General features: G+C 33.7%; 1 protein-coding gene across 1 annotated transcript; it reads right to left on the bottom strand.

Moving 5' to 3' along the window:
• Positions 1–61219: 61219 nt before the first annotated feature.
• LOC141707030 (uncharacterized) lies at positions 61220–61915 on the bottom strand. Its single transcript, XM_074509999.1, has one exon. The coding sequence runs from the start codon at positions 61913–61915 to the stop codon at positions 61220–61222; it is 696 nt and encodes a 231-aa protein (XP_074366100.1).
• Positions 61916–72089: the final 10174 nt, after the last annotated feature.

Raw genomic sequence — 72089 nt, 5'->3', positions numbered from 1 at the left:
CCTCCTGAGCCTGAGCTCAGTCGCTTAAATGTGATTTACCTGATTCACGTGATTTACAGGTTTGTGGGATTGTGTGAACCCGTGGGATTTACCCAGTGCACACATAAAGGGTAGCTACAGGCTTGCGTGAACCCGTGGGGTTTACCCAGTGCGCACACGAAGGGTAGCGGAAGTGGGTTTCCTAAGATAAAAAAAGAACAAATTCTGATACGCATTCATGAATTCGAAAAACTCTCGGGAATTGTTTGTTATTAATATTATTGTACCATCATATTACTATTTACTTAAGGATAAAACCCTCGAAGATAATAAAAAAAATTCTAATGAAAAATAAAATATTAAATATAAGTAACATGATCTTATAGATTTCAGCATATTCATGCACCACAATCTTAATCCACTGTTTTGGCATGATGAGGGAGCCTCTAAGCATAATAATATTGTTAACTTATTGCTTACTTTCATGCCTTCTTTTGTCAAGTTTTTCTTCAAAACCTAAAACCTCTTGTTCTCCATTAGTTCCTCTCACCTTTGAAAAATTCGACCTCGATTTAAATTTGGATATAAAGGAACGTCATCATGGAACTCATGTAGGTCTTTTACATTGAAAGTTTTTGAAATACTCGTATCTCTCGAAAGATCAACCAAATAAAAAAACTAATTAATTTATTTCAGCATATTTACTAGGCTTTAATTTCTTTAATATCTCTAAAATAAACCTCTCATTCTTTTGAAAAATTATCACAGGGTCCTTTCGTTGAACAATTTTTGACGTCACTTCATATCAACATACTTCTTGTATATATCATTCCGAGTCTCGGTTTTTTTACTTCATCTTATACTTCCACACTTGTGTTGCTAAATGTTTGCTTACCAACTTACGAACTGATCTTGGGGTAATATTACCTAATCCGATGCAAATTTGTTTTAGGATGACGACATAGAACTTAGATTTTACAAAATTAGGTAGAGAATTCGTTATAGAACTTTTCTAAATGTTTGAATTGAGGCCAAAAACATCTCTTACTTAGCACTTATCGTCTTATCACGCCTCAGATGACGACATAGTCCATCATGATTAAAATTTCTAATTATTTTTTTGCGCAATGAACTTTTAGGAATGCATAATTGATTGCCTCTAGATACTAATCGATCAAGGACATGTTATTCTCCCCCGACTCACTTTACCACACGTTTAGCAAATTCGTCATCAACGATATACAATTCTTTTATAAATTAAAAACTCCCCACTTCTTGTTGCATGATAACCAATAAATGAGACTCTAGAACTCACACACCAGCCACCATATTTAGCTATTAGACTTGTGCGTTAGAATAAAAGGAACTTTCTAAACAAAGTATGACCTTCTAATGATGGATTTCGTAATGTAAGGATGTAATATATGATTTATTATTCGCATGAAAGTGCTTGGATCTTTTTATAATTTGAAAGCCATCAGCATCTACTCATAAAATTCATCTTTCATATTGAAGGCCTTTTTTTTCACTCATTGTTTCACTTGAATACGATGATACACACTTCATAAATTTATCTTTGCAAATAATATACAACCCTCCAACATGTTTAACATGTTATCCATACATGGCAAATCGCAACTATATCTGACAATATCTTATTTATGACTACTTTCAACACATATTTTTCAACTATCGTCTTTCTTCAACACTAGCAATGCAAGTACCATAAATGGATTCATGCTTTCATGAATAAACCACTTCTGCAACAATTCATCTACCTAATTCTGTAAAATCTACAGAATTTCTATGATTCAAATTCGTTTTTGTTCGAAGCGGGTGAATTGGGTGATGCTATGTGTGACTACAATATCCTATGACTTGTGTTTCAACGGCTTATCTATTGGCGTAATCAAATCAAAATGAGGCTTACCTCAAGGGGATCGATTATCCCCAGTAATTATTTCTCCGTTGCGTGAGAGGCCTCTCGAATGCTATTGACCAAACTTCGAGTGATGGGTGTACGACTGGATGCTCCATTAGCCTAAGTGCCCCATTTGTGAGTCATCTTTTATTTGCAGATGACAGTTTTCTTTACTTTAAGGCAAATTGAGAACAAGTATTAGCTGTTAAGACTTTATTAAAAAAATAAGAATAATGGGTGGTTCAATTTAATTATTTTCAAAAATCTGGAGTGGTTTATAGTGCGAATGTTTGGAGGGTTAAGCATCAATATTGTGTGAAACTCTTGGGGTGTTTAATGACATAAAGAACAATAATTATCTTGGACTACCATCATTAATTAAAGGATCGAAAACATGAGTTTTTAATTTTGTCAACGAAAGAATTTGTAAACGTGTATTGTATATAATGGTTACTAATTACTTCTATGGTCGAGTTCATAGAGTAACTATGCAGTGTCACGTGCATTGGTATTATTCATATACCTAACATCTCTGAAAATACTACATCTTGATTTTAACATTTAAGACTAAGTGTTAGCGGTTAGATTTATTCCTCAAAAAATATGGATCGTCTGTTTTGACAGGTGGGTTGTGCTATGTATTTGTGCACCATACAAAAGCCTATTTATGTAGAAATTAAAGATATGAAGAGGAATTAAATTTGAAATCTCCCAAGTACAGACCGAAAGCTTTCTTGGGTGAAATATTTTCTTGAATTTGTTTAAGGATATCTATACAGTAGATTATTAAATAAAAATTTACTACAAAATTTAAAGATGAATTTGAAAATTTCTAACATTTTGTTGTGTTATTTTTATAAGACTAAATTGCACACTGCATCCCTTATGAATATTCACTTATTTCCATTTGGTTTTAAAATTTTAATTTTTGTACAATGCATCCTGAATTTTATATTATTTGTTGTTTTATCGTAGGTAAGCCGCAGCCGCTAGCTGGGTGCGCTCCGGGTAAACCCTACGGGCTCACTATATTTTGTTACATATTCTATCCTTCTCAACAATTTTCGTTAAGAATACGGTGACTAGTAACATTTCTTCAGTTAAATTAGAATAATTTTTTTTTTAATTTATATTATTACAAAGTGCATCCCGTTTTTATATAATATTGTAACAAATTATACGGTGATTTTAACCTCTATTCATTTTAAAAAATATATTTTTTACGATAATAGTAGCTAATATTTTTTTAACTTGAAAAATAAAAAGATATAAATATTCCTCGTAGAATTCTAAAGCTAAATAAAAAATAAGACCTCCTTTAAATCAATTTATTTTAAATGTTGTGCAAATATTTAAAATTGTATATATTTAAAAAGATATTTATTTTACCATATATACGTGTTTAAAAAATCTTCATAAATTATAATTTTTTATTTTAATTTTAATATTTATATATAATTCCTTATTAAGACTATAAGTTTTCTAAATTTTCGTACTTTTTAGTGTTAATAAATATTTTATTTGATTCATGTTCTTATGTCTAATTTTAGAAATATATTAGCTAAAATATGTGATAGTTAAAAACTCGTGAAATGCATGAAATGCTATTTGACATTTTTTTCACAATATCCACCCAAGCTAAACTAAGCAATCAAAATTTTCTATTTTAATAATTACTTTTGTTTAGATTTTAATATTCTACTAACAATAATCGAGTATTATGTTTATATTTGAGTTCAAGAGTTGGATCAGTTTTGATACCATTTGATTTTGGTATAGATCGATTTTTATAGAATTAATTTTGGATTTTTGTTTGAAAATCTTTAAAAATAATGCCCTACTAGAAAGTTTCTCCATTACATGTTTTATTTTTTTATTTAATTTTATAATTTATATTTTTTGTAGATTTAAAAAAATTAAAAATTTAATATAAACTATAAAACTATTGGGTGCATACTGTCAAAATATCAAATTTTATTCGGCATATCGTTATAAATACATTTACTTTATATTCTCCTAAATATATTATTTTTTTAATTTTCTCAATTTTTTGACTTATTAAATATCAAAACTACATTTACTTTATATTCTCCTAAATATATTATCAGCATTCCTAGCATTCCTAATATTCTTCTAAAGTCTCTACAACATCTTGAATTAAGATTTTTGAAATCAACTTACCATCATAATATTCTCCCAAAACATCTATAATTAAGATTTTTCAAATCAACTTGAGGTCATAATATTTTCCTAAAACTTTTATTTTTTTATTAAATAAACTTACCATCTTGATATTATCCTATTTTTTTAATATCATTTTTTTCTCTTTCTCTTAAAATCAACTTACTTGTATATATTCCTAAGCTTATGACATATTAGAAAGACATCTATATATAAATATTTATCATTATTTTAAGTTTCTTTAACATGTTTGATTTAAATTTTTGATATAAACTTACTATCATAATTTTCTTCTAAAACTTTTTGTGTGTTATATTATGATACATTTCTTTATTTATTACCACTTCTCATCTTCTAGTAAAATAATTAAATATCTTATATTTTCTTAAAACTTTTCTTTTGATTTTTAGATAAAGAAATATTACAAAGAAACGCATATCTCTCAGTATTTTTCAAAATCATTATATCATTATATTTCTTACTCAAAGTAGAAGACCTGATCGCCTCTCATATGGTTTCAATCTATTTATATAACTTACTCAAAATAATATTTAATTAAATAGAAAATTTATTACATTCATTATTGGCTAATAACTAATAAAATCAATATCGTAATATATATATATAAAGGAAAACTCCGGGAGCTCCAGAATTGTTTGAAAATTATTTATCTATTTTTCTAGAGTTTCTCAATTTTAATTTAATAAAATTAAATTTCCTTTTATACATTCGAATTAATAGGAAAGATAATAAATATTCAGAATTCAATCCTATTTAAAATTTGTTTATTCGAATTATTTTGAATTAATAGGGAAAATAATAAATATTTAGAAATCAATCTTATTTAGAATTTGTTCATTCGAATAAATTCGAATTAATAGGAAAGAAAATAAATATTTAGAAGTCAATTATATATAGAATTTATTTAGACAAATTTTTACCCTTTTCTCAAATAACATAAATTTAATTTCCTATTTAAATTTGAAGTCGAGTAAAAAGTTAGAACTTCCTACTTTATGTCCGATATTTTAGAAAATAAAACCAATTACTTGTAAAAGTACAAATAAAATCCAAGTTTATATAGAGTATACAAATTTCTTTATTTAGGTTCTATATTTTAAAAAATAAAATCCAAGTTCACGTAAAAATTGAAATAAAATTTAAGTTTATTTAGAACTAGAATTTTATTAAAATTCTATTCGAAACTTATAGTAATAAAACTTATTTCAAATTATTTAAAATAGAAAATGAAAAAATTGCTACTAACATATTCAAAATTAAAAAGACTTATAATAATTATATCTTATTTTAACCTATTCGCAATAGAAAAGAAAAATAAATTACTACTAATATATTAGAAATATAAAAGGAAAATTAAATTACAACAATATATATAAATAAAGATTTTTCGAAAATGTATAATATTTAAACAATTCCTTGCATGCAAACTAGTAAGGGCCCATGACCATGGAGTTTAAATAATCGATAGACCTTTCCGTACAATCTTCAATATTTTTTACCTTAAGGTTCTTATTTTTTTATTTAATTTTGCAGGTCGTGTGCTCTCGAGTGTAAAGTCCTAAATTTTAGGTAAGCCTTTAATAATAAAAAATATTTTAGTTTATTCAAAATAAAAAAAATTGTACTGGCATATTCGAAACGGAGAATACTTATAATAATTAAAACTTATTTTAATTTATTTGAAATAGAAAAACAAAATAAGTTGCTACTAACATATTCAAAATAGAATAGAAAAAAATATTTTTCCAATAACTTAAAAATACACGTAGAGAGGGTGAATAGGTGAATATGGCTAACTAAGATAAGTTTTAAAAATTACCCCATAATAGCTTAGTGAGATTTTATAAACAGTTCAATAATTTTACAATCATAGTAAGTTGAGATGAGTAAATGCAGTGTAGAAAATAGTATGTAGAAAAGTAATAAGAACACACAAGAATTTTAGTGAGGTTCGACCCCTAATCGGCTATGGTCTACGTCCTGGTCCCCTACCAACTTGGTAAGAAAATATATTATTGAATCACAATAAGTTAAAAATTACAAGATACAATATTATATCTCCCTTTATCCCAGCTGCTGATAATGACTTGCTTTCTAAACCTGTCCTTTAAGTACTATACTACCCTGTAGTACAAACTTCTCTAGCACTAGTACACCAAACCCTTGTTTCCTTTAGCCAAGTATCGAGCAACTAATTAATACAAATTGAACAATACAAATCGAATGATAAAGTGATTACAACTCAAACTACAGACTCTCTAAGATATACATGTATATATAATTAAGAGCTCAAGAGTATTTTAGAATCAATAAAGTTCAGTGAGTTGAGAGTGTTCTTTCTGCAACTAGTACATCATAAAAACTACAACTAACCTCATATATAAACATACACCAACGTTCAAAACAATCTCAACAATTTACAACAGTTAGAATCCAATTCTAATGTTTAAATTAGTTAGGATGGTTTTCAAAGTTTAGATATCCGTTTAATAGAACAGAGAAAGAATGTTTAACATTCAGTAAACACTACTAGAAAAATGTCAATAGACATCGATTTTTGGCCGATGTCTATGTTGTTTAACAATCGATGTTGATGGTGGTGATGTCTATTCTAAACATCGGTTAAAACCCGATGTCTTTACTCGATTAGACATCGTTTCTGGAAAAATTGTTGATGTCCATGCATTGTTTTTTTACAAAAAATGTTAGAAATAAATAATTTTATAAATAAATTACACCTATTACAATATATTAAACATATAATAAGTTATGTTTTTTTCAACATAGACATCGAATAATTTCATTTCTTTGATGTAAAATAAGAAATTAAACATCAATTTGTTAAGTAAAGGGTGATGTCTATAATGGAACATAGACATCAGTTTTATCCTAATCAAAGTGATGTCTATGTACCATTTAGACTTGAAAATGTAAGTCTTTGACATCAGTAAATTATAAAAAAGCGATGTACATTAACTTTTTTGACATAAGTTTTTCTTCTTTAAAAGTGATGTACAATTGCTTTTGAGATATCAATATCTATTCATTAAAAGTGATGTACAATTATTTTTTGATATGAATTTTAATTCATTAAAATGCGCGTTTGCATCCGAGTATTTAAGCACTATTTCTGTTTTTGAATAGGATGCTACAATGGGAAGATCTTAGATTAATATATATTTGAAATTCTACACTGCCAGTGCAAATTACAAGGATTCTTTGATGAAATATTTACATCATTTTTAGCAAGATCGGATCAACCAAATCATGAGTCACACTAGTTCCCCCTATTATGATACAAAGTTGTGTGCACTAGTAAGCTGGTTTTGCAACACATTACAAACCTTAGTACATGTGCAATCCAAATATTAAGTCTATTGTTAAGAAACCTCAGTAGGAAGACAGACTATATTAGTACATTTTGAAATTGATGAGCAGTATGTTTAACCTTCTGGAGATTCTTTTTCTTCCTCTATGTTGCAGGGTTTGCAAGCGCTTTAGCAGGAGCGGCTGGTACTATGTTCTAGGGCTGCATGCATCAAAATAAATTCTGGTCAGCTACTTTTGTGTGATGGCCAAAATTACAACTTTTTTTGAAATTGGTGACCTAAATATCAAATTTTACCTAATAGGTTGGAGCTAACGGAATTCATCGTGGTACTCATAGTCATCTTCTTCATCTTTGTTGAATATTGCACTACAGAATATGTATGGGATATCGATTATCTTAGCTAATGTTAGACGCCCGTCTTTATCAGCATCATCCTGCAGGAATTTGAATTGAGACCCTGAAAGTGGAAATGATATACTAAAGATATGCTAATATTCAATCATTCTTATTAATCTTGATTCCTAATAAATTAGTAAATTAAAACAATGCGGATTCCTAGGTGTATGCTTCTTTCAGCTGATTAGACTGATTATATTAAACATGGGTTTGGAACAGCACAGAGCATAAGATGATATACATGCGTAATTACCAGTGTTGCCTAGTTATGTACAATCTTGACTCCGGACTCGAAATCAATTAACAATTACAAATAAGGAGATAGAACCATAAGAACAAATATTTAATGTAAAGGTAATTCTAACTCGGCCTGTAACATTAGAGTTAGCTTTAAAAATCCATTTAAATCAGCACTTTTAGAAAATATTTCAAAGAAGTATGAAATTTAGATGATTAAGATTAATTATAAACAACAAACAGATCCTAAACAACAAAACCCCAATAAAACATAATCAAAGAAAAACCCATTTGTAACATTATCATCACAAATACATTAGCATAAATCATATTAGATGATCACTATTAATTATAAGAACTCAACATTAATGAATAAGGATAGAGACAGTGACTGTGTAAGTAAAAAAAAGACAAACAAGACATACTATCATACAGAGACTTACAAGAGACTTACACAGAGACAAACAAGACATACTTACTATTTGCTTAATATGCCTAAATCCAGTGGAGCTCTGTCCAACAAGCCCATTACTGATATAAAGGCACAAGAACTGTTAGTTTAGGGACTAGGGATGATTAACGTCTATAAATCATCTCAACATCAAGAATATCTAATGAAGCACCAAACTAATAACGAGGTTTAAAATCAGGCTTCACAACTGATGTTGGAGGAATTAAGGATGACGATGTCCAATTATATGGAGGGTAAAGAGATCTCTTAGCGTGCTTAATGTCTCATATAACTAAGAATATGGTAATCCCCTTCCACATTATAGTGGCAGGAGAAAAAATAAGCCACTTTGCTACCAAATGACTGATTCTATATGAGAGCTGAGAGCCCTTCCAACAGGCCCACTACTGAGATGGAGGTACAGCTGTTGATGAACTAGAGAAAAAGTCATGTTGATCAATCATAGAACTTTAGAGACGTCATACTGAACTCTTGCCATTTATGAATAGTGATAAAATCAAAACTCAAGCATAATGTAGGAACAAGGGCTACATTACAACTTAAGAAGTATAATTTATGACACTAATAATAAGAGTTATGTGCTATCTACATACAGTGTACAGCCTAGACCAACAAAACATTTCAATTTCAGTATAAATAACAATAAGGCTTAAAGGTATTGCTAACTCTACAATCCTGCAATATTTGACAAACGCAGAAAAGCAAGAACAAGTAAATAACTCTGGTTGCAACACATATAAGATATAACCATGTCGTGGCAAAACTTTTGAATGGATGAGCTTTAGTATACATATATACATTGAGTCATTAATAAATCAGGGATGATTCAAAGCTTAGATATGATCAAAGGTAAATGAATATGTGCATTTGATACGTGTATCATCCTCATTGAAATTTATCACATCCACAAATCAATAGATTTGGTATTCTTCACAGTTCAATGGCTCATTCAAAAATATTTGTTTTAAATTATAAGGTCAGAAGAAAGTACAAAAAAAATCCTGAATTTTTGTGAAAAATAAATGATAATTATGACAGACTTAGTCGATCTCTCCTTGAATATGCACATCGCGTTAATAAATGTCCCTTCGATTTAGCCCAAAATATATGCATTAGAACACAAACATATTCTACAACTGATATGACTTTTACAGTAGTCGACTCGAATTCTGTCAAATAACTATTCATTATATCAGAATATAATACAACACAATCTATACCATGTACTATATACACAAGGAAAATGCAAGGCAAAAGTAATAATATATTTGTAATGAGAAATAATGGAGTTTGCTTATTACATACCACATGCCAGTCTACCTCCTGCATTTTTAGTGGAAAGGCTAAGCTCATGACCACCTAAATAGATAAACAAATACAAGTGAGAACATGGAATAAACAAATCTTTGCACACGGAAGATATATTGAATCCATTCCTAATTTCCTATACATAACATTCACATATCATAATATCAGGCATGCAAAGCAGAAGTTCAAAATGAGAAAAATAAAATATTACCCTTTTCGAGGTCATCCTCAAGTTCATGAACAACCAAGGCTCTTCAAATTATTGCATTTGGCTCACTAAGTTGCCATTCAAGTATAACTAAGAATGAATTAGAACATAGCAAAGTGTAAAATTACCAAAGTCTAGAGAAATACCTATATATCGACAATTGTTGCTTCTGCCACACCTACGTTTATTACATAAAAGGCAAATGTATCAGTAAGGATAAGTTTATAAATAATAATTTGATTGGAACCCATAATATGGACCCTAATGAGTGCTCAAAGTTAGACATGGTCTTATCATCTTAGTTTCACACAATAGAGAGCTCGGGAAAGATTCTTATCATTTGTTTCGAGGAATAAAGAGCAATGTTGGAATACTAATTAAGGCATGTAATTGACTTCCTCAAAGCTATTTCAAAGTTAAATACACGAATCTGTCGAATTTATATTATAAATACTAGTCCATAATAACCAATCTAACCAGAGTAATAGAATAGTCCATTACCATCGGCATTAGAAAAAATATTTCCCAGGTCACCCGCATGACGGACTTCATCTTCAGGAGCACCGTGTGTGAATCCTTTCGGATTGAAATGTGGTCCTGTAGTTCCACATCAAATTCAACCAAAATTATAACAAAATCATATAATTAGCCAACAGAAAAACATAAAAATGCCTACCAAAGCTACAAAAACATAAAAAATCCAACCAGTGGACATACACCCATTCGTAGTATCCCCAAATTGACAAACACAATTTAACTTAAAAATTAAATCATATAACATACAAATACAAAAACATGAACCAATGAGTAACACAAATTGACCCATTCGTAGTATCCCCATTCGTAGTATCCCCAAATTGACAAACACAATTTAACTTAAAAATTAAATCATATAACATACAAATACAAAAACATGAACCAATGAGTAACACAACACAACTGTTAATCCACCTTAATCAAGTGAATACCTAAAGATTAAATCCACTACCGTATGCCAAAAACAGTCATGTATATATACAATAAATTGAAAAGAATTAATAACTCCAAAATACATTTAATTAAATAAAAGCACCATACACAGGACATATAATCAAATTAGGGTTCCGGTTTGAAAAAAAAACCCAATTTAACAAATTTGGGTTTTGATTAAAAAAAATCCCAATTTATAATTTTTTTTCTTCATGTAGAGGACACTAGTTCATTTTGAGAATAAAGATGAGATAAAATTACAAAGCTTAACAACCGAGCTTTAGCTGGATTCAGATGATGAACAGAGAGAGATGGTGAACGGAGGTGAGATGGTGAGATGAGTGGAATTCAGAAGGCGAAGTGAGCTGTCGAGGTTAAAGTGAACGGGGGAGAGGAGTGTTTTCGAGAGAGACAGAGAGAGGAGTGCTAAGAGAGAGATGGTGAGGAATTGTTATGTCCGAAGAGGGAAAATAATGGGGGAACCAAAATGTTGGCTAATAAGCGCGGTGAAATTTTAGAATAATGGGAGAAAATTTTGACTAAGGGGGGAAGTATAAAGATGGGCGCGAATTGAATTTTTTTAGGTAACTTTAGACCTCGGTTTTAAAATAATTGTTGTCTTTGAATTACAATGACATCAGAAAAATAGAGGATGATGTTATAAATTCTTTTAACATCAGTGGCAAACATAACCGATGTCTAATGTGTGATGACTATTAACATTTTTCTTGTAGTAAAAAGCCCCTTCTATTTTGCATGAGTATAAAACGTTTTAATCAGGTTTGTAGGAGATATAGTTTGAAGATAAAACAAACCCTTACAAATTAGGAACTGTTTTAAAGCTTGATAATGTTTTAAATCTGAGCTCTACTATATATATTAAACACGTATAATATAATAGAGAAGTCCTTACAATTCGTTAAAAGAAATTCCTAAAATTTCTCCTTAAAAATCGACTTTCTTGTTGATTCTGGACTGTTCATCTTGGCTTGCTGTTATTCTGAATATCTTGATCATAGCTTGCTGAGATAGATCACTGTCTTATGACAGCTTGCTGTCAAGATACTTAAACTAAAGATATATCCTGCAAACATTCTCAAATAACAACATGATGGCTTGTTGTGTTGTGATCATCAAAACTAAAAAGTTACACAACTATATATAAATTAATATTCTTCAAATATGTATGATATTTAAACAATTCTCCACTTGCAAAGTGCCAGGAAAAATCATGGTCATATGAGTTAAAAGGGGCCAATAGACCTTCGATGTACAAATCTTTAAAATTGGTTATCTTAACCCTTTTTTTTATTTAATTTTGCAAGACGTTTGCTCTTCAGTGTATATAAAGATATCCAATAAAATATTCTTTATTTGTAGAGGTTTGCATATGTTTATTTTTTCAATATTAAAATATAATTTTTCTAAATTATAATATTTTTTTATTAGTATTCTATTTCACAGGAGAACGACTCAAACTAAATTTAATCTAAATTATAATATATTTTTTTATTAGTAATGTGTTTGACGGAAATGCAGATCAAACTAAATGTTATCTTATATTTTAATAATTTTTTCATTGGTATAGTGTTTGACGGGAAGGTGGCACAAACTAAATTTTATCTTTTCATAATTTTTTCATTAGAATTGTGTTTGAGGTGAGGGCGGCTCAAACTAATTTCTATCCAAATCATAATAAAATTTTTATATTGTTATGTTTGACGAGAGAGCGGCTCAAACTAATTTTTATCTAAATTATAATATTAATTTATATTATAATTCATTTAATAAATCTTTTTTTATTACAACAGGTGTCGGCCTAATAAAATCTCATACTTAGTATGATTATTAGCGACTTATTAAGACGTGATATCTGGTACCATGATAAAAAATATACGTCATTCTGTTAGGTTATGTATATTATAACATGTGTCGGCCTAACAAAGCGTGACATAAAATAGGAAATAATTATGAATAATTATTTTTTTATTATAGTTCATATTTTTCTTAAATAATCTTTCTAATAATTTTTTAAGAATTTTTTTAGGGTCGCTGCGCAGCGCTACTTCATCGACTAGTACTTATTAAAGAGAAGACATGGGTGTTTAAGTGGGCGCATCGAATTTAGTTTTTCTAATTTTCTTATATTTTTTAGTGAATAAATATCAAAAATTATAATTATCTTATCTTCCCTTAAATATTTTATTATGATTTGTAATATTCTCTACATCTTTCATTAAGATGTTTGAAAAAACTTATCATTATAATATTCTCTTAAAACTTCTATTCTCCTTTCAAATAAACTTAGCATCTTCATATTCTTCTTCTTTTTAAAATTGTTTCTTCTTCTTATCCTATAATCGACTTTCTTTAATATATTTTCCTATATTTTTTTTCATTTTTAGCTTATAAAATATTATAAAAACAAGTATTTGTTAGGAATATGTTGTGAACTTGATGATAAGTTAAAAAACACACCTTAGTAGATTTAATTTAGTGATTTTGTACCACTCGATGGATGATCAAATATAGTCCCAACGGATGACAGATTAACATCCATCGAGTGAGTAGCTTATGTAACAAATAAGTTATGTAACACATTTCTGCAAGCAACATTATATAGATTATGTACGAGTATATGAGTCATGTTGACTACTAGTGGATATACAGAATAGGATGACTAATTGTAAATATAAGATGTATTATAATTCTGTACAAATGAAATGGAGTCAAGTGACAGAAAAGGCTCCCGACGGATGATCAACATTGTCCCGACGGATGATCATCAATGTCCCGACGGATGATCAAATTCAAATAGCTGTTGACAGAGACAACACAGTCACATGTGTTGGGTGTTTGCAAAAGGAATGTGGCAGCCTATTAAGCAGGATTTCGAGAACAAAGAAGCATTACCATTTCCATGCAAAATTGAAGATATTCAAAGATGCTGGAATAGAGTAGTGAAGCAGCATGGAGTTAGACTACATATGTTTTGTTTTATTATCTTATCTTATTGTCATGTAAACTTGGTGATATATAAACCAAGTGAAACAAGTAGAACAACCAACTAAGCAAATACATTTTCTCATAGAAATAGATAAGGCTGTACTTGTAAGAATTTCTCTGTAGTTTAGTTTTTCAAACTTATAAGCAACTATGAGCTATTCAAAGCTTCAAAGAGTTCTCAATTTGATATATATATATATATATATATATATATATATATATATATCTGGTGGATACTTTCAAATTCACCAGAAAGTTTTAAAAGCTTATATTTTTAGTACTTAGTATTTTGATTTCTATCACTCTTTTGTTCCGCACCATTGCTAATCAAACACTGTTATATTTATCAAGTTTGAACATTCTTTAAATTTGAAAAAGTATCCAGAATTATATTCAACCCCTTTCTGTAATTCTTGTTATATTGTTAGGGAATAACAATTGATATCAGAGCAAGCTCTTGAAGAACAAAGAGTATAAAGATCACAACAAATAGTAAGATGAACAAAAAGGATGTTGAAGTGAAGATACCATTTCTGGACAAAGACAACTATCACCACTGGAAGGTGAAGATGCACCTACATCTTCTTTCTCAAGATGAGGCCTATGTGGAATGCATAGAGAGAGGTCCTCATGTACCAATGAGAGCTGTAACTGGAAATGAAACATCTGTTCCAAAACCTAGACATGAATGGTCAGATCCCTGATATTGAGCAAGTCAGGAAGGATAAGAAGTCCATGAATATATTGTTCAATGGAGTTGATGGTGATATGTTTGATAACATCATTTGTGATAACAACCAAAAAGGTTTGGGACACAATCCAGATTATTTGTGATGGTACTGAGCAACTAAGGGAGAACAACTGATTCAACAATATGAGCATTTCCAGTGTGAAGAAAGTGAGTCTCTTACTGATATTTTTAGTAGATTTTAAAAGCTAATAAATGCTCTAAAGTTGTATACAAGAGTCTATCAAACAAAAGACTCTAACCTCAAGTTCCTTAGATCTCTTCCAAAGGAGTGGAAGCCAATGACAGTCTTATTGAGAAATTCACAGGATGACAAGGATTTCACCTTGGAGAGACTGTATGGCATCCTGAAAACCTATGAGCTTGAAATAGAGCAAAATGAAAGGATGGAGAAAGAAAGGAAGAAAGGAGGGCCTATAGCACTGGTTGCTGAGTTGAAGAAGGAGAAAGAGATGAAGGTGGAAGATGGTAGCTGAAAATGAAGATCATTTGAGCCAAGATGACATGGATGATATTGATGAACATCTAGCATTCTTATCCAGGAGATTTTCCAAGCTCAAGTTCAAGAAGAATTTTGGATCAGCAAACCCAAATAGAAATATGGTTGATAAGTCAAAATTCAAGTGTTTCAAATGTGGCTTGGCGGGTCATTTTTCCAGTGAATGTAGAAAGTCTGACTCCAGCAAAGAGAAGTTTGAGCCTGTTGATTATAAACAGAAATACTTTGAGCTGCTCAAATAAAAGGAAAGAGCTTTCATCACATAGGAGAATGACTGGGTTGCAGATGGATTGGATGAAGATGAAGAAACAAGTTATGTCAATCTAGCCCTAATGGCCAAATCTGATGAAACAGAGACAAGCTCTTGAAGCAATCAGGTAACCACCAGTAAACTAGCACATTTATCTAAAGCTGAGTGTAATGATGCAATAAATGACATGTCTACAGAGTTATATCACCTTTTTGTTACACTTAAGTCCCTCACTAAGGAAAATGATAAAATTAAAGAAAATAATTTGTTTTTAAGTGAGAGGAATAATGTGCTATAGTCTCAGTTTATTGAATTTGAGAAATTGAGAATTGAGTGTAAGATTGTTAAGGATGAATTAACTGAGTCCTTGAAGAAAGAAGAGATTTTAAAGAAGCAGCTTGAACGAGAATAGGAAGTGATTAATGCCTGAAAATCATCTAGAGATGTTCATGCTCAGATTACCAAAGTTCAAGGTGTTGAGTCCTTTTGTGATGCATCCTGGAAGAAAAGTAAAGAGAAGCTTGAGTCCAATTTGGTTGAAGGATTCTTGATAGATGTGGACTCGACAGATGATGAGAATCTTCCGTCGGATAATCAAAAGGATTATCCGTCGAGTGACAAGGAGCCACATCCGTCGGCTGTGAGTAAACCAGTTCGTTTTGAGAATAAAGATGAGATAAAATTACAAAGCTTAACAACCGAGCTTTAGCTGGATTCAGATGATGAACAGAGAGAGATGGTGAACGGAGGTGAGATGGTGAGAAGAGGTGAGATGAGTGGAATTCAGATGGCGAAGTGAGCTGTCGAGGTTAAAGTGAACGGGGGAGAGGAGTGTTTTCGAGAGAGACAGAGAGAGGAGTGCTAAGAGAGAGATGGTGAGGAATTGTTATGTCCGAAGAGGGAAAATAATGGGGGAACCAAAATGTTGGCTAATAAGTGCGGTGAAATTTTAGAATAATGGGAGAAAATTTTGACTAAGGGGGGAAGTATAAAGATGGGCGCGAATTGAATTTTTTTAGGTAACTTTAGACCTCGGTTTTAAAATAATTGTTGTCTTTGAATTACAATGACATCAGAAAAATAGAGGATGATGTTATAAATTCTTTTAACATCAGTGGCAAATATAACCGATGTCCAATGTGTGATGTCTATTAACATTTTTCTTGTAGTAAAAGCCTCTTCTATTTTGCATGAGTATAAAACGTTTTAATCAGGTTTGTAGGAGATATAGTTTGAAGATAAAACAAACTCCTACAAATTAGGAACTGTTTTAAAGCTTGATAACGTTTTAAATCTGAGCTCTACTATATATATTAAACATGTATAATATAATAGAGAAGTCCTTACAATTCGTTAAAAGAAATTCCTAAAATTTCTCCTTGAAAATCGACTTTCATGTTGATTCTGGACTGTTCATCTTGGCTTGCTGTTATTCTGAATATCTTGATCATAGCTTGCTGAGATAGATCACTGTCTTATGACAGCTTGCTGTCAAGATACTTAAACTAAAGATATATCCTGCAAACATTCTCAAATAACAACATGATGGCTTGCTGTGTTGTGATCATCAAAACTAAAAAGTTACACAACTATATATAAATTAATATTCTTCAAATATGTATGATATTTAAACAATTCTCCACTTGCAAAGAGCCAGGAAAAATCATGGTCATATGAGTTAAAAGGAGCCGATAGACCTTCGATGTACAAATCTTTAAAATTGTTTATCTTAACCCTTTTTTTTATTTAATTTTGCAAGACGTTTGCTCTTCAGTGTATATAAAGATATCCAATAATATATTCTTTATTTGTAGAGGTTTGCATATGTTTATTTTTTCAATATTAAAATATAATTTTTCTAAATTATAATATTTTTTTATTAGTATTCTATTTGACAGGAGAACGACTCAAACTAAATTTAATCTAAATTATAATATATTTTTTTATTAGTAATGTGTTTGACGGAAATGCAGATCAAACTAAATCTTATCTTATATTTTAATAATTTTTTCATTGGTATAGTGTTTGACGGGAAGGTGGCACAAACTAAATTTTATCTTTTCATAATTTTTTCATTAGAATTGTGTTTGAGGTGAGGGCGGCTCAAACTAATTTCTATCCAAATCATAATAAATTTTTTATATTGTTATGTTTGACGAGAGAGCGGCTCAAACTAATTTTTATCTAAATTATAATATTAATTTATATTAGAATTCATTTAATAAATCTTTTTTTATTACAACAGGTGTCGGCCTAATAAAATCTCATACTTAGTATGATTATTATCGACTTATTAAGACGTGATATCTGGTACCATGATAAAAAATATACGCCATTCTGTTAGGTTATGTATATTATAACATGTGTCGGCCTAACAAAGCGTGACATAAAACAGGAAATAATTATGAATAATTATTTTTTTATTATAGTTCATATTTTTCTTAAATAATCTTTATAATAATTTTTTAAGAATTTTTTTAGGGTCGCTGCGCAGCGCTACTTCATCGACTAGTACTTATTAAAGAGAAGACATGGGTGTTTAAGTGGGCGCGTCGAATTTAGTTTTTCTAATTTTCTCATATTTTTTAGTGAATAAATATCAAAAATTATAATTATCTTATCTTCCCTTAAATATTTTATTATGATTTGTAATATTCTCTGCATCTTTCATTAAGATGTTTGAAAAAACTTATCATTATAATATTCTCCTAAAACTTCTATTCTCCTTTCAAATAAACTTAGCATCTTCATATTCTTCTTCTTTTTAAAATTGTTTCTTCTTCTTATCCTATAATCAACTTTCTTTAATATATTTTCCTATATTTTTTTTCATTTTTAGCTTATAAAATATTATAAAAACAAGTATTTGTTAGGAATATGTTGTGAACTTGATGATAAGTTAAAAAACACACCTTAGTAGATTTAATTTAGTGATTTTGTACCACTCGATGGATGATCAAATATAGTCCCGACGGATGACAGATTAACATCCATCGAGTGAGTAGCTTATGTAACAAATAAGTTATGTAACATATTTCTGCAAGCAACATTATGTAGATTATGTACGAGTATATGAGTCATGTTGACTACTAGTGGATATACAGAATAGGATGACTAATTGTAAATATAAGATGTCTTATAATTCTGTACAAATGAAATGGAGTCAAGTGACAGAAAAGGCTCCCGACGGATGATCAACATTGTCCCGACGGATGATCATCAATGTCCCGACGGATGATCAAATTCAAATAGCTGTTGACAAAGACAACACAGTCACATGTGTTGGGTGTTTGCAAAAGGAATGTGGCAGCCTATTAAGCAGGATTTCGAGAACAAAGAAGTATTACCATTTCCATGCAAAATTGAAGATATTCAAAGATGCTGGAATAGAGTAGTGAAGCAGCATGGAGTTAGACTAGATATGTTTTGTTTTATTATCTTATCTTATTGTCATGTAAACTTGGTGATATATAAACCAAGTGAAACAAGTAGAACAACCAACTAAGGAAATACATTTTCTCATAGAAATAGATAAAGCTGTACTTGTAAGAATTTCTCTGTAGTTTAGTTTTTCAAACTTATAAGCAACTGTGAGCTATTCAAAGCTTCAAAGAGTTCTCAATTTGATATATATATATATATATATATATATATCTGGTGGATACTTTCAAATTCACCAGAAAGTTTTAAAAGCTTATATTTTTAGTACTTAGTATTTTGATTTCTATCACTCTTTTGTTCCGCACCATTGCTAATCAAACACTGTTATATTTATCAAGTTTGAACATTCTTTAAATTTGAAAAAGTATCCAGAATTATATTCAACCCCTTTCTGTAATTCTTGTTATATTGTTAGGGAATAACAATTGATATCAGAGCAAGCTCTTGAAGAACAAAGAGTATAAAGATCACAACAAATAGTAAGTGAGTCTCTTACTGATATTTTTAGTAGATTTTAAAAGCTAATAAATGCTCTAAAGTTGTATGCAAGAGTTTATCAAACAAAAGACTCTAACCTCAAGTTCCTTAGATCTCTTCCAAAGGAGTGGAAGCCAATGACAGTCTTATTGAGAAATTCACAGGATGACAAGGATTTCACCTTGGAGAGACTGTATGGCATCCTGAAAACCTATGAGCTTGAAATAGAGCAAAATGAAAGGATGGAGAAAGAAAGGAAGAAAGGAGGGCCTATAGCACTGGTTGATGAGTTGAAGAAGGAGAAAGAGATGAAGGTGGAAGATGGTAGCTGAAAATGAAGATCATTTGAGCCAAGATGACATGGATGATATTGATGAAAATCTAGCATTCTTATCCAGGAGATTTTCCAAGCTCAAGTTCAAGAAGAATTTTGGATCAGCAAACCCAAATAGAAACATGGTTGATAAGTCAAAATTCAAGTGTTTCAAATGTGGCTTGGCGGGTCATTTTTCCAGTGAATGTAGAAAGTCTGACTCCAGTAAAGAGAAGTTTGAGCCTGTTGATTATAAACAGAAATACTTTGAGCTACTCAAATAAAAGGAAAGAGCTTTCATCACATAGGAGAATGACTGGGTTGTAGATGGATTGGATGAAGATGAAGAAACAAGTTATGTCAATCTAGCCCTAATGGCCAAATCTGATGAAACAGAGACAAGCTCTTCAAGCAATCAGGTAATCACCAGTAAACTAGCATATTTATCTAAAGCTGAGTGTAATGATGCAATAAATGACATGTCTACAGAGTTATATCACCTGTTTGTTACACTTAAGTCCCTCACTAAGGAAAATGATAAAATTAAAGAAAATAATTTGTTTTTAAGTGAGAGGAATAATGTGCTATAGTCTCAGTTTATTGAATTTGAGAAATTGAGAATTGAGTGTAAGATTGTTAAGGATGAATTAACTGAGTCCTTGAAGAAAGAAGAGATTTTAAAGAAGCAGCTTGAATGAGAATAGGAAGTGATTAATGCCTGAAAATCATCTAGAGATGTTAATGCTCAGATTACTAAAGTTCAAGGTGCTGAGTCCTTTTGTGATGCATCCTGGAAGAAAAGTAAAGAGAAGCTTGAGTCCAATTTGGTTGAAGGATTCATGATAGATGTGGACTCGACAGATGATGAGAATCTTCCGTCGGATAATCAAAAGGATTATCCGTCGAGTGATAAGGAGCCACATCCGTCGGCTGTGAGTAAACCAGTTAGCAAAGCTAAGCTAGCCAAATTGATTGAGAAATATGGATAAGTTTCTAAAAACTTTATTCCAGGAGAATCAAGTCAAGTTCGGAAGGAAAAGAAAGTTAATATTGGTAATCTGTCTATCAAGCAATTGAATGAGAGATTAGAAAATATTGAGGTTAAAACAAAAGCTAAAAAGAAAAATAATAGAAATAAGAAAGTAGGAATTAACAAATATAACAACTACATACCTGATAAATATGCACCAAGAAAAATTTGTGTTAAGTGTGGTAGTGTTAATCATTTGTCTGTTAATTGAAAACTTGCTATGCATACTCCCATGTCTGCACCCTCTTCTTTTCCCAACATGACTGCCATGCCTACCATGCCTACCATGCCTATAAATGTTATGTCTACTCAGAATATGAATGCATAATTTGCAAATATGCCATTTACACCTAATCCTTATTATGTCGCATTTAGTATGCCTCAAATTCCATTTAGCATGCCTTACTGGAATAACATATTTGCAAATAGCATGCCTTTTCCTGTTAATCAAAATGTGCATGATAATTCTGTTCTAATGACTGGTTTTAAAGGTTCAACTCAAATGACTAAGGATGAATCTGAAATTCCCAAATCAAATGAGATCAAACCTAAGAAACCAAAGAAGAAAGCTAACAAGGCAGGACCCGAGGAAACTTGGGTACCAAAATCAACCTGATTTGATTTTAATATGTGCAGGGAAAGAGAAAGAATCTTTGGTATCTGGATAATAGTTGCTCAAGGCATATGACTGGAGATTCTACCCTGTTCACTGAGTTCAAAGAAAGAGCTGGCCCAAGTATCACTTTTAGAGATCATAGCAAGGGTTATACTGTGGGATATGACTTGATTTCAGAGGATAATGTCATCATTGAAGAGGTTGTCCTAGTGGATGGACTCAAACATAATCTGTTGAGTATCAACCAACATTTTGATAAGGGCAACTTAGTTACTTTCAATTCAGAAACCTGTGTTGTGACAAACAAAATGAGCAACAAAGTGGTTCTCGCTCGAGTGAGAAAAAGAAATGTGTATCTAGCTGACTTCAATTCATCAAATATAGAATCAATCACTTGTCTTCTCAATAAAGCAAGTCAAGATGAAAGTTGGCTATGGAACAAGAAGCTGTCCCATCTAAACTCCAAGACCATGAATGAGCTTGTCAAGAAAGAACTGGTTATAGGTATTCCTCAATTAGAGTTTAAAAAGGATGGATTGTATGATGCTTGTCAAAAAGGAAAACAAATCAAAGTATCATTTAGAAAGAAGCTTGATTCAATAATTGAAGAACCATTGCCACTGTTGCACATGGATTTATTTGGATCAGTCAATGTGTTATCCATCTCGTGAAAAAGATATTGCCTAGTAATTGTAGATGATTTCTCAAAGTTCTCGTGGACATATTTTATAAAATCTAAAGATAAAGCTAGTGAAATCATCATCAATCACATAAGGCAAGTCAACAATCATCCTGACTTTAAAGTAAGAAGAATCAGGAGTGACAATGGAACTGAGTTCAAGAATTTTGTGAAGAAAATGGGATTATGCATGAGTTTTCTGTAGCAAGAACTCCACAACAAAATAGAGTAGTAGAAAGGAAGAATAGATCTCTTATTGAAGCTGCAAGGATAATGCTTGAAGAATCAAAGTTACCAACATACTTTTGGGCGGAAGCTGTGAATACTGCTTGCTACACTCAAAATATCTCTTTGGTTAATCAAGAAAAGTACATGAAACCCTACCAATTATTCAAGAATAGGAAGCCAACTCTAAATTTTCTTCATGTCTTTGGCTACAAGTGTTATATCTTATGGAATCAAACTGAGCAACATGGAAAGTTTGATGCGATGAAGGAATTTTTGTTTGATATAATGTGGGAAAAGTATATAGAGTCTACAATCTAAGAACCAACATTGTTATGGAATCAATAAATGTTGTGTTTGATGATAAAAAGATTGAAGGACTACAAGATGGAAATTCCCATGAAAGCCTCAAGTTTGATAATGTGGAGATGGTTAGTGATGACAGTGATGACGAAAGTGATCAAGAAACAGTGACCAAGGATAATGCAGAAAAATCTACAACTAATAAAGCACATAATTCAACATCTGTCGAGTTACAAAATACTTCATCCATCGGGAGACAATCTGCCTTATCTGCTGGGAGACAATCAGCTTCATTCGTCGAGATATAAAATGCATCATTTATCGAAACAATGAGAGAAGATAAGAGTAAAAATAGATCACCTACAGAATGTACTCCTTTCTTAAATCAAAGATTTCCAAATTCAGGGGGAGTTACTCATAATCAAAACTCAGTTACACATCAAGACAACAATGTGGCCTCTTCTTCTAGAGCTAATCTACCTCAATAAAGAAAATGGACTAAAGGTCACCCTTTTGAGCTCATCATTGGTGATGCATCTTCTAGAGTTCAAACAAGGAAAACAACTCAAGAAGAATGTCTATATAGCAGCTTCCTTTCTAAAAAAGAACCAAAGAAGGTAGAAGAAGCTTTGTTGGATCCTGATTAGTTTTTAGCTATGCAGGAGGGGTTAAACCAATTTGAAAGGAATTAGGTATGGAAGCTAGTACCCAAACCTAAAGGAAAGAATCCAATTGACACCAAGTGGATATTCAGAAACAAGATGGATGAAAATGGCATAGTGGTCAGGAACAAAGCTAGATTGGTTGCTAAGGGCTACTGTCAACAAGAAGGAATAGATTTTGATGAAACTTTTGCTCCTGTTGCAAGACTTGAAGCCATCATAATTTTCTTAGCCTATGCAGCCCATGCCAATTTCAAGGTCTATCAATTGGATGTCAAAAGTGCCTTTCTGAATGGAGATTTGGAAGAGGAAGTCTATGTTAGTCAGCCTCCTGGTTTTGAAGATCCAAATTTTCCAGAATATGTCTACTATCTTTTGAAAGCACTTTATGGACTGAAGCAAACACCTAGAGCCTGGTATGACACTTTATCAAAGTTTCTTCTGGAAAATTACTTCATAAGAGGTACTGTTGATAAAACTTTATTCTTTGGAAATGTTAATGGCTCTAGTATACTTGTTCAAATTTATGTAGATGATATTATATTTGGCTCTATAGATGAAAAAATTTGAAAAAAGTTTGCCAAAATTGATGCAAAGTAAGTATAAAATGAGCATGATGGGAGAACTAACTTACTTTCTTGGTTTACAAATTAAGCAAGTTAGTGATGGAATATTCAGTAGTCAGACTAATTATATTCATGATCTTTTAAATGAAGTTTGATCTAATGGATTGCACATCTTCAAAAACTCTCATGGCCACTGCAACTAAACTTGAATTAAACAGTACTGAAAAGTCTGTGGATATTTCAAGCTACAGGGGCATGGTTGGCTCACTTCTGTACTTAACAGCTAGTAGGCTAGATTAATATTTGCTACTTGTCTTTGTCCTAGATTTCAGGCTGATCCTAGAGAATCTCACTTGGTAGCTACAAAGAGAATTTTCAGATATCTCAAGGGAACACCAAAACTTAGCATTTGGTACCCTAGAGATTCTGGTTTTGATCTAACTGGTAATTCAGATGCAGATTGTGCAGGTTGTAAAATAGACAAAGTAGTACAACAGGAACCTGTCAATTTCTAGGGAACAAGCTTGTGTCCTTGTTCAGTAGAAAGCAAAATTCAGTTTTTAATTCTACAGCTGAAGGTGAATATATTGCTACTGGTAGTTGCTCTGCACAGATTTTATGGATAAAAAACCAATTGTTGGACTATGGTCTACAAGTGGACAAAATTCCCATTTTCTGTGATAACACAAGTGCAATTGCCATCACTGAAAATCCAGTACATCATTCAAGAACAAAGCACATAGACATCAAGTACCACTTCATTAGGGAACATGTGATGAATGGTACTGTGGAACTTTATTTTTTTCCAAGTGAAAAGTAGCTTGCAGATATCTTTACCAAGTCATTTGATGAATCCACCTTTTCAAGTTTGGTAAGTGAGTTAGGTATGCTTAATTATTCTTGAATCATTTCAGATATTTTTGCAAGTTATAATACATCCATAAACTTAATTGATTTTTCTGTTTTGGATGAAATTTTGGCTAACTCAAAATTTACATCACGACCGATGCTCATTATCCATCAAGTTTGATCACCCGTTGGAATAATATTTATTAATAAAAATCAATTACTTTACTGGATTATTTAATAACCCGACGGATAATTGTTTTATTCTCATCCATCAAATTGTCTCAATCTTAGCCTTTAAAACTCCTTACATTATCCATCGGGTATACTTACAGTTTGCAAGTATAACACGAGGGATAATTGAAAGAATTTTGATAGTTTATTTATCTTAAACGACTATTTTGTCTATTTTGATTGGTTACTTTATTTCACTTTATTATTTTTGACATTTTATTTTTGAGATAGTATAAAAGCATAATTCATTTTTATTATATTCTTTTATCATTCTCAAATCGATTGCTCTAACTCCTTTCTTCTCCAAAGCAAATACTCTCTCTCTGTAAATTTTCATACTTTAACAATGGCACCAGTAGTCAAAGTCATGTCCCAGTCTGGGTTCATCTATGAAAAGAACAACTTCGTAGCTCTTGTGAACAAGGATATTCCACAATCTGGAGATTTTCACAAAATGATGGACTTTGTGAAGGAATGCAAACTCAGTTTGCTAGAATCACCCACAATTTCATGTGAGGTTGTGGAGGAGATATGGACAACAACTATGTATCATTCTACTAACCAGACCATAACTTTCACTCTCAAAGGTAAGCTGTTTTGCATTAATAGTGACATTATCAAAGCATGCTTTAAAATGCTAGATAACACTACTACTATTCCATACAGTGATGCTAATTTAGTTACCATGCTTAATTATATGGGCTATGTGAAAGAGATATGTCCTAAGTCCAATGATGTATGAGGATTTAGGAATAACTTTTATGTAATCTGTTTTGATTTCTTTGATATTAATAAAAGACTTGTTTTGTTTTTATTGCGGGCTGTATCTATCTAAATGTTTAAATAAGATATACCACAGTTTAGAGTAAAGCTTTTTATGGATTATGATGAGATCATAATAATGAGACCTTAAAGATGATAACTCTAAACTTAAATAGTTCCTGGTCGTAGGATTACTAACCGGTAATTAATAGTTCCTTGCTTCATTATGAAGGATGTCTGTTCTCATAGACATTTGTGTGGTGACACTATAGCTAGTATGTAGGTGCTTATTATAGAATAAGTTCACTGAACATGACTCACACAGCTGAACAACTGATGGAGTTCACTCACGTGTCAGCAGTTGTTCACATAGTGATAGCTGTACAAGAATCCTTAGACTTGAGGTCATTATAGTCATCTTGTGTACACTGAACTATGCTTTGGTTTAGTTCTTAGTCTCAAGGTACAATTATAAGGGCTCTACTGGGTATAGGAATTTGTACACGAAGATAGTGTATGATCAATAAAGGATCTACCCCTTCCAGTATAAGAAGAGAATGTTCAATGCTGATCCACTTATGTTAGTTCAGGAATCTCTGGCCAGAGTGAATGAAATTAGAAAGAAGTTTCTAATTTACACTAAATAGAACTAAGCATAGTGAATGGGAAAGCAAGTGATTAAATAAGATAGGCTTGACACAAGTTCCATGCCTTGTATTTAATCGTGACATTGCAGGGTAGAAGGAATTAATTATACGGTAACTACTCACTGAATAGGTTCTTGGTATTCTAAGCAGTGAATTCGTATTATCCGGATAGTCGCGATATGCTAAGAAGTATCCCTCACGATGTAGAATAAATATGATTAATTAATTAATCATATTTAATGAATTAGAGAATTTATATAAATAATGATAAAATAGTTTTATTATTATTTATTTCTACTACCGCCTTAATATTGAACCTACAGGGTCACACCATAAAAGAGAATGATTTAATGGTGGAGGAATTAATTAATAATGGCTGATAATTATTTATTTATGAAATAAATAATTAATTAGCAAATTTAATAATTGATTAAATGATATTTAATTGATTATAAATTAATTAAGAAAAGGTTCTTAATATTATTAAGTAAGAATTTAATTTTTGGAAATTAAATCAAGTGAGAGAATTATTTCTAAAGAGTTTAGAAAAAGGATTAATAATTAAAAGGTATTTTAATTATTAATGAGAATAATAAAGGGTTAATAATAATAATATTTTATGGGAAAATTTTCAGCTAAAAATTTTGCCTATAAATATACTATTATAAACCCTAGTTTTGCCTAAACCAAAATGATTTACAAAACCCTAATTCTCTCCATCTCCTCCTCCTTCATTACATCATTTTCTTGGTGGATACAGGTTGAGTGCTTCACACTTGAGGAGCAGCTACTAAGGATCTCCGTTCATCATTTTTGGATCGCCATTAAAGACCTCCATCTTTCTATTAACGTAAAGCTTCTTAAGGTAAACATACTGAACTACGAATTAAATATTATTTTTTGCATGGATCCTGCAGAGTGTTTCAGTTTTTTTTAAGATTTAAATTTATGTTTTCGCTACGTTTATGTGCTAAAAACCCTTCAATGGCATCAGAGCTACTTGCGAAAAGTTTTTAATTCGTTTATGTGTTCAACTGTTTTTGATATATGAGCATGTACGTGATTCATCATGATTTGATGTTTATATAATATGCTTATATATGTATGGTTTTGAATATATGATATTCATGTGAGTTGTATAATCATAAGATGATTATGTAATCTGTATATATACTGATATATACATGATTTATGTGTGTTCTAATTATGAGAATCATATTAGATACGGATTCTGAATTGGCTGCTGCAGATTTGCTGAAATCTGGGTCTGGTGTCCTGATTTACGCAAACGAATACCCTATTCCATAGGTAAACGAGCGTCTGAACAAAACTGATTGCTAAAGCTATCAAGGACTCGTGTGTAAGGCGTTTGACATCGTTTACTGCCCGTAAATAGTGATTCTTGTTTTTCTGATTTGATTCTGATTTTTCTAATTTTTGTCATATTTTCTTTTTATGATTAGATCATGGATAATATGATATGTTAAGATCCGATTATGTGTTTTAACATGCTTTTATGTGTTGTATGAGCATGGTGGATGGTTATGGCCTTTCGACCTTAGTGTAATGGTTTTGGTTTTGGTTTTAAATACGACTTGCATGTCGTCAATCTTTGTAATCATAAATCTTGACTGTAACTCGAGTTATTCTTGTAAGTTCATTAGATTAGTTTTACTTTCAATCATGTAATGTAATTGAAGACTCAAGAAGGCTATCCAATGGAGGTGATACAAACAAGAAGATGAGACATACAAGAAGTCTAAACAAAGAATAAGACTTATGTAATAAGTAGTTATATTTATTTCCATCACCATATTAGATTGACCTTGATCTTTATCATGAGCTTGATAAAGATCACATAGGATGGGGCCATAACCAAACACATTTACTTTATTGCACTTTAAATTTACTTGTTTATTTAATTTTATATGTGAGATATATGCCTATATTTACCATGCGATGATAGATTTAGGTGAACTTAAATTAATATAAGGCGTGCTCTAGAAAATCTAGAATAAGAATCGTTTCTTGCCTTAATAATAAATATTATGAATACGATCATGAGATTCTTGTGTTTATGAAACACGTATTTGAATATGAATTTTCAATATTGAGAGAAAGGATGATTCTGTCAACAACAGATTTCTATCTGTAAGAAAGGGTTATTAAGTGACGCCTCTTGACAATGTTCCACCCGATCTGGGAATCATCTGATTATCGACTATTGATTTGAAATATTTAATTTAAAAGGAAGAATCTCTTTATAACATGATTATTATTGTAGCTTAATATAATCCCTCTAAAATTAATTAATATGAAGTAGTAATTGGCCAATGACACAACGGGCTTGTGTCGGTCATAGCCTTCGAACATGGTAGAAAGTGGTTCTTATTTTTAAATCATTATCGTTTCGTGCTACAGCCGAGGGCTTTGATTTCGAAATAATAAATACTTGTCTATTACATAGAGATGTGTACATTGAATTAGAATCTAAAGGTCGGTACGTGCTATAGCCGTGGCTCGTTACAGACTGATTCAATTGTACGAAATGTTGGGTTAGACTTGACTTAGAATATTGAGTTTGTCGTGCCACAGTCGTGACTCAATTATTCAAGAGGCTAAACTTATATTAGGGAATAACAGAAGATGTAATTGGCAAGAGTTGTCTGCCTATTGAACATCACATGACGTTTCGTGCTACAGCCGAGGTTGTGTGATGGAATGTAGGATCCCTATTCCCACTAGCATTATGAATGCTTAATTTTCACTTAGGGGGTTGAAAAAATTAGATAAACTAGTGGGAGACACTTATATATAAAGACCCAATTCATATAGTATTTTGAAATGAAATTGAATATTTACTAAGTGTTGTTATGTGTTTATCATTTACAGATTTACTATATTCGTCATGTCTTCTGCACTATCACTCCGGAGCATACTAGATGCTCACAAGTTGACTAGTCCTAATTTAGCTGTTTGTTTTCACTGTAACAAGTTGGGGCACTGGAAGAGGAACTGCAAGGTTTACCTTGCAGAATTGAAGAAGAAGGGTAGTGAGACTACCGCTTCTGATTCAGGAATGTTCATGATCGAAGTTAATATGTCACTAGGTCAAATTTCTACTTGGGTATTAGGTACCGCCTGTGGTTCTCATATTTGCAATTCGTTACAAGGACTAAAGGGAAGTAGGACTCTTGAAAAAGATAAGGTGATTCTACGTATGGGCAATGGAGCAAGGGTTGCGACCATATCTGTAGGATCATTTAGTTTACATATGTCTACAGGCAAGACTATTATTTTGAATAATTGTTATTACGTTCTCTCTATTGTGAGGAATATTGTTTCTATTCCTATGTTGGATGTGGATGGTTTTTCATTTATTATTAAGAATAATGAATGTTCTATCCTTAGAGATAATGTTCTTTTTGGACGTGGCATTTTAAATAATGGTTTGTACGTATGTGACGTAGAGCATGATTTACTTCAGATTGAACAAACTAATAAAAGAAAATGAGGTGATGAAAATCTGACCTATTTATGGCACTGTAGGCTAGGTCATATTAGTGAAAATAGACTGTGGACATTGCATAAGGAAGGGTTACTTGACCCCTTTGATTTTGAATCATATCCTACATGTGAGTCTTGTCTATTGGGTAAAATGGCCAAATCTCCCTTTAGTGGACATCGAGAGAGGGCTACAGATTTGCAAGGATTGGTACACACAGATGTATGTGGACCAATATCTATGCAAGCCATGGGTGGATTTTCGTACTTCATTACTTTAATAGATGATAGATCTAGATTCGGATATGTGTATTTGATGAAACACAAATATGAAGCCTTTGAAAAGTTCAAAGAATATAAACATGAAGTGGAGAAACAAACCAAACATAATATTATAACTCTACAATCAAATCGAGGTGATGAATACTTGAATGGAGAGTTTCTAGATTATCTCAAAGAAAATGGTATAGTCTCCCAGTGGACTCCTCCATATACTCCACAGTTAAATGGGGTATCTGAAAGGAGAAATTGAACTTTGTTAGACATGGTTCGGTCCATGATGAGCTATGCGAATCTTCCAGTATTCCTATGGGGTTATGCATTGGAAACCTCAGCATATTTACTTTCCACAGGAGGAAAGTGACTCCTCTGGATCTGTTAACCAAGCGTACATAGGAATGGGTGAAGATGACGAAGATGATGATGATTTCTCTTCAGATTCTTCAGATTTCATCAATCACGTGGAAGCTGAGCATGAACCTCTTTATCCGGGTTGTGAGAATTACAGTAAGATGAAAGCTTTGGTCAAGTTATTCAACTTGAAGGTGAAGCATGGTATGTCTGATTCATATTTTTCTGATGTTCTTTTATTGATTGGGTCTTTGCTTCCGGAAGGCAACAATATCCCTTCTTCTTTCAATGAAGCAAAGAAAACCTTATGTGCATTAGGAATGGGGTATGAGAAGATACACGCATGCCCGAATAATTGTCTCTCATATCGTGGGCAGATAGATGAAGATGAGACAACTTGTCGTATATGTAAGGCCTATAGATGGAAATTGAATAAGAAAAGAAGGTAGTTTGCTCATCCTTTCTTCATATGAAGTTACCGGATGGATTTTGTTCAAATATCAATAATCTTGTTAATATGGAAAAACTTCGGCTTGGAATGAAATCTCATGATTGCCACACAATATTGCATCATTTGCTTCCAATTTCGATTCGGTCAGTACTACAAAAGCAAGTTAGGTGCACAATAATAAGGTTTTGCCTATTTTTCAAAGCAATTTGCTGTAAAGTCATCGATGTAGATAAATTGGAAAATATGCAATCTCAGTTGGTAGAAACATTATGCCAGCTAGAAAAACACTTTCCCCCTTCGTTTTTCGATGTGATGATCCATCTCTCAATTCATCTTATGACAGAGGTTAAGTTTTGTGGGCCAATCTTTCTTCATTGGATGTATCCTTTCGAGAGATATATGAAGGCGTTTAAGGGATATGTACGCAACCCTGCTCATCCTGAAGGCTGTATTGCAGAGGCATATGTTGCCGAGGAGGCCGTTGAATGTTTGGTCAATTTTGAAGAAGATACCATAGGTTTGCCAAAAAAGGGTAGGGATGAGCAAAATGGAATAACCAGACCTCTATCCGGTGCGACAATCATAAAGCCGAGCAAATTTCTTTGCCTTCAAGTGTAGCTATGGCATCTATGTTAATGACCCAACAGATATCTACCCAAGCTACCAAAATAACAACTTCAGAATCCAAAGAGGGGAGTGTGAAGAACAATGAGTTAGGTGAGGGACAGGGAGTAAATCAAAGAAACCCTGAGGATAAGGCTGGTGAGATTAGTGTACCCAAGCCTAGCCACACCACAGTTTCCCAACAAACTATTGTTGGTAATAAGGAAATTAGCTCAATTCTAGTTTCATCCTCCCAAAAAGGATGTTACTATTGAAACAAGCTCCTAACCAGGCACACAGGCCAAGAGGTTTAGGGACCCAAATTCATGACAGACTTATGCCAGAAAGAAAAGATCTGAAACCCTTATGGATGTACAGGGAACACACACAGTGCAAACTGGAGCTAAAGACTCAGTCACTGCACTATCTCAAAGTCAGCTTAATGTGGCTCCAATAAATATGGAGTCACAGCCAAAATCATTTATAATTGAAGTACCTAAAACACCAAATTCACCCACACACTCACTGGATGTAGACATGGTTTATACATCACTTCCAAATTCTCCATCTTTAACTCTTTCGGAGAAGCCAAAAATCCAAGCAAGTGAGCATCATCTTTTAGATGATTTGTTGGCTAACTTGCAAATTCTTTCTGAGTCTATTGAGACATCTGTGCTGAAATTTTCATCAATCTTCACAGAGTCTACAATAGTCTCCACTCCAAACTCATTCATTTCTTCTATCCCGGTGGATATTATTCATCCGTCGCGTAGTGATTGTATCCTGACGGATGTGCCTAACAACAGTCATCCGTTGGCTAGCCAAACTACTATGCCGATGGATGTTCCTTATCCGTCGGTACTCTCTACACAACTTCAAATCCCAATAATTATCATAAGTGTAGATGACCTAGTAGTAGTACAATCACTCTTAGGACTGAGGGCAAGGAGTTAATTAAGTGAGAGGTTGGGTTAATTTCCAGGTAAAAGGAGAGGAAAGGAAGGAACCAATGCAGACCATTTCATCAGGTCTCAATGACTCGAGACTTCGTTTTCTTTGAAACCAGGCTTCGTGTGGTGTAACAGAGGACATAGATCTTGTTGGTAACATATATACGGCATGCCTGACAGTTTTACCCCAAAAATTCGCGAACACTTGTCATTCCTGCAAAATACTCCTGGCCATGGCTACTACGGTATGGTTATAGCGCTCTACAACACCATTTTGTTGTGGTATGTAGTGTGATGTAAAGTTCCTTAAAATTCCTTGCTCATTGCAAAAATTCTCGAACTCCTTGGAGCAAAATTCCCCCCTCGGTCAGATCTCAAAACCTATATGCTCTGTTTTGTGCCATTCTCAACCAATATCTTGAATTTTCTAAAATTTGTTAGAGCTTTAGATTTCGATTTCAACATATATACCCAATACAGGTGTAATCATCAACAATAAATATAAAATACTGATTACCGGTTAGGGTGGACGGTGTTATTGGTCCGCAAAGATCGATGTGAACTAATTCCAAAGCATGTCTTGCAATAAACATATTTTGGGAGGGAAAAGGATTACGTTTTTGTTTCGACATAAGACACCTGATGCAATTTTCCTTTGGCTGAACAAGTGAAGGAAGACCATATGCCGTCTGATTTATTGACATCATGTACATCGCCTTGAAGTTAACATGGGCAAGGCATTTATGCGATAACCACGTAGCCTCTTCTCCTCGTCTTAGCAAACATTGATTATTTCCTTCCTCGATTTGAATTTTATATAAATGATTTTCCAATCATTTCAACTGCATCAAAAGCCTACCACAACTGTCATACACCCACAAGTGTTCCCCATTTAGCACAACTATGTTCACTTCTTCGGATAACTGACCCAAACTGATTAGGTTGCTCTGTAAGCTGGTATGTAGTACACCCCGTGTAAATCCCTTATTTCTCCATTTTTGCATTTGATTTTGATGGAGCCTTTCCCTTCAATCTTCACCAATGACCCATCTCCGAATTTCACTTCACCCTCAATTGTTCTATCAAGTTTTTCAATTTTTCTCGATTCCCCGTCATATGGTTGCTAGCTCCATTGTTGAGGTACCATGTATTTTCTTCTATTTCCTTGCATGTCCCCGAGTCCTCGTCCTCGGTTAACATAATCACCTCATCTGTAATTTTCTCACACACAACCATGAGTAAAGTAGGCTCATCATCAGTCACTTATGTTAGATTCACTTACCCTTTTGTGGTCTGGTATTCCTTGGCTTTCGACACTCCATCGCAAAATGGCCATAAGCACCACAATTAAAACATTTTAACTGGCTCCTGTCACAAACAATGTGACTATCCCTTGCCCGATAATCACTACCACCTGGAGACGTGCTTTTCCCACTCTTCTCTTATCAAAAGAAGCTTACCATCTTTATTTTCTTTCTTTTACCACTCTTCTTCAGTTAACTAGCATCTGTTGTCCTTCGTCAGTCTCTGTTAGCCCTTGCATTCCCTGCACTCACTTCTCATGAGCGTTCAGTGAGCCTGTGACCTCTTTCACCGACATGGTTTCCAGATTTCCAAACTGCTCAATAGCCGATGCAATTTGTAAAAACCTGGCTGGTGCAGCCCTTAAAAGCTTCTTTACAACATATCCCTCTTTAATCTCCTCTCCCAACGATCTGATATTAGTAACCAGACTATTGAGTCTCATACAAAAGTCATCGATATGCTCCGAGTCCATTTTCAGTGCCTCGAACTCTGCTTTGAGCGTTTGTGACTTTGCAGTCTTAACTTTGTCTCCGCCTTAGCTGTTGATTTTAATCGCTTCCCAGGCTTCCTTGGACAACTTTTTCTCTGCAAGAGCCAACAATATATCATCTGGAATCCCCTGATAGATAATAGCCAATGCTCGTTTATCCACCTTATCTTCCATCATAGCTTTAGGGTATTTAGGCTCGATAGCTTCCCACACACCATACGCTTGCATGATCACCTTCAATTTTAATGCCCAAACCGTGTAGTTCATTTTAGTAAGCGTTGGGTAGCTCAGACCATGGTTTCCCTCTTTGCTCCTGCTTGACTCTGTCTTCTCCATCGGCCAAGAAAAGTGATAGCTCTGATACCAGATGTTAGATATAAACTGAAAGTAAAGGCATTGTATAACAATGACAGCAAGTATGGAAAGTCTATAAAATTGTTGTCTTTGCTCAATAGGAATACAAAGTACTAAAATAGCAGAAAACTCAGCACACGCTCCTACAAACTAGGCACTCAGATCCTAGTTTTTTTCCACTATAATGCTAATGACTAACAACTAGTTGGACTCTTTCAAATCCAGCCAACGCTTACATATAAATATTGGTTTATTAACTACATAATTCAGACATAATAAAACTAAACCACGTTTAGATTAATAAGGCCCAACATAAACATGCAATATCACGATGTTTCTCCATTTTGTTAATCACTCTGTCATGTCATATAGTTAAACTGCCATAAGAGCTACATCCACATATGCTGATATTCGCTTCACCAGTGGAGAGACACTAAAAAAATCACAGAAAAATCAAAATTAGTAAGGGTAAAGCAGAACAATCGTATTTCCAAAGCGCTTTGCTTTTAGATTTTACACAGTTTGAGATATCATAAAACGAATTAAGGGAACCGGTCTTCTAAGCAAATTAAATTAAAAAAATTACAAATTGTTTTTTATTTTGGTTATTTTAATCATATATAACAAATAAAATATAAAATAATTGATTTAATTGGGGTTCTATAATTTGAAAATATGTACATACAATTATAGAATCATTCAAAAATACTGATAAAAGAATAATACTAGGAAATACTTAAATATGGTGATTGAGGTATAATCGAAGACTTGAATCAACAAGAACAAATACTAATACGCAAGCACGAATTCGAAAATCTCTCAGGAACTATTTTTTTATTAATATTATTGTACCATCATAATATTGTTTACCTAAGGATAAAATACTCAACTATAATAAAAATAAATTTTAATGAAAAATAAAATATTAAGTATAAATAACATGATCATGCAGTTTTGAGCATATTCATGCACCAAAATCTCAATACATTGTTTTGGCATGATCAGGGAGCCTGTAAGCATAATAATATTGTTAATTCCTTGCTTCCTTTCATGCCTTCTTCTGTCAAGTTTTTCTTCAAAATCTCATACCTCTTATTTTCGATCAGTTTCTCTTACCTTTGACAAATTAGAACCTCAATTTAAAATTTGGATATAAAGGAACGTCATCATGAAACTCATGTAGTAGGTCTTCTACCTTGAAAGTTTTTAAAATACTCGTACCTCTAAAAAGATTAACCAAATAAATATTATAACTAATTTATTTTATTATATTTAGTGGGCTTCAATTTGTTGAATATCTCTATAACAAACCTCTCATTCATTTAAAAAATCATCACATGGTCCCTTCTTTGAACAATCTTCATATCCTCATACTTTTTGTATTTAACATTCTAAATCTCAGGTTTTTTTTACTTCATCTTATACTTACATACTTGGGTTTCTAAATTTTTACCTACAAAATATTACCTAATTTTTTTAGGATGATCACAAAAGAAACTAAGATTTTACAGAATTAGGTAGAGGAGTTGTTGTAGAACTTTCTACATCATATTTGAGTTGAGGCCAAGAACATCTCTAACTTACTTAGCATTTATCGTCTTATCACACCTACGATGATGACTTAGTCCATCATAATGAAAATTCCTAATTAATTTTTTGCGCGATGAATTTTTAGGAATGCATAATTGATTAACTCTGGATAACGTCAGTGACATGTTATTCTCCACCGACTCACTTTACCACACATTGAGCAAATTCATCATCAACGACATACTATTCTTTTATAAAATTAAAAACTCACTACTTCGTGTTGCATGATAACAAATGAATGAGATCTATGACTCAACACACCAGCCACATTATTTAGCACATCAGACTTGTGGTTTAGAATAAAAGAAACTTTCTAAATAAAGTATGACCTTCTAAAGATGAATTTCGTAATTAAAGGATTTAATGTATGATTTCTTATTCGGATGAAAGTTCTTGGAGCATTCCATAATTTTAAAGCAAAATAAGATGCACTCATAAAGTTCATTGTTCATACTGAAGGCCTTTATTTTCTACTCATTGTTTCACTCGAATCCGATGATATACACTTCATAAATTTATCTTTGCAAATAATGTATAATGTTTGACATGTTATACAGACGTGGATAGCGCAACTATATTTCACGATTCTCTTATATATGAATCTACTTTCAACACATATTTTTCAACTACCGTCGTTCTTCAGCTTTAGTAATGCAACTACCACACACGGAGTCATACTCTCACAAATAAACCTCTTCTATAATAACTCATCTACCTAATTCTATAAAATCTACCGTATCCTTTTATTCAAATTGGTTTTTGTTAGAACTGGGTGAATTGGGTGATGCTATGTGTGACTACAATATCCTATGACTTTTCTTTCACAGGTCATCTATTGGACCAATCAAATCAAAATGAGGCTTACGTCAAGGGCATCCCCGTTCTTATTTCTTCTCTGTGCAGAAGGCTTTTCAAATGCGATTGACCAAACTTCGAGTAACGAGTGTATGACTGGATGCTCCATTAGCCCAACTACACCAGCTGTGAGTCATCTGCTATTTGCATATGACAATTTTCTTTTCTGTAAAGGAAATGCAGAACGAGTATAGCAGTAAAGACTCTACAAAAAAGTACAAAGAATGATCGAGTCAATTTATTAATTTTCAAGAATTTGGAGTGTTTTACCGTGCGAATGTATGCAAGGTTAAGCATCAACAATTGTCTGAAACTTTTGGGGTGTTAAATGATATAAATGACAATAATTATATTGGACTACCATAATTAATCGTAGGATCAAAAAAGAGAGTTTTTGGTTTTCTGAAGGAAAGGATTTGTAAACGAATTTAAAGCCGGCGATCGAAACCTATGTCTTGAGCAGGTACATCAGTTTCGATTAAAAATTTAGCTCAATCCATTTTATTGCATGTCTTGTTTCCTCTTGCCTAAAATGTTATGTCAAGATATGGAGGTAGTATTTAACAAGTATTGGTGAAATTCAAGGTCGAATAGAAGGAGATGAATAAACTCTCCTAGTTGGGATGCTATGAGCTGGAGTGAAAGTATGACAGGGTTGGGGTTTGGAAGCTCATATGGCTTTAATATTGCTATATTGAGAAAATATTGTTAGAAATTCATGAAAAAACCGAAGCAAGATCATTTCATGGGAGCTAAAATAATTTTGAGATATATTAAAGGTACGCTTGATAATAGTCTGTTTTAGACTCATTTTCAAGATTCAGAATTAGTTGGCTACTCAGACAGTGATTATGGTGGTAACTTGGATGACGGGAAAAACACTTCAGGGTATGCTTTTCATTTCAGATCCGCAGTATTTTCTTGGTCATCAAAAAAGCAGCAGACAGTTGCCCTCTCAACATGTAAGGCAAAATATATGACAATAGCAAAATGTACATGTCAGGGTATGTGCCTACGCTACATATTGAGCGAGTTAAATATTGCAAAGAAAAATCTGATTAAAATTTACGTAGACAATATATTTGCCCATTCACTTGCGAAAAACTGGTGTCACAAAGTCGAAGTAAGCACATCAATATTAAATATTATTTTATTCGAGAGCAAGTGAACGATAAAATTATGGAGTTGGTATAATGCAGGACGGAAGATAATTTAGTGGATATATTTACAAAGTCATTGAATTCGGAGATGTTTTACAAAATAAAAAATAAGCTCGGAATGTGAAGTCGAGTTTGACGGGGACGACTGTTAGAATTTGAAACTCTTATATATTCATTTTTAATATAATTAATGGCTTGGATTAACATCAATGGAAAAAATAAGGATCACATTAATAGTAATACAACTATGGGGTTGAAGGTGCATGCATGAACCACTTGGAGAAAATCAATGAGAAAGAATCAATGCAGCTCTACAATTTCAGAACAGAAGTGGAAATACAAAGTTGGAACATGGTTGTTAATTAATTATCCCATAAAAGTAGTGGTATGGAGCGTGCATGATAATCTGGTCATACTAGAAAATACAGTTCTTGCTGATCAGATTGTCTATATTATAGGTGTAGTATTAGTTATGTTGAGATGTAAGGCATGATGTAAAGTGTAAGTTTTTAAGGCCATAAATAAAGCACCCTCTATGTAATAACATGTATTGAGTAATATATCAAATGAGAAATAGCAGTGAGAATTGTAGAGAGCTGAAACTCCTTGAGCAAAAAAGAAAAGGCCGTAGACTTGTGTGTACCAAAGAAATGTTGTTTTTTAAAAATATTTAGCAGTCCTGTATTTTTCTGTTATATAAATATAAACAAAGTATTTTAGTCCATTACGCTTCCAACAAGCCGAACCATTTTTAACACCATGACCCCAAAACTAGTGTATTAAATGTTTTAATTGTTGCCTCTCTTATGAGTGCTTCATTATCCTATAATCGAGAAGACAGAAACCCCATCAACAACTTCACAGAAAAAGTGATAAGTTAATGAAGAAGAAAATTATCACTAGGAATAACAATTTAGGTTGTTAGTTGGTGCTCTTAAATTTAAACTATCCACTGCTAATCTATCTACCTATACTATACTATTATAAATAATTTGGTTCGTTGGTTAACACGTTCCAAAAAAGATTATTAACACTTTCCATAAAAATAAAAATATACATATAATTAATTTAGAAACACGTTAATTCCGTATAATTAAAGGTAAAATTACATATCGTACATAACTACCAACACTTGCACACTCCCATCACTCCCATTATAGCCAAAACTCTACTAATGCAAGTCTTAGCACAAACCCTCCACATATTTCGCAGGTTATTAATTAATATATAATAATTCAATTAATACATATCCTACATAACTACCAACACTTGCACACTCCCATCATAGATAAAACTCTACTAATGCAAATCTTAGCAGAAATCCTCTATATATTTCGCATGTTGTTAATTAATATATAATAATTGAATTAAGTTACTATTATCAACCTCTTCACCATATTTCTTATATTTACTTTGTAGGAGATATGTCTACATAGTTGTTGTTCATAAATAAGGAGTACACTTGCTAATTAAGTGGGGATATATAAATTGTACAACTATACCAATTAAAGGGAAAATGAAAAAGAAATTCAAATTCAGTAAACTCATCTTCAGAATATATATGCCTTCTATAAGATTATAACAGCTATAAAAATTATTAAATGGAGTTTTTACCACGAAAAAACTAAAGCTTTTAAGAAAATAAAAAGTTTTGTTATTAAATTGTTTAATCTCTTAAGATAGAATAAAACAAATTAATTTTCAATCACAAAGAACACAAAAGGCCTTTAATAATTCATGGTAAAAACAATTTTACCCCTGAACAGAGAACGAGTTCCTTACATTTTAGAATTTGCACCATAATATCACACATAACTAAGAACAAGGTGAGGAATTGGACCTGGGTCTTTGGACGGACAACACGAACAATCTCATCACATACTCTTAATGCTTCAGCGGTAACTTTGTAATAACTGTCACGGACAGCTAATAAAATAGGACGAGAAATATCCTGTAACAGAAAAGAAGATGAAAGGAGGAAGGGAAAATATCTGACCAAGCACAACAGCTAGGGCAAACACGTCACTGCAGTAACTGTTTCTTTTATGTATAATTGATGAAGAGATATGATCTTGACATTAGATTAGCTTAGCTTTAGAAGAAGATTATGCATGCATGTTCTATGTGACTGTGACATTATCACATCATTTTATTTAGTGTGGACAACCAGCTTTATAATTACAATAAAAATATTAATTTACTTAAAAAAGTGCATCATTTTATAAGTTGACCTGGGGGTCCAAATCTTTAGGGCCGACCCTGATTACATGCATAATATTGCAGGAATTTATGACGTAACCTTCATTCTATAAATGTAATTCTTGCACTAAATGATAGAAATGGAAAAAAATGCAGCATAAATGACTTTTATGTAACCACAGCCCACCCTTCTCAAACAGACATGTTCCCCCTGATAATTGATAAAGATGACAAGTTTCAGAAATTTCTAGTCCTAACCTTTCCTTGTATCAAAACTAATGGCAGGAAATTACAGGAATTGGGTGTTACTAAATAATTGATTTTAATCCAACTATAGGTTATTTATGACTTATAACATGACTCGTGAGAAAATTATCGCAAATAGTTTGATAGCTTTTCGGGAGAAGGGGGTTACTTTTAGGAACTTATATTAATATTCTAACACTTAATATAAGATGTTGTGTAAGGGCTTTCCTGTAAAAGTTACTTAATATAAAATAAGATAGTCGGCAATTTGAACTTAAATTCAATCTTAATTCTTAAGCAATCATAAACACAATAAGGAAACGTTTAAATTTACCTCAATGTAAGTGTAAAACACGGTAGAAGAATTTGAAGCTAACACTAATCTTGTCAATATAAGAGCCTCAAGCTTCAAAGCTGAGGTAGAGGACTTGTCCTGGTAAAGATAACAGAAAAAATAACAAGCTAAGAAGTTGGATAATATAAAAATTTGCAAGCTGAAGGTAGATTAGTAAAACGTGGAATAATACTTACACACAAGGCATTTTGTATCTTTGGAAGGAGAATTTTAAAATTGTCTGCCACGCAGTCCGACAAGACAACCGCAAGTTCTTTCAAAACTGAAAGTGCGGCACCCTGCAGAAATTTAAGGCATGTTGAAACCCTGATAATTATTGAAAATTAGAGAACTAAGATTTCAGAAGGTTTCAACCTTTGTGTTGACAGATATCCCTCAGAGCTGCCTGTGAACCAATTTAACAATCTTTGGTACTTCTTGTTTCAGTAAACATATGGGACTGCTGGACAAATAGAGACAAAAAATTCAATAAGCAATCATATTCATATACCTTAAGTAAGTATATTATTTTCTCAAGGAATGAAGGACAAGAAACATCTTGAGAGATGCTAGATAGACCAGCTAAGGTGGAGCAAGAAATCGATAATCAGTTAATACATTTGCATCAGACCTGCGATATGGACAGAAAACTATATAACTGACAAAACAAAACCAAAATAAATAACATGATTCAACTGAAAATCAAAAATTTTAGAAAGGTTTGGATTGGTTCCAAAACCAGTTATAACCAGCTCTCAAATATGTGATAACTGTTAGCATATTAATCCAAGCTTGTGTTTGTTTATCTAGTTGTTTTGAATTTATTTGGTTTGGTGTCCCAGCTGTCTGTTAAGTCGAGCTAGACTTAGTCTTGCAGTAGTGGCAAGGGTTTAGGAGAGTTGAACAAATAAACGTGTACTAGTACATGTGTTTAGGAAAGTAGTTTCCAGTTCCTAATTTCTTGCTGTTTACTTTGTATGCACTATCTATATAGGGTGTAACGTTCAGTTAATAAAGAAGTAATTTCCCCAATAATTTATTCTTCTCTGTGTTTATATTGTCTGCATTATTCAGTTATACTGTGATCTGTAACATTGTGGTATCAGACCTATTAATACTTGGTTGATGACCAAGTGTATGCTCGGACAAAGAAAGATGGAACCTGAGAAGAGCAAGGAGAACACAGTGGGTTTGAGTTATCCCATGCTAAGGAGAGGGAACTACACAGTATGGGCCTTAAAGATGAAGGCGTGTATGCAAGCCCGTGGGATTTGGGAAGCTGTGACACCGAAGGACACGAAAGCTAAAGTAGAAGAGAAGAAGGATAATATGGCACTAGCTGTCATCTATCAGGGGATACCTGAGGATATTCTCTTGTCCATAGCAGAGAACGAGACTGCTAAGGAGGCCTGGGAGGCGGTAAAGGTACTGTGCCAGGGAGCTGAGCGGGTGAAAAAGGCTAGAGTACAAACTTTGAAATCTGATTTCGAAGCAATGAGTATGAAGGAGGGTGAGTCCCTTGATGATTTTTGTTTGAAACTTAGCGGATTACTGACCAACATACGTGCATTAGGAGAAGAAATGGCTGAGTCGTATGTCGTAAAGAAAGTATTACGTGAAATGCCAACAAGGTTCTTACACATCACTTCAGCCATCGAACAATTCAGTGACTTGGAGACGATGAGTGTGGAAGAACTCGTTGGATCATTGAAGGCTCATGATGAGCGTTTAGGTGGAAAGAATGAGTCAACCGGAGGTACGGGTCAACTACTTCTCACTGAAGAAGACTGGAGAATGAGGGATAAAGAGGAAAGCAAATTATTACTCACCAGGGAGGAATGGATAAAAAGGTCGAGTAAGGTTGAAGGGAGTGGCCAGAAATTCCGAGGGAAGGAACCATATCGTGGTGGTCGTGACAAATCCAAGGTTAGATGTTTCAACTGTCTTGGGTATGGCCATTATGCTACCGAATGCAAAAGATCAAAACGTGACAAGGATCAAAGGGAGGAGGTGAATATAGCTCAAGTTCCAGATGATGAATCGGCCCTGTTATTGATAGAATCTGAAGAACAAGAAAAGAATGTGTTGTTGATCAATGAAGAGAAAATAAATCCGAGACTTGATAACAGCAAAGTCGCAAACACCACTGTATCAAACTTATGGTACTTGGACAACGGTGCAAGCCACCATATGACTGGGCAGAAATCAAAATTTAAGGAGTTAAATGAAGACATAACGGGACAAGTAAAGTTTGGTGATGGATCATTGGTACCCATAAAGGGAAATGGGTCTATTTTGATGAAGTGCAAAAATGGTGATGAGCGAGTTCTATGTGATGTGTATTATATACCGTCTCTTTGCAGTAACATTATAAGCCTCGGACAGATGGAAGAGGACGGGTATAAAATTACTATGAATGGGGAATTCTTATGGGTACGAGACAAGCTGGGCGTGCTGTTCATGAAAGTGAAGAGGTCCATGAACCGGTTGTACAAGATCATAATCGATACCGGGGAAGTAAGTTGTTTTTTATCAGAAAAACACACACAAGAATGGCTTTGGCACTCAAGGCTCGGCCATGTAAATTTTAATGCTATGCAAGAACTCACATAAAAACAAATGGTTCATGGTTTGCCAAAGTTACAACACCCCAAAGATGTATGTTCAGGATGCTTAATGTTAAAGAAAACACGAAGATCATTCCCATCTAAAATGAACTATAGTGCAAACAGAGTTTTGGAACTTATACACGGTGACTTGTGCGAACCTATCACACCCTCAACAGTGGCTGGAAACAGGTATGTGTTCTTGTTAGTTGATGATTTTAGTAAGGGGATGTGGGCCTATTTATTGAAAAGTAAAGATGAAGTGTTTGAGACTTTCAAGAAGTTCAAAGCAATGGTTGAGGATGGCAAGGAACGAAAAATTAAAACCTTCAGGACAGATCGTGGAGGAGAGTTTTGTTCCAAAGATTTTCTGAATTTTTGTGAAGAAAATGGCATTAACAGACACTTCACAGCACCGTACTCACCCCAGCAAAACGGGGTTGTTGAGCGTCGAAATAGAACAATGGTCGAGATGGCACGTAGTCTGTTGAAAGAGAAGCAGATGCCAAGTCAATTTTGGGGGGAAGCTATTCGACATGCTATTTACTTATTGAACCGACTACCTACTAGAGCAGTGTCCGGTGTTACTCCTTATGAAGCTTGGTCGGGAGAGAAACAATATGACCATGCCGTTTTGAGCATATAATCAAAATAAATTATAATAAAAATTAAAATATTAAATATAAACAACATGACCATGCCGTTTTGAGCATATTCATGCACCACAATCTCAATCCACCGTTTCGGCACGATCACGGAGCCGGTAAGCATTGTGAAAACAATCTGCGATTAATACATATAAATCAAATAAGTGTGTGCGTGAGTAAACGAAATCAAACAGAGAAAGAACGGATATAAATAAAGGGAGATCCTCGAGTCGAGTTGAAATCGTCTCCTTAAAGCTATTTCGCCTCTCACCGTATGTGCGAGTCGATAGCTTCCCATGATAAAACGAGGTAGCGGCGGCGTTACGGATAACGAGCACCTTCAGCGAGTTTGAACGGGTACGAAACTCTCACCGAGAGAGAGAAAGAGGTAGGGTTTGTGTTTAGGAGGACGGCTGGGTATATTGAGTGAGTAAACCCTAAACCCTATAGCGAAAATATATAGGTTTAGAGAAACGTGTGCACTACATCTCTAATTTAATTAAACGCGTTAATTAAATTTAATTCGAGGGTCAATTATTATCCGTAATTGAATCGAATTATAACTGTCAAATCAATTCATATTCGTATTTATAAAATAAATACTGAATAATGAATATTTATTTAAGTGCCCAAGCCCAATGGAAAGATAAATTAGCAAAACTAGGATTATTCGGGCCAATTTTCTGCTACATTCGTGTCCGCACGTCGCACACGCGGGCAAGCCCGAAGGCTTCGCAAACCTCGGATTACCCCTCGAAATCCCACAATTTGCACCCCCCTACGCGCGCACGTAGGAGATGGAGCAACACCTTACTAACACTTTTAAACACTATTAAAGTGTTGTGCTATATAAAGTAATGGAAACCCCTTTTCCATTTCAATGTGGGATACAAGTTTCTCATCTTCAATTCCACCTTCAAGGGACCGACTTTGAATGATCGAATCACATTCATCCCTTAACCATTTTGAGTGTTTCAAAGTGCCTCGGAAAGCTCTCACGGAGGTGAACATACTCTAAGAGAAACTCACTCAAGAACGGCTCAAAATGACTTGACAATGTGGGGCTCAATACCCATATTTTCCAACAATCTCCCACATGGATGAGATTGATATTTTTGTAGCACACACCAGATAGACAGACATGGAGTTTGACTTGGTGATAGTTTCTTGGATCAGATATAGCATACGATAGGTAGAGAGTGCTCCTTGAACCTTCGCTCGACTAAGCATACCGACTTTACTGGTAGACCGTAGACGTGCTTGTCCTTGAACTGCTCGACCGTTTATGTAAACGATGATATACTTATTACTATATCGTTTCTGACTGGTTCAACTCTCATGAGTATATCCATTTTTCCATGGAACATCGTCCTAGTTTTGCAGAAGTTTCTAAAGAATTGTGCCTCGCAATTCTCCTTTGCAGCGGCCCCACTTCTCTCCCACATTGGTGATCTTTATCTTATAGAGTAACCCGCGTTTACTCAACTGAATTCCATGCATTCACTCCTGAACTCCATGTATTCATCAAAGATCATTAAAAGCTCAAAGCTTAACCTCGTACCTTACGGGTCTCACTGTTTCCTCATCATAGGAACAGGCCAGGGGTTACCCCCACAGTGATTTGGTCATCATGATTTAGTTGTCCCATTGAACCAAGTTCTTGGGATCCCCAGTCAGCAATCGTTGGGTGTCCACCATGATGCCGTTATGCAATAGGCTTAAGGCCCATCCCTCTCGATGATTTTTCAACCACTTCTCTTGATAACCCTTTAGTTAGTGGATCCACGATATTATCCTTTGACAGTATATAGTCAATAGTGATAATTCTGGTTGAGATCAATTATTTAATGGAACTGTGTCGTCGTCGTATATGACAAGACTTTCCATTATACATCATGCTCTGTGCTCTGCCAATAGCGGATTGACTATCACAGTGAATCCCTATTGCAGTTACAGGCTTTGGCCATCTTGGAATATCCTCCAGAAACTGACGTAGATATTCAGCCTCTTCGGCGCATTTATCCAGTGCCACAAACTCAGCTTCCATCATGGAATGAGTTATCACCGTTTGTTTTGAGGATTTCCATGATATTGCCGCTCCAGCTAATGTAAACAAATAACCACTAGTAGACTTAAGTGCAGTCCATAGTCTCGAGTTCCCCTCAAGTACCTTAGTACCCTTATGATCGCTTTCCAGTGATCAGCTCTCGGATTACTCGTAAACCTACTCAACTTGCTAATTGAGTATGCAATATCTGGTCTTATACAACTCATGAGGTACATTAGACTACCAATTATCCTTGAGTATTCCAATTGGTAAACAGCTACACCTTTGTTCTTGGATAGGTGCAAAGTCATATCCACGGGCGTCCTAGCTTTCTTAAAGGCATCCTTAAGAAACTTCTCAAGGATCTTGTCAACATAATATGGTCGACTTAATGCAAGACCCTCTGATGTTCTAGAAATTTAAATTCCCAGAATTACATTTGCTAGTCCCATGTCTTTAATGTCGAATCTTGATTTCAACATATCCTTGGTAGATTTGATCACTTTATCATTGCTTCCGGCAATAAGTAGATCATCTACATATAGTGTCATCATGACATAGCCACTCTCGTTATCCTTGTAATAGGCACAACTATCACATTCATTGATTTTGAAGCCATTGGCCAGCACAACCTCATCAAATTTTTCATGCCATTTCATAGGCGCTTGCTTCAAACCATACAATGATTTCACCAATTTACAGACTTTTCTTTCTTGTCCTGGGATAAAAAACCCTTCAGGTTGTTCCATATAGATTTCCTCATCTATGTCTCCATTTAGGAAAGCTGTATTTGTTAGTGTAGGTGCCCTAGAGGCAATACATTATTCTTTTATCTTTATGTCAGTTGATCATTCAATAAATTTATTTATTATGACCTTAATTACTGCGATATTTTGTTAGCATAATAAATGTCCTTAGAATCATGATACAAATTGTATAGTTTAAGTACATGACTTGAACTTGAGATTATATAATATATCATATTCTTAAAGGTCCCTAGTCGAGTATTATTATATAGGACAATAATAATACATAGATAGACTAGTATGTTGTTTGACAAGATAACCACATCTCATTGGTTATAAGTATGGGGATACTGAAGTCAATACATAGGTACATGTGAGAGTACATGGTACTGGACAGACCCACAGTGAGATTCTTCATGTTTAATAAAGTCATAAGAAAGACTCACAGTGATAATGGTGTAACGATCCTTTGACTTGAAATCATTATATTTCTATACGAGGATTAATATACTTTGACTACATTAAAAGTTACTTTTGATCGGGTGATGATAAAAGTGGACATCGGGTATATCATGAGTCGTATGAGAAATATGAATGATAGATAAAGGATTTAACCCTCCTATAATTAGGAGAGATATTATTGGCCTCTTGATTGAGTGAGATTATAAAAGCATGGCCATGCTCAAATAATGATTTGTTTCAATAATCTACTCATGCATCAAGTAAACCCAGATTAAATGTTGAAGAGGATGACTAAATACATGCCTCGAGTTTAATCTATAATATGTATGGTTAAAGGGATTATATTACACGAAAAAACATTAATCACGAAAGGTTTTATCTAATCACGATTTAATTATTGTTTAATTGGGTAACAATGATGTATTACTAGATACCGCTCATTGTTTATAATTTTATTAGAGAATAAAATTATTGCCAATTAAATAATAGCCTATAGGGTCGCACAAATAGAGCACTTAATGGAATAGTTAATTTAAATTATGGATTTAAATTAATTGATGATTATTTGAATTTTATTATAATTAAGTAAGACTTAATTGAGATAATATAAATTCGAATTAAAAGGAATGTTTTTGCCCATAATAATTAAGTATGACTTAGTTATTAATTAAATAATAGAAATTCGTTTTTATTATTTAATCCAATACCTACTAGGGTTGGGCTTTGCTATTATGGGCCTTTTTAATCAGTCATTATAAATAGATAATGAGAGGTTAAAGAGGCTTGAACGTTTTTTAAGAAAACCCTAGCAGCAAAGAGAGGCAGAGGCAATTCAGATCGTCAAGAAGGAGGCTAGTACATCCATTCCGTAGTCAAGTTCGTGAGACGTTCTTGAAGGTGCTCGTGTGGATACCATAGAGGTGTTTCTCCGAGAGGTAGACACAAAGCGTGATAGCTAGGATCTCCGTTGAGTTCGTAAAAGTTAATCTCTTGAAAGGTATGATTCGTTATCTCCATAATCTGCCCATAATTATACATGGATCCTGTTTTGGGTTTCGAATTTTTGTTTTATTTACGTTTATCCGCTGCGTTTTATGCCTTCGGAACCCAACAATGGCATCAGAGCTACGTGTATAAGGGGCTGATTTGGTTACGTGTTTACTGTATTTTTACAAGTATGCATGTGTGATGAGTCTGCCATGATAACAGTTATGTTATATGAGTCTGCCATGATAACAGTTATGTTATATGAATGATATGATGAATCTGTTAATGATCTATATGATGATACTAGTATGTTTAAGATCTGCCATAACTCATATGTATGCGATCTCTTAAAATATGTATACTGATACACGTTTTTGGTAACTGGGATATGGATCGTGTGTATACTGATACATGCTTCTGGAATAGTATTCTGATACTTGTTTTTCTAGTATTCTGGGATATAGGTCGAACCGCGTGGTTAGGGTTTCGTTTTTAATTTGTGCTTATGACATATGCTTTACTTATTTATTATTCTTGATTGGATCATGATAAGTGATAAATAGTATGTCATCTTTATATGATCTATCATGTTCTTTAATGGTTACTGAGCATGGTGCATAGTTATGGCCTTAAGACCTTAGTTGTAATGGTTTATTCTTTTGGTTTGTAATAAATACGACTTGCATGTCGTTTTCTATTTGTAGTTGTTTTATCTCGAATGTAACTCGAGTTCTTTTGTAAGTTCATTAGTATAATTCTTAATGTAACATCCTAGAAGGACAAGGGAAAGAGGAGGCATCCTATGGAGGCCAAGGAGACAATGGAAGCAATAGAGAAGACATATGTAATAGTTATTTTTACACCATAGATTGACCTTGATCTTTTCATTAGCCTGAAAAGATCACATAGGATTGGGCCATAACTATTGCACGTTTACTTTACGTACTTTTCATATGATGTATAAATAGTATGTGTAGAGTAGAAAAATGCATGTTTTAATTAGATTAATGATGTATGTATGTATTAGATACATCACCCATGCCATGCCTTTAAACAAGATAAAATCTGTAACGACTCAAGATTTAAAATTAACAAACGATCATGAGATTCTCGTGTTTATGAAACACGGAATAAAATACGAATTTTCTTTATTTCTGACATGGGGCGATTTTGTCAACAACGGGTTCATAGAACTTGTAAGGCTGTGGGTTTTAAGCGAGACCGATGTGACTCCTCCACTACCTGGAAATCAAACCATTGACGAGTATTGATTTGAAGTATTTTATTCAAGGAAAAATTGGGAATCTCTTTATGATGGGATCATGATCGTTCTAAATTAAAATCCCTAAGTAAAAAATATTAAGTTTTAATCAGATGCTTTCCAATGAATGAACACTCATTAAATCCTAGATCGATAAGGGGAAGGGCTGTCAGTGGCAGGGGACTCCTATCTATCATGGTGAAATGCGACGAATATAAACGGTTATATTCGGACGTTGTATCATTGGGTCTAACTTAACTGAGTCATCATAATAAGGTGAATATAAACGGTTATATTCAACTATTATGAACTTAGAAGCATAGAGTTTGGTTAAAAATCTATTAGATAGATAAGATCAATTGTTGTTCACCAAATTATCCAAGAATTATATATGATATAATTGACAACTGTTGTCTACCTAAATAATCATGTTTTAAGGATACCAGTGGTTGACTTAGAACATGACGAAATATGGATCTTGGCTCACTAGAAAGATTTATGGGATATACTTTCCGAATTAATAGTTAGGGCTATTAATTTGATAAAAAAAAATAGTGGGAGATATATTACGAATATATCATAATCATATGAACATAAAATTTTAACTCAGACAATCTAATGTTTATTTTGCGTTTTTATTATTGTAGATACTGAGTAATGGCAAACAACACAAACACACTATCCGTACGTTCAGTCCTTGAGAAGGACAAGCTGACAGGAGGAAACAACTTCCTAGACTGGCAGAGGAATTTGAGGATTGTCCTCAGGCAGGAGCGCAAGCTTCATGTCATTGATATTCCTCCTCCAGGCCCCCTTCCTGAGGGTGCTACTGCTGATGAACGAGCAGCACGCACAAAGGATGAGAATGATGCAAATGATGTTGCATGTCTTATGTTGGCAACTATGAGTGCTGAGCTTCAAAGACAACATGTGCATATGGATGCATATACTATCAATGAGCACTTGCAAAGCATGTTTGCAAGCCAAACTCGTCAAGAAAGGTTCAACACGAGTAAGTCACTTTTTAATTGCAAACAAGGGGCGAGTGAACCAGTTGGCCCACATGTTCTGAAGATGATTGGTTACATTGAGTACCTTGAAACTTTGGGTTTCCCGATTGGTCCGGAAACTGGTATTGACCTAATCATGAATTCTTTGAACAACAAATTCACTCAGTTTGTTGTGAACTACAATATGAATGAATTTGACAAAACACCTACTGAATTGTTGCATATGTTGAGAACATATGAGACCAACATGAAGACAGCTGAACCTGCTCCCATACTGATGGTGGGAAATAAAGGTAAGGCCAAAGGGAAGGGAAAATGGAAGGGTAAGAAGAAGATTGGATCTGATTCTACAACCAAGCCAAAGTCAGGTCCCAAACAGGCTTTAAAGCCTAAAGGTGGTGTGGCCAAGGGTGAATGTCACTACTGTAAGAAAGATGGTCACTGGAAGAGAAACTGTCCAATTTACTTGGAGGATCTGAAGAAAAAGAAAGCAGTTCAGATTTCTGGATCAGGTATTTATGTTATAGAAGTCAATTTGTCTATTTCTACATCCTGGGTATTTGATACTGGATGTGCTTCTCACATTTGTATAAATGTGCAGGGCCTGCAGAGAAGTAGAACTCTGGCTAAGGGAGAAGTGGACCTAAGAGTAGGCAATGGAGCAAAAGTTGCTGCTTTAGCTGTAGGGACTTATTATTTATCTATGCCCTCTGGGCTTGTTTTAGAACTAGAAGACTGTTTTTACGTGCCTGCGATTCGCAGAAACATTATTTCTGTTTCTTGTTTGGACAAGAAAGGTTTTTCGTTTACAATAAAGAACAACAGTTGCTCTTTTGCTTTGAATGATTTAACCTATGGTGTTGCGCGTTTATTTAATGGTTTATATGTTCTTGATTTAGATAACCCTGTCTGTAATATAGAAAACAAACGACTTAAAATAAATGACTCAAATCAAACATACCTCTGGCATTGTCGTCTAGGCCACATAAATGAGAAACGCATATCCAAATTACATAAGGATGGATACTTGGATAAGTTTGATTTTGAATCATACCAAGAATGCGAATCTTGTTTGCTTGGTAAGATGACTAAAGCCCCTTTCACTGGTAAGGGTCAAAGGGCCACTAAACGTCTGGAGCTAATACATAGTGATGTATGTGGCCCAATGCGTGTAATGGCTAGAGGAGGCTACTACTACTTCATAACATTTACTGATGATTTCAGTAGATATGGATATGTATATCTTATGAAGAACAAATCCGATTCTTTTGAAAAATTTAAAGAATACAAGGTTGAAGTAGAGAAGCAAATTGGCGGAGATGCAAGTATTAAGATCTTACGATCCGATCGTGGGGGTGAATACTTAAGCACCGAATTTAGAGAGTATTTGAAAGAGTGTGGTATTGTATCGCAACTCACTCCGCCAGGAACACCTCAATGGAATGGAGTTTCAGAGAGGAGAAATCGTACCTTGTTGGACATGGTGCGATCGATGATGAGTCATGCAGATCTTCCAATTAGTTTCTGGGGTTACGCTCTAGAAACAGCGGCTTTCACACTTAACCGTGTTCCTACTAAGAAGGTTCAAAAGACTCCATATGAGATATGGAAAGAGAAACGGTCAGGCATGAACTTTATGAAAGTTTGGGGATGTAAGGCATTTGTGAAACGTCAAGAATCTGACAAGCTTGGACCTAAATCCGAAGAGTGCATTTTTGTAGGATACCCTAATGAAACAAAGGCGTATTATTTTTATAGTCCTTCTGAGCAGAAAGTGTTTATTGCTCGAGATGCTGTCTTCATGGAAAGAGATTTTGTTTCCAAAAGAAACAGTGGGAGAACTATAGATCTCGATGAAGATCGAGAACCGCAAAATAGCATTGAACCTGAAGTGGAACAAGAGCAGAATAATGATAATGCTCAACAAACACAGGTTGTTCGTAGATCTGGTAGATTTCGCCATGAGCCAGAGAGATATGGATTTCTCATGACTCAGTGTGGTGATTTGATGCTCATAGATGAAGATGAGCCTCTCACATACCAAGATGCTATGAACAGTCCAGACTCTAAGAGATGGCTTGAAGCCATGAAATCCGAGATAGATTCCATGTACGAAAACCAAGTATGGACTTTGGTTGATCCACCTGAAGGGGTAAAACCCATAGGGTGCAAATGGGTTTTTAAGAAGAAAAAGGGCATGGATGGAAATGTTCAGACCTATAAAGCTAGGCTGGTTGCAAAAGGTTTCAAACAAATTCATGGTATTGACTATGATGAAACTTTCTCACCAGTGGCTATGGTCAAGTCTATAAGGATTTTACTTGCCATTGCAGCATTCCATGATTATGAAATCTGGCAAATGGATGTCAAAACAGCCTTCCTTAATGGAAGCCTTGAAGAGGATGTGTACATGACACAACCTGAGGGTTTTGTCGATCCAAGGAATGCTGGCAAGGTATGTAAATTGCGTCGATCCATTTATGGATTGAAGCAATCCTCTAGGAGATGGAATATCTGTTTTGATGAAATAGTCATAGAGTATGGCTTTGTTCAAAACGAAGATGAACCGTGTGTTTACAAGAAGGTTAATGGGAGCTATGTGGCATTCATAGTACTATATGTTGATGATATACTACTAATGGGGAATGACATACCTTCTCTAAAGGCTGTTAAGACGTGGTTAGGGAGCAATTTCTCCATTAAAGACTTAGGAGAGGCATCCTACATTCTAGGAATGAGGATCTATAGAGAAAGATCTAGAAGGATGATCGGTCTAAGTCAGAGCACATACATTGATAAGGTTTTGCATCGTTTTGGAATGCAAAATGCAAAAAGGGGATATGTCCCTGTGTCTCAAGGGATAACGATCTCTAAGGACCAATGTCCGAAATCATTGGATGAGAAGGACCACATGAATAAAGTTCCATATGCTTCAGCAATTGGATCTATCATGTATGCAATGGTATGTACTCGCCCAGATGTCTCGTATGCTTTGAGCATGACGAGCAGATACCAGTCTAATCCGGGTGAAGGTCACTGGACGGCAGTTAAGAATATTCTTAAGTACCTGAAAAGAACTAAAGATTCATTCTTGGTGTATGGAGGAGAAGAGAAACTCGTTGTAAAAGGTTACACCGATGCAAGTTTCCAAACAGACAGAGATGATACTGTATCACAGTCTGGTTTTGTGTTTTGTCTAAACGGAGGTGCTGTAAGCTGGAAGAGTTCAAAGCAAGAAACAGTAGCTGATTCTACAATGGAGGCTGAGTACATTGCAGCTTGTGAAGCAGCTAAGGAGGCCGTTTGGATTCGAAAGTTCATTTCTGTTTTGGGAGTGGTTCCATCGATCGCAGATCCCATTGATCTATACTGCGATAATAATGGAGCCATTGCACAGGCTAAAGAACCTAGATCACACTCCCGGGCTAAACATATACTCAGGAGATTTCACCTTATTCGAGAGATTAATGAAAGGGGTGATATACACATATGTAAAGTGCACACAAATGATAACATTGCAGACCCACTGACCAAAGGCTTGTCGCAGCAGAAGCACGATGGTCACACTAGTTCCATGGGTATTAGATATATGGGTGATTGGCTCTAGTGCAAGTGGGAGATTGTTAGTGTAGGTGCCCTAGAGGCAATACATTATTCTTTTATCTTTATGTCAGTTGATCATTCAATAAATTTATTTATTATGACCTTAATTACTGCGATATTTTGTTAGCATAATAAATGTCCTTAGAATCATGATACAAATTGTATAGTTTAAGTACATGACTTGAACTTGAGATTATATAATATATCATATTCTTAAAGGTCCCTAGTCGAGTATTATTATATAGGACAATAATAATACATAGATAGACTAGTATGTTGTTTGACAAGATAACCACATCTCATTGGTTATAAGTATGGGGATACTGAAGTCAATACATAGGTACATGTGAGAGTACATGGTACTGGACAGACCCACAGTGAGATTCTTCATGTTTAATAAAGTCATAAGAAAGACTCACAGTGATAATGGTGTAACGATCCTTTGACTTGAAATCATTATATTTCTATACGAGGATTAATATACTTTGACTACATTAAAAGTTACTTTTGATCGGGTGATGATAAAAGTGGACATCGGGTATATCATGAGTCGTATGAGAAATATGAATGATAGATAAAGGATTTAACCCTCCTATAATTAGGAGAGATATTATTGGCCTCTTGATTGAGTGAGATTATAAAAGCATGGCCATGCTCAAATAATGATTTGTTTCAATAATCTACTCATGCATCAAGTAAACCCAGATTAAATGTTGAAGAGGATGACTAAATACATGCCTCGAGTTTAATCTATAATATGTATGGTTAAAGGGATTATATTACACGAAAAAACATTAATCACGAAAGGTTTTATCTAATCACGATTTAATTATTGTTTAATTGGGTAACAATGATGTATTACTAGATACCGCTCATTGTTTATAATTTTATTAGAGAATAAAATTATTGCCAATTAAATAATAGCCTATAGGGTCGCACAAATAGAGCACTTAATGGAATAGTTAATTTAAATTATGGATTTAAATTAATTGATGATTATTTGAATTTTATTATAATTAAGTAAGACTTAATTGAGATAATATAAATTCGAATTAAAAGGAATGTTTTTGCCCATAATAATTAAGTATGACTTAGTTATTAATTAAATAATAGAAATTCGTTTTTATTATTTAATCCAATACCTACTAGGGTTGGGCTTTGCTATTATGGGCCTTTTTAATCAGTCATTATAAATAGATAATGAGAGGTTAAAGAGGCTTGAACGTTTTTTAAGAAAACCCTAGCAGCAAAGAGAGGCAGAGGCAATTCAGATCGTCAAGAAGGAGGCTAGTACATCCATTCCGTAGTCAAGTTCGTGAGACGTTCTTGAAGGTGCTCGTGTGGATACCATAGAGGTGTTTCTCCGAGAGGTAGACACAAAGCGTGATAGCTAGGATCTCCGTTGAGTTCGTAAAAGTTAATCTCTTGAAAGGTATGATTCGTTATCTCCATAATCTGCCCATAATTATACATGGATCCTGTTTTGGGTTTCGAATTTTTGTTTTATTTACGTTTATCCGCTGCGTTTTATGCCTTCGGAACCCAACAGTATTCACATCCATTTGATGTACAGTTAGATTACACATTGCAGCAATAGCAAACATCATCCTTATGGACGTTATTCTCGTTACAAGAGAATATGTATCAAAGTAATCAAGGTCTTTTTATTGCTTGTATTCTTTAATCACAAGTCTGGCCTTATACTTATCAATAGTGCCATCATTTTTCAACTTCTTCTTGAAAACCCACTTTCTACCTAATGGTTTGCAACCAGTTGGCAAATCCACGAATTCCCAAGTATGATTCTGCATAATTGAATCAACTTCATTCGTGATGGCCTCTTTCCATATAGGCCCATCAGGTGAGGTAACCGCCTCCTTATAGGTTTTTGGGTCACCTTCTTCGAGCAAATAGGTCATAAAATCAAACCCATAGGATTTCTCCGTTCGTTGTCTTTTGCTCCTTCTCACTACCCCCACATTTTCGTCTTCACTTTCGTCACTCTCAATATCGTCATCTACAGACTCATGAGATCGTTTAGACGTCATAGGTTGTTGGTTTCCTGGATTACAGGGAAACATCGTCTCAAAGAATGAGGCATTCCCTGATTCCATAATGGTATTCTTTTAAATATCAGGAATCTTAGATTCATGAACAAGAAACCGATATGCAGTACAGTGTGGAGGATATCCGATGAAGATACAATCCACAGTCTTAGGACCTATCTTCACCTTCTTCGGTATAGGGATCAATACCTTTGCAAGGCACCCCCACACTTTCAGGTGTTGGTATCTTGGTTTCTTTTTCTTCCACATTTCATAAGGTCTTATATCCTTATTCTTGCGCATCATAATATTTAAAATATTATTTGCGCTTAAGATTGCTTCTCCCCACATCGATTGTGGAAGTCCAGAGCTTAACAACATCACATTCATCATCTCTTTCAGAGTGCGATTCTTCCTTTCAGCCACACAATTTGACTAAGGGGAGTATGATGCAGTGACCTCATGGATTATACCATGTTATGAATAGAATTCCCCAAATGGTTCAACATATTCACCTCCACGATCACTTCGTATCTGTTTGATTTTCTCAGTCTATTGTGTCTCAACTTTTTCTTTATAGATTTTAAATTTATCCATAGCTTCGTCTTTGTTTTTCAACAAATATACATAGCAGTATTTTGTACAATCATCAATGAATGTAATAAAATACTTATTTCCTCCTCTAGTTGGAGTGAATTTTAAATCACATATATCGCTATGTATTAGGTCTAGCACTTTGGTGTTCCTTTCCACACGTTTAAATGATGATCTCGTTAATTTTGCCTCAACACAAGTCTCGCACTTATGTTTTGAATCAATAGTAAGTTTAGGTAAGTATTCTTTTGCACTTAAACGTCATAAAGTGTCATAATTTACATGTCCTAATCTAGCATGCCATAAATTAGGAGACTCAAGCAAGTAAGCAGAAGAATTCTTCATTTCATTATCGTCCTTAACGGACATTACATTGAGCTTAAAAAGCTCATCAGTTAAATAACCCTTTCCTACAAACTTACCACTCTTAGACAAAATAACTTTATCTGACTCTATTATAATGCAAAAGCCATGCTTATTCAACAGAGAACCAGACACAAGGTTCTTGCGAATATCAGGCACATAAAGTACATTCTTCAATGTCAGATTCTTCCCAGAGGTCATCTTCAGGATCATCGTGCCTTCACCCTCAATGGTAGAAGTTGGTGAATTCCCCATGCAGAGCTTCTCACCAGCATCGGAAGCTTTGAGGCTAGATAAAATCGCCTTGTCTGAGCAAACATGCCTAGTAGCACCAGTATCAATCCACCATTCACGTGGATTAGAACCGACCAGGTTCACTTCAGAGATCGTAGCACAGAGGTCTATATCACCCATCTCCTTGGAAATATTCTCTACCATGTTTGCTTCTTTCTTCTTATTGGGCTTATTGGGCTTCTTGCAGTCAGAAGACCTATGACCAACTTTATCACTGTTGTAGCACTTCCCTTGAAATTTCGACTTCGAAATCCCTCCCTTGGGTGCCAATTTTGCCCCTTTACCAGAATTAGTCTTCTTGGGCTTGGAGCTTTGAGCATGCTCCACCATGTTTGCCTTCTCAGTGGTAACATTAAGTTTCTTCTCGGACCCTCTGTTGTCTTCTTCAATACGAAGTCTACCAATAAGATCCTCCATAGATATCTCATTTCTCTTGTGCTTAAGGTAGTTCTTGAAATCTTTCCATCCAGGTGGAAGCTTTTCAATAACAGCAGCGACTTGGAAAGACTCACTTATGACCATTCCCTCAGCATGACTGTCATGAATGATCACCTGCAGTTCCTGCACCTGACTGGCCACAATCTTAGAGTCTACCATCTTATAATCAAGAAAGCGACCAACAATCCACTTCTTTGCCCCAACGTCCTCAGTTTTATACTTATGGTCAAGTGACTCCCATAAGACCTTAGCTGTTGGCTTCGTGCTGTATACGTTATATAACGAGTCAGAAAATAATTTAGCACATAGTTCCGACAGAAGTAGTCGGAGTGCTTCCAAGCATCAGCAGCATACACAGTCTACATGTTACTCTCAGCAGTGAGCAATGGTGGTTCTTCCTTAAGGAAGTGATCCATATGCAACATAGTCAGATAAAAGTGGATATTTTGTTTCCAACGTTTGAATTTCGTTCCGTTGAACTTATCAGGTTTTTCAACATGTGCAGCAGGCACAATTGGCATAACAGGTGTAGCACGCACCACAGGTGGAACAGATGGTACGTGCGTCTGTACTACAGGTGTTTGCACACCAGTAGGCACCGCAGGTATGATCGGAGGAGTGAATCCCGCCGATATCTGTCCAAGAGGAACACTAAACTGTCCATTGACAGTGTGTCCCACAGGCACATGTCCCGAAGGCACATGTCCAACAGGTGTTTGACCCCCATTAGATCGTACGATCTGTGCGTTAGGGTTAATCGACTATTAGTGAACCCCATCAGATCCAGTGATCTGGGCGTTGGGATCAGCCTTAATGTTCATCGGATCGTTCACAGTTTGGTTCTCCATCGATCTGTTACTCAACAAAACAAGCAGATACAAATGTATCAGTCACAGATGTATATAAAAAATAAATAACTTTAATATTGTGAATACAATCTGCGATTAATATATATAAATCAAATAAGTGTGTGCGTGAGTAAACAAAATCAAACAGAGAAAGAAAGGATATATACAAAGGGTGATCCTCGAGTCCAGTTGAAAATGTCTCCTTAAATCTATTTCGCCTTTCACTGTATGTGCGAGTCGATAGCTTCCCAGGATAAAACAAGGTAGCGGCGGCGTTACTGATAACGAGCACCTTCAGCGAGTTTGAACGAGTACGAAACTATCAACGAGAGAGAGAGGTAGGGTTTGTGTTTAGAAGGACGGCTGGGTCTATTGAGTGAGTAAACCCTAAACCCTATAGCAAAAATATATAGGCTTAGAGAAACGTGTGCACTACGTCTCTAATTTAATTAAACTAGTCCATGATTATTCAGGCCAATTTTCTGCTACATTCGTGTCCGCACGTCACACACGCGGGCAAGCCCGAAGGCTGCGCAAGCCTCGGATTACCCCTCAAAATCCCACAATTTGCACCCCCCCTACGCGCGCACGTAGGAGATGGAGGAACATCTTATTCACACTTTTAAACATTACTAAAGTGTTATGCTATATAAAGCAATGGAAATCCCTTTTCCATTTTAATGTGGGATACAAGTTTCACATCTTCAATTCCACCTTCAAGGGACCAACTTTGAATGATCGTATCTCATTCATCCCTTAACCATTTTGTGTGTTTCAAAGTGCCTCGGAAAGCTCTCACGGAGGAGAACATACTCCAAGAGACACCCAATCAAGAACGGCTCAAAATGACTTGACAATGTGGGGCTCAATACCCATATTTTCCAACAAGCATAATGGTATTGTTAATTTCTTGCTACATTTTCATGCCTTCTTCTATCAAATTTTTCTTCAAAATCTTATACCTCTTGTTCTCTATCAGTTCCTCTCATCTTTGAAAAATTCGACTTCGATTTAACATTTTGATATAAAGGAACGTTATCAGGAAACTCATTTAGTTCTTCTACATTGAAAGTTTTCAAAACAATTTTATCACTAGAAAGATCAACCAAATAAACATTATAATTAATTTATTTCGGTATATTTACTTGACTTAAATTTGTTGAATATCTCTAAAATAAACCTCTAAATCCTTTGAAAAATCATCATATGTTCCCTTCTATTAATAATTTTTGATGTAGCTTCAGATCAGCATACTTCTTGTATTTATCATTCTGAGTCGGGGAATTTTTCACTTCACCTTAATCTTACATACTTGTGTTGCTAAATTTTTCTCTATAAACTTACGAACTGACCTTGGGGTAATATTACGTATCCAATGCATATTTCTTTTAGGATGATCCTAAAAGAAACTCAAATGTTACAGAATTAGGTAAAGAAGTTGCCGTAAAAATTTTATGCATCATGTTTGAGTTTGAGGCCAAAAACATCTCTTACATACTTAGCAATTATCATCTTATCATGCTTAAGATGACAACTTAGTCCATTACGATAAAAAATCCTAATTAATATTTTGCACAATGAACTTTTAGAAATGCAGAATTGATTAACTCTAGATAATAATCCATCACTGACATGAATAATTGGAGGCACTTCTCTTATTGAAGATATCACGAGCATTTTGACGTACACGGGGTGAATAAAAGAGCTAGTGTTTGAAGTAGCAAGTTTGGATAGGGCATTTGCCCAATGCTTTAAAGATTTGTCTATGCAACTTATTGTCCATGAGGAGAGTGACTTCCCCAAGCCCTATTTACGTTTGAATAATCGATGCACATCTTTCATTTGCCATTGTTTTATTTAACAAACACAATGTTGGTTCTCCGCTGAGGACCTCTTTGCTGAACCCTGCGGCGAGAAGTTAGTCGATCTCAACGTTTATGGCATCTTATTTCTCCATGGAGAAGATCCTTTTCTTTTACTTCACAGGGCGAGCCTCCAATGAGATATTCAATCTATAGAGTGATATCTCTACTGGAATCCTTGACATATCTTTCGGATCCCATGTGATGATGTCCGTGAAGCTGCGTAGCATTTGTATGAACTGTACCTTGATATCTAGAGGAATTTTTTTTCTATCTGGACTTTCTTATTTACAGAGTTCTCGTAGAGTTCCACTTCCTCTAACTCCTCGTTAGGCTCGCAGTATCTTGGTATAAATATTTTGACTATTTTTCTTGGATCGACCTCCACGACCTGGTGAACCTCTGAATTTATGAACTGCGTTTCTTAGGTATAGAGTTGCCGAAGTAGCTTTTTCGTGAAGTTTTTTGATGGGCAATAGAAATGATTGCTTTGAGAGGACCTATCGCGGTTCGCCCTATAATGGCATTGAAGCTTGAGTTGACAACATGAAATTTGACAATTCGCCAAATTTGGCATGGATGGGACCCAAAAAGCACCGAGAGGTCGATGACTCCAACAAGTTTAACCTCGTTTCCTGTAAACCCATAGAGAGGGTTTCCCTTTGCTTTGTCGAGCTTTCTATCTCCCAAATCCATGCTTGAATAAGAATTGTAATATAGGATGTCCACAGAGCTACCATTATCCACCAAAATCTTTCTCACAATGTTGGTTCCAATCTTAGTAGTTATGACCAAGGCGTCATGGTGGTCTTCAATGATGTCATTGGAGTAATCATTGTCCGAAAAAGAGATGACTTGGGTCGGGTTCCTGCAAGGCCTTTTTGAGTCGATCCTGTAGACATCTCTAGCATACAACTTCTTTGAATTGTTAGAAGATCCACCAGCTGAATAACCTCCTGAAATAACGTCGATGACTCTGTCGGGATCACGATGCAACGCTCGACGAGGCTGACTGTTATCCACATAATGGGCTAACTTGCCATCACATATTTTTTCCTTGATAAGATTGGTGAGTTTGTAGCAACGCTCTATTTCATGGCCCATATCCTCGTGATATTCGCAGTATTTGCTTCTTGGAGGTCTGTTCGGGTTCATTGGCCTCGGGGGCCTAAAAGAAGGATTTGTTTTCAAGAAAGCCAGGATTGTGGCCTGTGCATTCAGCTTTGTGGGTTCCTGAAGCTCTTTAGTTTCAAGGTTTCATCTCTTGTTGTCACGATGTGCAGACACTTGGGTAATGGCGTCTAGATTCCTTTGAAATGCTCATTGTGGTAAAGAGGTTTGTATAGTTCTAAAACTGCGAACTCTTCCTGATTGCTTAGGGCTTCGATACTCTCTCTTCTCGTAATCCCTAGATCTTTGTGGGCTTCTGTTATGCTGGACTTTTGGAGATCGAGAGTGTTGGATGCTCGCTACAGCTTCTTGGATGGTTAATCTATGCTCAATGATCTTGATGGTTGTTTGCAAAGTCTTAGGTTCTTTCTCAAAGAGCTGTTCAAGGAGTTGACTATGTCGTGACCTATCAATACTCACTATGTGATAGTTGACAGCCAATGGATCTATGAGGTCAATAATCTCAGCAACGTGAGCTCTAAAATGAGTCAAATATGTCCTTAAGCTTTCATTTGAATGTTGATAAACTGTGATTAATGAGGCCTTACTTTTTCATCCTGCTTGTTGCTAGAGAAACGAGTTTTGAATTGCTTTTCAAGATGGGCCAAGAATCAATTAATCTTGGTTGGAGATTATAAAACCAATTTAAAGCTGTGCCTTTAAGGCAAGTAGAGTAGAACCGACAACGCGCTATTTCAGAATGGACAAAGAAGTCCATTCTTCGATCAAATAAGTTGATGATATTTGACGGGTCTGTAGATCCGTCGAAGGAGTCAGTAGGAGACACTTTCAAGTCCCTGTTAATTTTGGCGTTTTCAATTTGAACTGAGATGGGGCTTTCAGATGCTATTTCGATGCCCCCGCTCTGTGTTCGAATATAGATTCTATTAGAGAAAGGTCTTCTGCAAGCTTCGTGAGCTTTGAGGTCTCACGACGTTTCGAACCCATGTGTTGACACCCATCCTCTTCGGAAGCGTCATCATCATTCACCCTCTCATGCTTCCTTTTTGAGTAAAGAGATCATGTTGATTCTTCGGATTCAGAGAATGCTGACTGCTTCGATGGGAAACATGTGAAGTCATACTCCTCAGTCTGAAATTCCAGGGACTTGCAATCTTCCAAGACCTCAGAGAACTCACGATGCAGGCACATTATTTCTTTTTTATGCCTTATTTCTCAGTAGTCAACTTACACTCTTTTTAAAGCAATTTTAGCTCTACGTCCTCTTCACGTGGATCTATTACGTCATCATCTTCTCCACCTTTGCTTTTCTCTCGTTCTTTATTATCGAGATGTAAGCGCATATCACTGGAAAAAACCTTTTATCTGGTAGAGGCTTCGATGAGAGTCCTCTCACGGCCTTTCGGTTGTTTTTTCCAATCGATAGGATCCGACTGAGTTGGTCTTTCTACCGAGATAATGTCCTCTTGCTCGAATAACAATGTTTGAGGCTGCAACACCGACTTTGCTTTCAGATCGGTTTTCTTCTGGATGCTCTTTCCCTTTTTGGTTGCTCGTGCTTGAGCCTCAGGCGCCTGCTTCGTCATTTCTCTCCGGTGTTGAAAATTTGGACTGCCTTCTTCCGTTAACACTATTTGAGATACTCCCCTCGTTCTAGCGCCACCGTTGACCCTATACCTTAACTCTTATTCTAACTAGCCAACCCGTTCTAAGTAAGAGCCCCTCTCCTATTTATAATACTCCTAAGTGGGCTTCCTTTACTTTATGGGTCTGGTCCTCTTATTAGGTCCGAGCCCTAACACAACAAATAAAAAATACATACCAAATTATACAATTATGGCTAAACAATTAGGTAGAAAGGGTGCATCTTGATACGGATTTCAAATTAGGGGGATGCGAACTGTAATTTATAAAATAGATATACAAAATTGAGTCAAATACTGTAATTTAAGGGTTGTAAAATATAATTCTCTCTCTAAATTGATCATGAAAGTAGGTTATTTTTAATATGAAAATTAGGAAATTATGATGAACTATACAACTAAGTCAAATAGTGCTTTAGTAGAGAATAAACTATTAATGCAGAATTTCAGTTAATATTTAAATATTTTTAAAATTCTATTTATTGAATTACATATATGATAACTTTAATCTAGATTTAATAATAATAAATTTATAATAAAAGTAAAAACAATATGTGGAAGATGTTGTATTAATTTAGAATAAGTTGTAAAATTAATTTTTTATAACCAAAATAATAGTTGAACTAAAATATATTTTATTGGGCCGTTTCGATTATTGTAGTTTATTATACACATATGAATAATGGGATTTGAAAAACATTTACCAGAGGTTTTGTTTGTATGATAAGGAAAATTTAAAGGCCAGATTTTTCTTAAAAAAAACCTATCACATGATAAAAGTGTAAGAACAGAAGTACAAACCATTTGAGAGCTAATTTAGAAACCTCGACAGCTTCATCCATAAGGTTATGGAAGACAGTATTTGCCAGCCTTCTCTGCATGGCATAATCGAATATAGATCCTCCATTAACTAATTCATTTATCAACTCAAAAGTTGCCATACATCTGCCGTCTACATTCCCGCCAATCATCTGTATTATATAATAAGATTTTTGAGTATTACAAAAATCCTAAAAACAAAAAAAAAACTGGGAAATACTTCATATTACAAAATAAAACAAACCGTAATACCCTTTCCAATATATTTAGTATGCCTGTGTTCTGTAAATAAGCTTCCATCTTACAGGTATCAATCACTGCTTCGTTTTCAGGTCTAAGATGATCATAAATTCTTTCAAGTTAAATGTATCTGTGAACAAGATGATGAGATATTCATGAAATGAAAATAAAAAGCAGGAAAAGAAACTACATCAAAACAAAATATAAGTTTGAGCATTCACAGGTGTAGGGTCAGGTAAAAAGAAAAATGTATGCCATCCATTCATTCTTTATATTATTAAATAGATTGGCTTTGATACCCTACCAACCCCTATTTTATATTAGCCCCAAACAACAAAGGGAAATATATTAAAATCTCAATAGATTAGATGCACATCTATCCTTAGATGATAAAATGATCCTCTTACAAGGGGCATGTGTTTGTAACACATTTGCTACCTGTAAATACAATCTATTAAACTAAATTGTTTTCACAAGCATTAATCATGATAAAACTCATTAAAATTCCAACAAATTAGCGCAAAGAAATTCATTGTTAAATTTCAAAATGATTAAATACATAATTAATACAAAAATATAGAAGACGGATTATAAAAAACATGAAATGAAAAAAAAAATATACCTAACAAAATCTAAATTGGTGTATTCGATTCTTGTCCCGAAATTATTGTTGTTCTCTCCTGAGCAAACTGTGGCTAAAGTTACAGTATGTAATGATGAAGACACTCTAACAGCAAAGAAGACGGTGGCACACACACGGAAGTAGATCCTTATGCCCCACTTATATATGTACCCTACCATACCCTACCTAGTCCCATGGGCTTATCAAATTTATGGACTATGATAATTTTGTTTATTAAAAAGGCACAAAAAGCCCAATGACATTATTAACTAATTTATCTCAATTTTTAAAAGAAGTTCAGAAATTTTTGAAATGGTCGGCGGTTAGAAACAAATATGAAACAAATACCAGAGTCTGCTGGTCAGATTGGCCGACCTATTCTCTTATTTTAAATTTTAGACTACTTTTAACTCCATTAATAAAAAAATTATTAATTATTAATTATATTTTTTTTATTAAAATGATTTTTGTTTGTATTATATATATAACACTTTTAACATTATTTTATATCATTTAAGAATATATAATTATAGTTCAATTTCTTAGTTAATTATTTGTTACACAGGTTATTAAAGATTATAATAGAACAATTTCTTTGCTCTTAATTTTTCAAAAGATAATATGTAATTTTTTTATTTTACAAAATGAAATAAAACATATTTAATATTTATACCTAAATATAATTTAAATAATATCTTTATTTTATAAGAAAAATGAAAATTATATATTCATGATATTTTAAATCAGACATAACAATTTCAAGTGTTTTTTTTAAGAAAATGATACTAGTTTAACCCGATTATAAATGATTTATTGTTTCTTTTATTTATTTTTATAAAAATAATTGTTGCTTGTATTATATATAATATAGTAATTTTAATATTATTTTATATCATGTAACAATATATAATGATAGTTTAATTTCTTATTTAATTACAAGTTGTGTTTGTTGTTCTGTTTGTTATTATAGAATATTAGAATAATTGCAATAAATATAGTCTAAATTATCACTACAAGAATATAAGACTAAATACAACCGTATAAATTCAACCGATCTAAATTTGACCAATTTCAGTTGTTTTTTTTTGCTAAATTATATTAATTTTAAAATAAAAAATATCAAAAGTATAAAAAATTATAATTAAAATCTTTGTAAACACGTAAAATATGATTGGGCACGGCTAAATACAACCGCCCGCCGTTGAATTTGGAAATAAATGCGACCAGATTTTTTCCGCGGTTGAATTTTACTCCATAAAAATGGAGGGAATTTTCCCGCTAACTGAATTATTTAGCGCTCCTAAATTCAACCGCTAGCAGTCGAATTTTGCCTTACCAAATGGAGGGAAATTTTCCCGCACTTTTTGTTTGAATTTGCTGATATGGTAAAAAAGTATTTCAACTGAAATGGGTTGAAATAACTAAAGTGATTACTAGTGGTTGTATTTAGTAAACGAAAAAATACTTAAAAATTTAAATAGTATTATCTATTGTAAAAATTTATATATTTATATACATTATGGGAGAATTCTGATTTTTTGTGTTTGATATTATTCTAAAATTTAATTATATTTTTAATGTATTTAAAAAATTACGAGTCAAGCCACTGCTTGACTATTAAAATAGCAAACCAAATAAATTTACTTTTTTTCTGAAATTTTTGTCGCGTGCTTAATATATACATGTTTTGACATATGTATGGTTGGATCATTCATAAATATTTTTAGGAAAATCGAAACATCGACATGGGACTAAACACCGGTAAGTAATACTAGTCAAACCATTGCTTGACTGTAATAATAGCAAACCAAATAAATTTATTATTTTCTGAAAATTTTGTTGTATTACTAATATATACAGGTCTTAACATCCTTACAGTTGTATCATTCATAAATATTTTTAAGAAAACTGAAACATCGACCTTGGACTAAACACTGGTTAGTAGTATTAGTTAAACCACTACTTGACTGTTATAACAGCAAACCAAACGAATTTATTATTTTTCGAAAAAAAATTTGTATCACTAATATATACAGGTTTTGACATTCGTACTGTTGGATCATTCATAAATATTTTTAAAAAAATCGAAACATCGACATGGGACTAAACACTAGTAAGTAGTACTAGTCAAACCACTGCTTGACTGTAACAATAGCAAACCAAATAAATTTATTATTTTCTGAAAATTTTGTTGTATCACTAATATATACATCTCTTAACATCCCTACGGTTGGATCATTCATAAATATTTTTAAGAAAATCGAAACATCGACATGGGACTAAACACTTGTAAGTAGTACTAGTCAAACTACAACTTGACTGTTATAATTGCAAATCAAACGAATTTATTATTTTCTAAAAATTTTGTCGTATCACTAATATATACAGGTTTTGACATCCGTACGGTTGGATCATTCTTAAATATTTTTGAAGAAAATCGAAACATCGACATGGGACTAAACACTGGTAACCAGTACTAGTCAAATAACATGTTGACTGTTATAATAGCAAACCAAATATATTTATTATTTTCTGAAAATTTTGTCGTATCACTAATATATAAGAATTTTGACATCCGTACGGTTGGATCATTCATAAATATTTTTAAGAAAATTGAAACATCGATATGGGACTAAATACTGGTAAGGAGTACTAGTCAAATAAGTGGTTGACTTTTATAATAGAAAACCAAGTAAATTTATTATTTTCTGAAAATTTTGTTGTATCACTAATATATACAGATGTTGACATATGTACAGTTGGATCATTCATACAAAATTTTAAAATAATCGAAACATCGACATGTGGCTAAACACTAGTAATCAGTACTCGTCAAATTACTAGTTGACTGTTATAATAGCAAACCAAATAAATTTATTATTTTCTGAAAATTTTATCGTTTCACTGATATATACAGGTTCTGACATCCGTACAGTTGGACCATTCATAAATATTTTTATGAAAATCAAAATATCGACATGGGACTAAACACTAGTAAGCAATATTAGTCAAATAACATGTTGACTGTTATAATACCAAACCAAATATATTTATTATTTTCTAAAAATTTTGTTGTATCACTAATATATACGGATTTTAACATCCGTACGGTTGGATCATTCATAAATATTTTTAAGAAAATTGAAACACCGATATGGGACTAAACACTAGTAAGCAGTACTAGTCAAATAACTGGTTGACTATTATAATAGAAAATCAAATTAATTTATTATTTTCTGAAAATTTTGTTGTATCACTAATATATACAGATCTTGATATCTGTACGGTTGGATCATTCATACAAAATTTTAAAATAATCGAAACATCGACATGGGACTAAACACTAGTAATTAGTACTCGTCAAATAAATAGTTGACTGTTATAATAGCAAATCAAATAAATTTATTATTTTATAAAAATTTTATCTTATCACTATTATATACAGTTCTTGACATCCGTACGGTTGGATCAATTATAAATATTGTTTAAAAAATAGAAATATCGACATCGGACTAAATACTGGTAAGTAGTACTAGTCAAATAACTGGGTGACTAGTATAATAGCAAACCGATAAATTTATTATTTTCTGAAAATTTTGTCTTATCACTAATATATAAACGTCTTGACGTCCGTATGGTTGAATCATGCATAAATATTTTTATAAAAATTGAAACATCGACTGGGGACTAAACACTAGTAAACAGTACTAGTCAAATAACCAGTTGAATGTTAGAATAGCAAACCAAATAAATTTAATATTTTCTGAAATTTTTATTATATCACTAATATATATGAACCTTGGCATTTGTACAGTTGGATCACTTATTCTAACTTGTTCATTTCTTTTTTTCGTATAGTTAAACATATAAATCTCGAATAAAATAAATTTTAATAATTTTTTTAAAGTAATCTAACCATACTTTTATGAAGATTTTCAAAAATTAATATTGTATTGAAATATAAAGAAATTTTAACAAATAATATATTAAATAATTATGATATTTATGTCCTAGTATTATTAGAAATTGCAAATTTACTAACATAAACTATAAAACAATTAATTAATTTGACACCCGTAGATTCAACCGAATATAGTTGAATTTATTGTCATGTCAGTGATCCGTGTGAACTATATGTAATGAACAAAAATCAACCACTCAAGCAACGATCCAACGGCTGAAATAATAGTTTAAAATCATAACTAAAATATTTATAAAATCAAAAATTTTCTTAACCTCAACCCCCACCCCCTGCTTCCCTCATGCAAACACCCTGTCTCTCTCACCCCAAACACTCTTCCCCGCCACCACCAGCGCCTCGACCCCGACCACCATCACGTACTCCGCCACATCCACCACCACCACCATAGCCTCCACCACCACCATACCCAACATCGCGATAGCCTCTATCACCGCCGCTGTAGCCACCTCATCCACCACCACCATACCCATCATCACTATAGCCTCCACCACCACCGCCGTAGCCACCTCCACACCACCGCCACCTCGATTATCACGCGTACTACTCTGAACAGGAGCACCATCAGGGCCGGTAATATCAGCAGCTTTAGTCCTAACATAAACAGCTTTATCGCGCGGTGGTGTTGTGTTAATAATTGTATATATGTGTGCGGAATATGGTGATTAAAGTAATATATTGTATGTTTAGTTTGGTATTATTATATTGATATATCAATATTTTAGTGCTTGTGTTTTCGTTTAGTGGATTAGTGTTCATGTGTTTTGAATATTTGGGTTGAAATGTTTAAAGCCTTATTTTTTGGATTGATGACTTGTAAAGATTGTTAATGAATATGCCATTTACATCTTCTCTCTCACTACACAAACACCAATATTGAAAACTTTCCCAGATCTAATATTTGGCCGAAAAACATGTGTTTTTGTTGTTGCCGGAAATAATCGCCGGATTTTTAAGCTCCCTGAAATCTGGAAACTTTACGGTTTGATTTCCGGTTTCCGGCGAGCCTCTTTTTAATATTCCGATGCTCGTTAATTCTTTAGGATGCGGTCGAATTTAGAACAATATTTTCGATCGTATACAATTGAATTTAAATTCATTCAAAAAAATTCGGCGCGATTTTCAATTTTTATGTGAAAATTCAATTTAACCGACTGCGGTCGTATTTATCGGTCGTATTTAACTTGTTGAATATGTACGACCGGCCCTAAAACTGGTTGTATTTAGTTAAATATGACCGATTTTGAATTGGTTGTATTTAGTCATTTTTCTTGTAGTGTATAACTGTACTTTATCACATGCAACTCACCTCGGTCACTGTCTTTGCCACTAAGACCCACCTACTCATATAAAACCTTGATAACCTAAATATACATATTGTTAATAAAAGAGAAATAATTTAATTATACCAAAAAATATATTTACTTAATTACTTTTTTATATAAATTTTCTATTCTGTAGTTTTAGAAAATGTTGAAAAGTTGTTTGCTATATGCATCTTGTCGTTTTTGTAATAATATTTTATAGTTATTTCTATTCTTGTAATGATTTTGAAAAAAATACTTTACATTTAATTGTTATAGTACTTTAAATGTATTTCATTAGATTTTTATTTTAATTTTGAATTGTAATAATTTATTATTATTATTATCATATTTCTTCCTAATTTTTATGTTTTATAGGATTTATGTAGTCTTAATTTTTTAAATGACCATCAGTAATTTTCTAATTTTACAAAATAAAACAAACCATAGATAATATTTATACCTAAATACAATCTAAATGTGTTCCTCATTTATAAGATAAAAATTAAAATTATCTATTAAAAAAATATTTTAAATCAAACTTATACATTCCAAACTTTTTTAAGAAAATGATATTACATTAACTCGATTAACAAATGATTTGTTTATTGTTACTTATATTTATTTTTATTATAATAACTATTAATTTTATTATATATATAACACTATTAACATTATTTTCTTTCATTTAAAAATATATAATTATAGTTCAGTTTCTTAATTAATTATCTATTATCTTTTTTGATAAAAAAACCCATATATTAGAGTGATAAACAATCTAACAAAATCGGATTACTTAGAATTAGGAGAAACTTCCAGCAAATGTTGGCTCAGTTGATTAAAGAGGGGATAATTATTCTCTTGGTCACAAGTTCGAATCCCACGGGAGGAGAATTTATGATTATGTCTCTTGAATCAGAGTCTATCGCTAAAGTGCGGTTTATCTTGGTTCACGTGGTTTGGTGGCTATTGCGTGAGTCCTTGGGGTTGGTTTACCCAGTCCGTACCCGAAGGGTAGCGGCTGCGAGTTCTCTACGATAAAAAAATAGGAGAAACTGAAATAAAGCCCACAATAGATAACTGCACTATCCAAAAAAGAGACACCTAGATAAACTAAAACCAAAAACCCTGAAACTTAATCTCACAACTGCAAGTCCTTCAATCCAGCCTATCTGAACAACACTTCCTTCACATCAAGGCCCCCTTTATCTGTCTATCTATAATTGATTCATTCCTTCTTGCACCATCTGCATTAGCAATGGAAATATCCTTCTTTGACTCCCTCATTTCTATCATTTTAAAAATTATCTATTTTTAAAACATGAAAGTTACATTTTAGAATAGACTAAATAAATTTTTCAAGATATTTTTATAATTATTTTTTTCGATTATATGATATGTGTAAATTTCAGTTAAATTTTAATGAAAGTTGACCGAAATAAACATATATTTTTAGGAACGCGGGGTAATATAAAAGAATTTACCTAAGTATTATCGTTTCCAAAAAAATAAAAACCCTTCAAGTATTTTTATTTTTGTA

Source organism: Apium graveolens, chromosome 1, assembly GCF_009905375.1.
Source record: "Apium graveolens cultivar Ventura chromosome 1, ASM990537v1, whole genome shotgun sequence".
NCBI classification, from domain to species: Eukaryota; Viridiplantae; Streptophyta; class Magnoliopsida; order Apiales; family Apiaceae; genus Apium; species Apium graveolens.
Note: the sequence above shows the minus strand (reverse complement) of the source record. Positions and strands in the feature narration are given on the sequence as shown.

Coding starts and splice junctions, on each gene's coding strand:
- LOC141707030 (XM_074509999.1), bottom strand. CDS start 61,915: ATGGGCCATGAAATAGAGCGTTGCTACAAACTCACCAATCTTATCAAG.